The 67,436-nt window shown below is 42.4% G+C and overlaps 1 protein-coding gene across 1 annotated transcript; it reads left to right on the forward strand.

Annotated features, from left to right (window-relative positions):
- Positions 1 to 25,253: 25,253 nt before the first annotated feature.
- On the forward strand, positions 25,254 to 58,774 carry LOC308611239 (uncharacterized protein; the record flags this gene model as incomplete). The annotated part of the gene is made up of 3 exons (XM_081260103.1): positions 25,254 to 25,304; positions 25,359 to 25,890; positions 58,689 to 58,774. The coding sequence occupies 2 exons, from the start codon at positions 25,254 to 25,256 to the stop codon at positions 25,710 to 25,712; spliced, it is 405 nt and encodes a 134-aa protein (XP_081116229.1). The 3' UTR covers positions 25,713 to 25,890; positions 58,689 to 58,774.
- Positions 58,775 to 67,436: the final 8,662 nt, after the last annotated feature.

Genomic DNA, 67,436 nt, shown 5'->3' on the forward strand with positions numbered 1-67,436 from the left:
TCCATGTGAAAACAGCTTTTCTTTTATGGAAGTGAATATTATAGTTTGAAAACTGTAGCAAATCCCAGATCTGTTCAATTCAATAAGGTCCTAAGCTTGGCTGTTCCTGAATAATTTTTTATTTAGTCCACTAGTGCACAAACTTTACACCATTACAGCAATTTCCCTTACTGTTTAAAACACTAAACTTTAACTATCAGCTAGTGTCCTATACCTTATATATTTTCTATAATTGATGCTATATGCTGTAAGTATTAAAATATAGAGTCAGCTAATTGGATAACAGTGTTACATTAGTTTAGTATTTCTTTTTTTACTTCAGTTTTGATTTTTTTTTGTTTTTGCTTTTTCTTTCCATCTCAAATTTTCTATTTGTTTTTGTTTTGTTTTGTTTTGTTTGTGATGGGTATTATGGCTTTGATGCTAATAGATAAAACTGGAATGGACTTGATATTGATAACTACAAATGATTTTATGCTTGCCATGAGCTGAATTTAGCCAAGCTGATTGATCATGGATATCAACTAGTTACGAGAAGACAATAATTGGTAAACGCAAATAACTTTTAAATCAAGTCCTAAATTATTATACCACTGTAATCGTTAGCAAAAGACTATGTTCCCCAAGTCAATCATTCATTCATTTATTCATTCATTTTTTCATTGAATAAACATGCTTTGAGCGATTTGACCAGTCACTGTGTCTTTGAGTAATGGCCTGAAAAGAATTTTATTTCACTCATTTATCTCTACCCTAAATATAGTATTTTAATATGTGCAAACTTTAGAATAGCAATTTCTTATTTTTATATGAAATGCCTAAATATTTAGGGTTGCATTAAGTAAGGGTTTACTACAATACACGATAGGCACTCCTAGTTTACATAACTTTTTTTTTTTTTTTACAAAAGATGTTGGGCGTAGGAGTTTATTAATTAATTTATTTATTTTCGCTGTGTTGGGTCTCCGTTTCTGTGTGAGGGCTTTCTCTAGTTGTGGCAAACGGGGGCCACTCTTCATCGCGGTGCATGGGCCTCTCTCTATCTCAGCCTCTCTTGTTGCGGAGCACAGGTTCCAGATGCGCAGGCTCAGTAGTTGTGGCTCACGGGCCTAGTTGCTCCGCGGCATGTGGGATCCTCCCAGACCAGGGCTCGAACCCGTGTCCCCTGCATTAGCAGGCAGATTCTCAACCACTGCGCCACCAGGGAAGCCCGTTTGCATCACTTTTGTGTTGCCATAGTATTAACCTAATAATCTAGACGTTTTTAAACTCATTAGACTTAAATTAAGTCCCCCAAACTAATCAGCTATTTCTTATTTGTACTCATAGCTTATATTCAGGCAGTCTTACTCACGTTATATCCATTAATCTAATTTTTCTTTAATGATACTTTTATTCTTGATTTTTAACTCTGAAATTTTCTTATAAATATAGAAGTTTTGACAGGAAACCAGGAGAAAATTTAAATATCTGCAATCTCATGTACTAGACGTAAAACACATCTGTATAGATGCCCAGCATATGTTAGTATTTTGCTTACTCATAAAAATTTATTCTGCCAGGCAAAACAGTGAACATTTAGATGCATCCCTTTATGAGAATTTCACTACCCATAAATAAGCATATATATATAAAATTAAAAATTGGCATCCTCTTACATGTAGATAATCTGATGTCTACGTCTTAGTATTAACATTATAATAATATAATTAATATATAATGTTATTATAATATATAGTATATATGATATAATAATATAATGATTGTGAGCACTTTCCAATTCACTAAACATTCTTTGAAAAGATTTCATTATCACCATAATACTAGTGTCCTGTACTCTAAGTGCATCTGTCCAAATTTTATTACAATTTTTATATAAAAACCTTTGCACCTATCTTTGTCCACAGTTCTGATTATTTCCTAGTTTTGTCTACGATAATATATTGGGTTAAAAGTGTAACTTTAAAAGCTTTGGTAGGTATTGTAAGAATAATTTCAAGTTATTCCTATTGTTTGTGCCACACTGAACACTGTTTCCTTTCTCACATTTCATGATACAACAGTAAAATGCTTATAAGTTTCCCATATATCTTGCTATGTTTTTTCTTTGGATTTTTCCCTCCTTAAATTTTATTCAATAATCAAAATTTAATTCAAGAGTTACTCCAGAAAACTTTACTTAACATCCCCAGGCTGGGCGAGATGGTCTTTATTGACTCTCATAATAGTCTGTGCATATCCCAAAGTAAGACTTGTGTATCTGTGCGTATTTGTGTCTCACTTAAGAATGATGATCATATCTCTCTTTGTAGCGCCTGGGACCAGCACAATGCCTGGCCCATGGTTGACATCAAATAATTTTTTTAATTAAATAATCATCTGACTGATATACTATTCAATCAATAAATTTGATTCTCACAACAAACTTTTCATGTGGGCAAGTACTATTTTCCACTTCATATTGAGCAAAGAAATATAAAATGGATTACTTTCCTGGAGTCAGACAACTAGAAAATGTATGCAGTGTGTTTCTGGAGCCAGAAACAGACTTTATGAATCCTATTATACTATTATATTAATTTTCTCAAATGTGACACAGGAAATCTATGATGGAAATAGCCAAAAGAACTGGAAAATCAGCTTGACAGTTAGGAAGTGTTAGGTTACAATAAATATCATTATTTTTGCCCATATGATATTAATAGTGGATTTATATTACCTTTTCCATCGTTTTTTATTTCCACATTTTAAATGTCTTTGTAATAAAAAAATAACATGAACTGACTGTCATTAAATAATGTATGACATGACAAATCATTCTTAGTAATTTTTCCTATAGGAATCTATTTAAAGACAGAGGATATGAGACTTACAGTGTGATTTATAAACGTGCATCATTAAAATATTTGAAATATGTTTTTTCAAAAACATCTGGTAAGCATTTTATGTAAAATTGTCCTTTTTCTTTTAACTTGGCCTCAGCTAGAGGAGTATATCTAGGAAGTCCATTTTTTCCCACCACAATAACCTACATTGCTTTAAAACAGCATTCTTTATCGGTAAAGTGGCAGAGTAGAAATAGCATGAGCTTTGGAATCAAACATACCATATGTTTGAGCCCCAGGTCACCCCACTTCAGGATGTATGATGTTAGGAAACTTATTTCACTTTCTGATCCTCATTGTAAAATGGAAATAGAAATAAATGTCCTGATAATAAACATCAGAGCCATATATTGTGAATATTCAGTATATGTAAGTTTCACTTTGTTTCCATCTCTCTAGGAGGAAAGATGGTGTTGCTGGACAAAAGGCTGGGGAAATAAATGTTGGGTCTTTTATACCCCATATAATGAGTTTTCCTTCAGATGGTTATCAGATTTACAATAGAAGATTCTAGGGCCTTAATTTTGCTATGAATATGTAAGGTTGGTTTGACCTTTGAATAAGTGTGATTGATTGGTTGTGGTATAAAGCAGTGAATTAGCTTGGCCTGTTTAGAGGCAGCTGATAAAATCCACAGCTTTACCGAGTTTGCCTCACAAAGTTGCTTGTCTTCCAAACTGACTACTGGCCGAAAAGTTCTCTCTCTTCTGACTAGGGAAAGAGTAGTTCTTGGCAACTGAAGTGAGCTGCAGGCTGCTAAAATGAGTTCCAATTATTCTATAGTTTGTTGAGATTTCATGGGGCCAAAAAATAATATCATATAGGCTTACCGAAGCCCAAACACACTGAGATAAACACAGTAGTAAACTAAATATCAGTGTTATTACTCAAAAACAGGATTGGAGGATGTGGTGAAGATAAGGAGTCCCAACGGGCTTCCGCATCATTCTCTCAGAATTAGACTTGCTCACGGAGTCACTGGCAGTCCTGGGAAATCACCGACCACTTCTCACAACGGCAAACAGCCGACTTCAAGGCCATGAGCAGACCAGAATGTTCCCAGTCTGCAGGCTGGCAGAGCCACAGGACTGAGAGCAGAGAACGGCTTTAGAAAGGTCAATTCCTTCTACCAGTTTCTGCAACCAGGTAAGTTATTTTTCTTTCCTTAGGAAGGAGTTTCCGAGAGGTGTGAACTGAGGCAAAGAGTATTATAGTAAAGCAATAGTTCTCGAAATGTGGTCCCCAGATAAGCAGCATCAACATCACTGGGAACTTAATGGAAAGGGAATTTCTCAGGTCCTGCCTCAAACCTATGGAATTAGAGACTCAGGATACAGAACCCAGCAATCTGTTTTTTGTTGGTTTGTTTGTTTGTTTTTTTGCGGTACGCGGGTCTCACACTGCTGTGGCCTCTCCTGTTGCGGAGCACAGGCTCCGGACGCGCAGGCTCAGCAGCCATGGCTCACAGGCCCAGCCGCTCAGCGGCATGTGGGATCCTCCCAGACCGGGGCACGAACCCGTCTCCCCTGCATCGGCAGACGTACTCTCAACCACTGCGCCACCAGGGAAGCCCCAGCAATCTGTATTTTAACAAGTTAGACAGGTGATTCTGAGATGTTAAAGTTTGAGAACCATTGAATAGAGGAAGTCTCCTGTGCTAATTTCCTATTTATTTCTCTATAACAAATTACCACCAATTTAACAGCTTATAACAACACCTATTCAATATCTGATGCTCCACAGGTCAGAAGTCTAGGTGGACTTAACTGTTTTCTTTTCTATGGGATTCAAAAGGCCACAATGAAGGTGTGAACCAGGCCAGCATCTTATGTGGAGGATCTGTGGGTTGGGGGCAGGTATCTGATTCCAAATTCAGTTGGGTTTTTAACAAAATCCAATTCCTTGCTGTTCGTTTCCTACAGCCTGAGGTCCTCATTCTGCTGCAGGCTGTTGGCTGAGGGTTCCTCTCTGCTCATAGGACCAGCGCTCAGGTCCTTCCCATCTTACCTCTTGCATCTGAAAAGCTGACAATGGAATATCCTCTCATGCCAAAATTTTCTCACACTTCCAATCTCTTTGATTTCTCCTTCTGTTACCAGCCAAAGGAAACTCCTTGCTTTTAAAGAGCCCATGTGATTAGATTACATCAACCTGAATATCTGGTAGCTTTTATTTCTGCATTTTAAAATAATTTTCTGCATTTCTCAAACTTTCTATAATCAACATATTTATCTTCTAATAAAAAAAAAACACAAATTCTTGTTTTGGAACAGAGTTTGGTCTTACTTTGTATAATTTTTAATTGGGCATTTAAATGAACAAAACCTTATTATTCCTGTGTAGCAAGAGAAAACTGATAATTTTGTAGACGCCCATCACAGGAACTACTACTTAGATGCATGAAAATGTCCCACTATCCAGGGCTTGTTGAGAGACAAATATTTCAGATACTTAATTTCTTAGCACCCACCTGGAGGTAGACAGTTGCACCGAACTTAGGCTCACGTTATCAGATGCCCTGCCCTAGATATTATATCCAAATATCTAACATTTTTAAAGCTAATTATGGAGAGAGAGAATAGATATTTCACTCTGGCAACACAGTATTAACAGCAACATCTAGTCTCCAAATAATCAGATGTAACAGCAACTCCCCAATTTTCTCCCCAAAGTGTGACAGTTTTAGAAAAGTAATATCAAAGAATTTCTGTAGAACCAGTTCAATGAACAGGGATTTTACTACCATTATGACTATGTGAAAATCATTTCTCCAAATATAACACCTAAAAACTCTTCACAAGATTTTTTTTTTTTTTTTTTTTGCGGTAGGCGGGCCTCTCACTGTTGTGGCCTCTCCCCTTGCAGAGCACAGGCTCCGGATGCGCAGGCTCAGCAGCCATGGCTCACGGGCCCAGCCGCTCCGCGGCATGTGGGATCTTCCCAGACCGGGGCACGAACCCGTGTCCCCTGCATCGGCAGGCGGACTCCCAACCACTGCGCCACCAGGGAAGCCCTTCACAAGATTTTTATAAATTGCCTGAAAATACTTTTCAGTAACCATAGCCATTCTGGTGAAGAGTGGAAATTCTGGAAAACAGAAAGGACAAGATGGTGAAACGCAAAATATATCAAACTCTGATGATACTAACATCCATATTAGCAAATCAGTCCCTATAGAGTAATTTCAGATGCTTATCAAAGAATGGAGTTATTTAATATCACAAATTTTATTTAAAATAGGATATTAAATATTAGAATTGTTCAAATGAGCCTGTAATTATTGAATTAAAGTCTAACTTCAAAAGTCACAAGCAATCAGAGTATTTCTATAGCTAGTTCTCACATTTTTTTCTTTTTTCCCTGTTAATGGTAACTTTTACATTTTATTTTTCACTGAACTCTCTGTCTCCCCTGTTGGAAGCCACTGACTCTGTCCTATCTCTTCTCCTGCAAGTACAATTTGGTCTAAAAATGCCTCGAGTATTTGTTGATGTAAAGTCAACCTTACTGAAATTTCTTCTTAATATGAAGTAAATGAAATTTGGAAAAAAATACCCTGGATTTAGGTTTTCTTTGTCTTCACACTGAGCTGTGTAATATTAATTGGGATGCCTTACCTGTCAAATTTTACTCCGTCATAAAATGGGAATTAAAACAGCCATTCCACAAGCTCACTGTAATATTAAATATATATGTCAAATGTTTTTGTACGATAAAACAATTTTTGCCTACAACAGACTCCTATTTGCCATTGTGTTATTTGATTTTAAATGACTTTGACTAACCGAGTGGACAGTAATTGCTTATTTAAACCTGAGTAATAATCCTAAGCCTTAAATATTGTGCTTTCCTATTTAGGAGTGTATGATGAAGAACCACACTAGTTTATCAGGATTCAATTCACAGGGTTCATTTACCTTACAGTTTTAAAATTGCAGTCTTTTCGCCATACTGAACACCAAATAGGAAATGTTCTTAAATAAATTATTTAGATGTCTAAAGAAGTTTCATGTCAATTCTTAGAATATTTGTAAAAGAAAAGAACCGACTATCTGAACTGAATTGTTCACCTCCTGATATGTCTTTATGAATAGGTTAAATCTTCATTTTTAACCTTCTTAGAGATATCTTTACCTCCGTTTAATATTAAATAGATGTAAGATGTATTATTCCTACAATTTTAGCATGGTTACAGTTTTTAAAACAAAACTATAATTCTCTGGTCTGGAAACATGAATAAATTGTGAAAACACTTCTTTACCATAACCATAGTTACATTCAAGAAGTTAGCTTTATATATATATTTTTTAAATTTTTGCTTCATTCATCATAATTGTTTTAATAAGTAATATTATTGACAAATATATATTTCCTATAAGGTGACTACAGGTTGCAGTATTAGCTGACCTAATAGCATTTTGAACTCAGAGAGTTATCCCATATTATTCTAGATCAAGTGAAATCATATTTCTAAGTATCCACACACCACTCCTAGATGAAAAGCACATTATCACAGTTCTATCTACGAGTGAACAGGATTCTGTTCCTACTGTTTGGAATAGGCCTCCTGCAGTTAATGATTCTACACAGGCATTAATCACATCCTCTATCAAGTAGCCTAATGATGCTGAGGAGGTGGAATCATTCTGATGCTAAATTATATTTTGCCTGACAGGGAATGAAAATTCTCTTTTAGTAATTATTAAAGAGATTGGTAATAAGAACAAGAAAATGACATGTCAGAAGTATTATTTTAATTTTTCTTTAGAGAAAAAGAAATTATTTACAAAAAGCGAGCTGTCCTTTTCATCACTTTTCCCTTATTTCTTGTCAAGTTATTACATTGTCTATGTTACCAAAGTTACCTGTCCTGTTTGGAATATGTTGGAGTATTATACTTTTCTTACACTAAGCATCACTTGTAAAACTTAACTGGGTCATATCCTCGTAACAAAGGAATATTTTACTGTTTTATATATGTGAAAGGCTTTCAGAGCTACAAAGCCCTGTATAACTCGTCTGGAACTCACTGCCAATTTTAAATTTTACCTCACAAGTAACTGAAGCCTGGTTATAAAAAAAATAACAACCAAGAGAAATAAATTAACTAAAATAGTCTTCAGAAGAATGTTATTCAGAAGAGGATGAATACTGCAGATTAAGAGTTCTGGGAGATAATTATAAGTGGGAATTAGCAATAGGTTGTCTTTGCTTTAAAGTGAAAGAATGGTAAAGCTTCTATTTTAAAATCCAATTAATTATGGGAGGATGGTAGAGTTTTATGTCTTCCTTTTTTTCCCCTACATCCAATATACAATCATTTACCAACCCTTGTTAATCTTACTGCTTTTCATCCTTCAAACCATCCACATAGTCCTCTCCACCAAAACAAGAACAACCCAGTTTATCTCTATCATCTCTGATCTTTATTCATTCATCCTCCTCCTAGTGACATGTCCACCTTCATCCGTGCTCTCTTTCCGATGTCCTTCCATTCTCCAAAGATATCTTCTGAAACACAGGACTCATCTTGCCACTCTCCTGATTAGAAATTCAACATGACAGTTAATTGTATATGTCAGCCTTCTAGGATATAGTGCTCAACTGTTTAGTCAAACAATAATCTAGATCTTGCTGTGAATGTCTACTTAAAGATGTGTTTAACATCTAAATCAGGAGACTTTGAGTAAAGCAGTTTATCCTCCATAGCCTGGGTGGGATTCATCCCATCAGTTGAAGGCAAAGACAGATTTCCTGAAGAAAAGCAATTCTCAAGACTTTAATATAGAAAACTTGCCTGCAATCATAGGATTAAAAAGAACAACTTCTCTTTGAAAAAGAACTTTTCCAATTTCTTAAATCTATGTTTTAAATGGCAAAAGAACCACATGTTCATTGTAATAAGTCTGAAAATATAGACTATATATATATATATATATATATGTAAAATACAAATAGCATCCCCATCTCTTACAACAAAGTTATACACGTTAGTAATGTGTTCTGCAGGGTTCCATACCTTTCCTCTAGTATATTTTCAATGTTGCACTCTGTAATTAGATTTGTGATTGTCCAGATTGTGACTGGTAGATCATTTCCAGATCATTTGCTACATTTTTACAGCAATCAATACTCGCAGAATTAGTACTTGTACAGTAGTATTCATGATAGTCGAAATATTTCTAAGGTGATAATTTTCTAAGAGGATGGTGTTGATAAGTAGTAGCAATAATCACAGGTCCATAGGTCCTAGTGAGCAGAAATTTCCTGATGCCAACAGCAATCATCCAAGACTGTGGCTAAGTATGTCATGTGGTGCCTTTTTGCAACTAGAAACTGAACCGGCAGGTGATCCAGAAGAATACTTGGAATCTTTTCTATATAATAAATGATAATTTCTTGAAAAGCCCTGTCATTCTCTTCTGAAGTGGAGTAATACAATTTTTGAAAATTATTAACTCAAGAAAATACTTTGGACACTCAATAAATTATCCATTTAGCCAAGTGATTTTTGAAACTCTATCACAAATGAGAAGGTTTGGACTACTAGAGAAATCAAAGATGAGATTTAGAATAAAATATATATTAGATGCTCAATAAATGAATTTTGATGTCATGAATAAATGTATATGGACCAGAATAATGAGTAAAGATTTTAGCTATCATGTCATCAAAATCATAACTTTTATTTTGAAGGTATAAGCAAGAAACAAATACTTGCTAGCTTAAAAAAAATCAGAGATGGAGGCAAAATGGGAAACGCATTAGTTAGGGTTTAGTTTCGTGATATATATCAAAATAAAAATGACTGTTGGGTTGAATTTTTACCAAGTATATTAATTTCTAAGGTGGCTGTAAAAAAATGCCACAAATGACAGAAATTGTATTCCCTCATGGTCTGGAGCCTAGAAGTCCGAAATCAAGGTGTCAGCAGAGCCATGCTTCTTCCGAAGGCTCTAGGGACAATCTGTTCTACGCCTCTCTCCCAGCTTCTGGTTGTTGCTGACAATTCTTGGCATTTCTATCTGTATCACTCCAGTCACTGCCTCTGACATCACACGGCCTATTTACCTCTGTTTGTGTCTGTATCTCTGTGTTCAAATTTCCCTCTTCTTATAAAGACACCAGCCATTAGACTTAGGGCCCATGCTAATTCAGTATGACCTCATCTTAACTAATCACATCTGCAAAGACCCTTGCAAACAAGGTCACATTCACAGATCCTGCACGGACATGAAGTTTGGGGGCACACTGTTCAGTGCAGCACCCCAAGTCTACCTTGTAAATAGACAGTGGTTTTCAACTGGACTCTATTACCAAAGTTCCTTTTAGGAGCATTTTGTTGTCAATAGCGTTTCTTTACAACATAAACTAGGTATATTTTAAAACTGTTGAAACTCTTTTTCTGTTTCTTATGTTTAAATGCTTTCCTCTGTTAATTCAAGTGAGGTTTATTCATCACAAGTAAATCGAAGACATATTATTTGTTAATTTTAAGTTACTAGTTATATAAGGATTATGTGTGTGTGTGTGTGTGTGTGTGTGTATTTCTTTTCTTTTTAGTGTCTTTATGGTAACTCTTAGACAATAACTCATGTCCTCCTTTCTTTGTAAGTAGATAATTTTGTTCAAATTGCAGCCTCATTTTCCCCCAAAGCTTTTTAATACTACATCATCTTCAGATGATTTGAGTATTTTTCTTCTTTTATATTGATCCATCTTTAAAATAATGTGCTTTTCAGAGTGCTGGAAACCATGACTTCTACCGCAGCCCTACATTTTCTATGACTGATAATGGATGTGCAGTTGGGAATAACTTTTTAAAAAGATTTGAAGCTACTGTCTCTTATTATTATTGCTTTTTTTCTCATTCTATTTCTAGAGAGAGGAAGCTGGAATGTGTTAACGCAAACTTATTTTTACTGATTTTAGTAAGATGATAGAAGTAATACTTAGAGAGTCTCATAGTCTTGTCTGTGGCATTTTTAACAAAATGTTCAATAGGAATACATTAATTTCTTTTGGAAAATGTAAAGGCTTTTAAATGTATAACTGATCTTAAACTAAAATTCTTACTTCATTATTACTGTATGAAAATAAAAGACCCTTTTTCATTTTAGGTATTTTTCTGTATACCCAGTAGTTATTTTAATTTTTTTAAATGTCTTAAAATGCATGTCTTTTTATGGCTTGATAGCTTATTTCCCTTTAGTGCTGAACAATATTCCATTGTTTAGATATACCACAGTTTATTTATCTAGTCACCTACTGAAGGACATCTTGGCTGCTTTCAAATTTTAGCTATTATGAATAAAGTTACTATAAACATCTGTGTGCAGGTTTTTGTGTGGACATACATTTTCATCTCTTTTGGATAAATACCAAGCAGTGCAATTGCAGGATTTAATGGTAAGAATATGTTTAGTGTTGTCAGAAACAACAATTTTGCAAAAAATTTAATTTTAATGAAGTCCATGGATTGTGCCTTTGGTGCTGTATCTAAAAAGCCATCGCCATAACCAAGGTCATCTTGGTTTTCTCCTATTCGTATTCTAGAAGTTTAATGGTTTTGCATTTCATATTTAGGTCTATGATCTACTTTGGGTTGTTTCGTTAAGGGTGTAAGTTTTGTGTCTATATTCATTTTCTTGCATGAGAATGTCCAGTTGCTGCAATATCATTAGTTGAATAGATACACTACTGTTTTAAGTGGAGAGAAATTATTTTAGTTATAAATATAATTGTAAGCATTCACTGTTTATTTGTGATTTGGTAAAAATATTTCTCTTAACTAGTTGGGAAACACAGAGTCTAACTATGCCACTCATGGTGAAACCTTTCTACTTACCCTATTTTCCAGCTTCCGTGTTTATAATGAATTACATAATCTCCAATCTCCTAAGAATTTTTGTCTCTAAAATTCTTTGAACATGAAGTATCAGATTTGAATTGATTCATACAAGTACTTGGGAAGACTCAATTATTGGAAACTTAAAATATCTTTTAGCATAGTGTAGACACAACCTTAGAATCAGTGGGACATATTTTAGGGAAAAGTGAAGAAGCCCTCAGTGAAAAGGTGGTTCATTTAGTTCTACTTCTGCCTTTTTCTTGCATTTTCCTATTGTATTTCGGTTTATTCCCCTCTGTCAATATTCTAATTTGAAAATTATCTTAGCAATGGTGAAATACAAATCACCACTGTTTTTATTACTTACAAGGACTATTTGAGACATCTATGTAAAATATTCAGGTAATTAACATAGAATTTTGAGGCTCATAAAAAATCACTACACTCAACAGAACTTCCTGACATCACATAATAGATTGATTTTTAATGTAGTGTAATGTTTAGTCTCAGTGAGTGAGATTTCTGACTATAATTAGCTTTGATGGCTCAGAAAAAAATATTATCTATGGTGATTGATGATACTCTAGCTATGTATGTGAGAGTCAATAATTAAATTACATTCAGAACATAGAGGTATTTATGTCATTTTATTCGTGCTTCATGAATTTACTGTCCTTATCTCAGAATTCTTCAGTAATGTTTTGGCCACTCCAATTTTATTTCCATGGATTTATATAAAATTTTTTTTTTTTTTTTTTTTTTGCTGTATGCGGGCCTCTCACTGTTGTGGCCTCTCCCGTTGCGGAGCACAGGCTCCGGACGCGCAGGCCCAACGGCCATGGCTCACGGGCCCAACCGCTCCGCGGCATGTGGGATCTTCCCAGACCGGGGCACGAACCCGTGTCCCCTGCATCGGCAGGCGGACTCTCAACCACTGCGCCACCAGGGAAGCCCTAAAATTTTTACTTGCTATTAATTATTTGGAAAATTTCAAGTCTGAGGTGCAGTGCTGCTTTACATATACGTTTTTGCTAGAATATTTCCAAATGACTATTCTGATTAAGGGCTATTTTACAAAACGTTTTCTATTGCAAACAATCTTGTTATATTTTTTCCTCTGAGACTGTGATAATGTCAGTGCTAATTTAATAAACTAGTAACTTGATCCTTCTAATTTCCTTGATTCATGCTGTAGAAGCCTCTGCCTAATAGAGAAATCATACAATTTGTTATCTTGGTTGACTCTACATTCCAGATGCTGAAATAATGAGCTCAGGATATTTCAAATTTATCTGAAAACAGTTTATATAATCTCCCTTAGTTAAAGAAGCTACGAGCAGGATAGAATGATTAAATTATGATATTCCAAAATATAGATATGCTCCTGTCTTCTCCTTCCCAGATTTCTTTTCCTATGTCTCCTTTTCAATTCTAAGAAAAGGACACCACACAAATTTTGCATGACACGTAGAGTCCTCACTGAGCTGACCTCACAGGTGTTTCCATCGAATCCTAGAATATGTGTCAAGCTCATCTCACACTAGATCAACAACCTCCAACAGTCTATGTACTTTCACATTCTAATGCCCTTACTTATGCTTTGCTTTGTAGTCATAACAGGGTAATATGTGTTCTAGTTCCCCTTCTTCTCCAAGAAAATGGTAACACTGTACTTTTCTGCTCCATTTGAAGAGTGATGTGGAAATATGATATAGCTTGACCAGTTAAACATGAGCAGAAGTCAATTGCAGGAAGGAGATGTAAGACCTAGTGAATTAATATTTATACCCTCTCCCTGTGCCATAAGGATCTTAGATGCATGTGTGTGAAGATGAGTCTCCACCAGCGTAAATCCTAAGTGTCTACAACGGGCAGAGCTTCTGCATCAGTCAGGCTTCTGGCAGGAAAGAAAATTCAACTCACTTGGTTCAAAGAAGATAATGTAATGAAGGTACGACTTGGAGAAGCGGGGCCAGGGTTAAGGGGAATCACCATAAATGTCAAGGCCCCCAGAGGTAAGGGGGGGGGAAAGAACATTCCAAGTAGAGGAGGTAGCAGGTACAAATGAAAGGGAGAGGGGGCACTGAGCATGGGTTTTCAGCACTAAAGCAAATTAAAAAACTACAGAGATTGAGTGTGAGATAATCATGAAATGAGAAAGAAAAGTAATACTAAACTATGGTAAATTCATGTCTAATTGAGTGAAAGCCACTGCTCAAAGTACTTGATCTGTGTTAGCTTATTCGAGTTTTTAAATGATTATATGAAGTAGGTACAAGTAATAACTTCTCTGAGAACTGAGGCTCAGAGAGGGAAACATCTTGTATAGTTCAGCCGGTTAAAGTGTGAAGGTGTTTAGGTTTGAACCCAGGCAGTGTAGCTCCACAACTCTTGTCTATAACAACTACACTACACCCGCTCACACAGCTGGGTGAAAGATCGTGCAAGACTTGTGTGGCAAATGAAGGATTTCTTTTTCCCTTCCTCCTAAGAGAAATAGGAATCCACTGTAGGGTTTTAAAGGATAACCTGAACATATGTGATTTCTAAAATGGCTATTCTTTTTGTAGTGTGGAGAACTGGGTGGAGAGCAAAAGGTACACGTTAGTGAAACTATTTAGATAGAATCAGTATTAGTCTAAGCAAGAAATGGTGGTTTTTGGCTTAGAGTGAAAGTGGTACTGATGTTGAAAAATATGAATGCCTTTGAGACAGATTTAGAGAGTAAACTTGAAAGATCCCAATGTGAATTATATACAGAAGAGAGGATTAAGGACAAGCATTAAGGACAATGCCTATGTTACTGTCTTATTCAACTGGATTTACTATGGGGTTGTTCATTAAAATGAAAATAGTGAAGAAAAAAAACAGCAAAAGAGAGAGATGAGTTTGGTTTAGGACTGGCTGACTTCGAGTTGGCTTTTATTTATCCATATGTAGATACTGATTAAGCAACTTTTGGTGATGTCTGGTTCTCACTAGAGCTACTAATTTGGAGCCTATTTTTCTAGAGATGACATTTACAGCAGTAAACGTGGATTAGATTACCAGGACAGAGAATGCAGAGTGAAAAAAAAATGGGGTCTCAGACCAGGTCTTAATTGCTCCGACATGTAACAGCTCAGGAGAAGAGGTAGGATTTTAGCGAAGAAGAGGTAGATCCCCAGCAAAGAAGAATATGAGAAAACACTATAAATAGTGCTGAGAAGAGTACAAAGATGAACATAACCAGATACTTAGGATAGAAAGCAGGATGAAGAGCTGTCAGTGAAACCAAGAAGAGATTGTTTGAAAAGAAAGGCCACAGTGTTGAAAGTTGCTAACAGTTCAAGCAGTTAGAAAAATAAACGAATGGCTCTTGGTGTCAGATATGACCTTAAAAACCAGTTATTCCAAATTTATTGTTGTTAGTGAGATCCAAAGAAATTGAGGAATATGAAATATGTATTTTATACCATGTTATACATAGTGGCCATCATTATTTTCTCATTTAATTATCTAAAACAGTTAAAGTGCTTACATAATCACATCAGGAGGCATATATTGTCCTTTATTAGGAAAAATTATCCACAATTTGCAAATAAGACAAAGGGAATGTGGTATGTCCTTTCAATGTCATGCAGGGGCATTGCTTAAAAGAATCACCCAAAGATTATGTAATTCTCCAGGAAAATGTACTTGAGTTAGATTTAGCTCTTTACTATTTGATTAGTGCCCAGACACCACTGTAAAGCCACGTCTTAGTTTACAGGTTTCTCACCAGCAAAAAAGAAAAGAAAAAAAAACAACATAAACCCAAATTTATGATTTTATTGCCCCAGAGAATTTTAATTAGTGTCATGTCTTTCATGGTATTATTTTTATTATTTCTTATTCCACTATTTATAAATGCCTTAAAATGTTCTTTGAACCAGCTCTACTATCTCTCTGCCCCCCCCAACAATGAAATAATTTTTAGTTACATTTATATTTGTATAAGTAAGATAATTTTTAAGTTATACTTTCGCATAATCAATTGGTTTACTAGATTAAATCACTGTTTTACTGTAGCAAATAGCCCAGTGGTAGCCTGAAAATTATTGGTTCACTACAGATTATGTGATGAAATATCAAAAAAAGCTTACCTGAGGGCTTCCCTGGTGGCGCAGTGGTTGGGAGTCCACCTGCCGATGCAGGGGACACGGGTTCGTGCCCTAGTCCGGGAAGATCCCACATGCCGCAGAGCGGCTGGTCCCGTGAGCCATGGCCGCTGAGCCTGCGCGTCTGGAGCCTGTGCTCCGCAACGGGAGAGGCCACAGCAGTGAGAGGCCCGCGTACCGCAAAAAAATAAAAAAATAAAAAATAAAAAAACTTACCTGAAAATATTTTTCTAGAAGTTACATTTTATTATGCATAGTAGGATAACAAAATCGAACTATTTCCTTCTCAGACTGAGACTGTAGCACAATAAATGCCAGTTGTTCCCACATCCCAAGTTGAATTGTGATTCGACTATTTGAAATGGAGTAAAGAGCAAACTTTTTTTTTTTTTTAAATCTAAAGCTTCTCAACTACATAGAGACAACAAAAGTGTCAGGATTTAGAGATTAAGAGAAGATTTTAAGGGAGAGTTCTTGAAGTGCTGTGAGTCCCAATCGCAGTCCTCAAGGAAACAAAGTAGAAGGTACTTCCCTCTTCATATAATGTGAAAAAATAACAAGTTTAAGAAGACCACTCAGATAGCTTACCATGGCCCCCCCTTGAGCTTGAGGCGCACAGTGTATTCTTGTCTGACTCATATCCTCCTAAGGAACAAAAGACTGGATAGCTAGGTGGTATTAGGTCAGATCAAGGACAGAGGTGTCTGAGTTGAAATCAGCCTTCTGACAGTTTCTTCACGCTGCCACTCTGGAGGCTAGAGGCTTCCAATGATTAGAGCAACATGAGCGCTGTACTTATCCTCTCTCAAAATCGCACAACCAGGTGAGATGTTACAGTGAAAGCAAGGCTTAGACCAAATTCTATCACTCATAGAAAAATGAATTGGCAAATAGACCCCAGACAGTCCTGAGCTGTACTGTTGCAGCCATATTCAGTCCTATATCCCATAAGTTCATCGGTATTCAGTTCTACATTTAGTACCTTTTCCTCTAGTACGATGACAGATTCCTTCATATCATGGTGGCACCGAAGGAATAAACACCTGGGCTAAAACCCCCACTTGGGAAAATGTTACACCTTGAGTTCTCTAGAACTTGTCCAAAGGCCAAGTATCTGTACAAATTTGCTAGTCAATAAACATATCTCAACCACTACCCGTTTAGCAAATACGTACATATTTGTAAATTCCCTTAGGCTGTTTAACAAGTCCTCTGTTGCAGATTGAGGCAATGATAGTCCAATCGTTTTTAGTTGAAATCTACCTCTTTATGATTTTTCCAGGGGTTCCTTATTTCTCTCAGTAGAAATCGAAAGTTCCTAATTTTCAAATGCTGACTCACTACCCTTAGGGTGAATATTCCTGATTAAAGTATTTCAAGTGTCAACCAAATACCTAGAGGGTATAATACAAATATGTATTCCATAAATGTCACACATGTGATGATGAGTTATTTTTAAATAAATTACTGACATTATAAGACCTAAATTTCTATAGGGTTTCCTGGCAATGGATTGGGTAGGCTGTTTGCATAGGACAAGATATAGGCAATGGCTAAAACTAACCATCCAGAATAGAGTTGCTCTTGGTAACCCTAAAGGGAACCACGTGTGAGAAATTCCCAGTGATGGGGCAGTGGGCTCGGAAGAACCCACGCACCATAAGAGAAAGTGTCAGCTTTAAGCATCTACCAGGCACACACAATATTATTAATCTAGTAAGAGCTTTCATGCCACACTCCAACAACTGGTGTGGATTGAAAACTTCTCCCTTGATGGGGGATGGGTGGAATTTCAACTTTAAATGAAATTCATAATGTTGAAATTAATACAGTGGATTGAACAAAATAATTATTGAACTGAGACTGTGTGTGGAACTGGAAGTTACTGGTGGATTCTTGTTATCTGAAAGTGACCATGGCAGGTATGGGATGTGCACTGCTTTTCACCCAAGGAAGCAAAGGCAAAACAAGTCTCACAGCACAGGGGGAATGGACAGTGGAGGATAAAAATAAGGCTCCTTTATATATGCTCTCAGTGAGTCCCATTCTTCAGTATAATGATTCCTGTCATTCAGATGATTCAGAGTGAGGCACCTTTGAAATAAACTTATTTTTTTATCACTCAGTCTTTTATAGCATAACCATAATGAGTTAAAGGGAGATTCTCTTCCTGTAAGAGTGAGAAAAGGAAAGAAAGTTAAAGTAAGTGAGGGAAACTGAAGACACCATCCTGCCTCGTATGTTTTAGGACATTTTATCTGCAGTTGTTCAAAATTTCAGATTTAAGATGATGTATCAACTTGTTGGCTGAATAATGTCATTCAATAAGCCTGCCCCTAGCTACCTATTGCATGTAGGTTTTCTCTGGGCTATAATTCCTCTCTCATAATCTCTAAAATGACCATTCTAAGTGCTTTTGGCTTAAAAGACTATATTCCAGAAAAAATATAATTGGAGGAAGGATTGCAGATTGGGTAGGAATTTGAATAATGTTATAATTTCTATATATTTAATTACCTTTTCTTTTTGCATCAGCTCCAATCTTCCACTATTTAACATCATTATGTTCACTTATCATGTACATTTCTGTGCAAATTATCAAATGTGCCAATCAAATTATGGGGAAAAAATTGTCAACTAATTTTAGAGTAAAATAAATGATTTATAAAATATTATACTTAACGTATGATCCTTGATAAATTAAAATTAGTTTTTACTATCCTCAGTGATTCTTTTGTTCACATAACATAGAACTACCTAGAGTGACCTGATTCTGCCATGGAACTAAGAGAATCATTAGATTTTCGAGGAAGAATGATGGCTGTAGGGAGACACAGTTGACTGGCTAAGCTGCTCAGATGTTCACACTACCTCCCAATAGGTGAAAAATTGTGCCCTGGAGTTATCACGTCAGAGCTGCCTAATGCCATCCTGACGTTGTCATAAACCAGTGTCATCAATGATCAAGTTTCCCTCAGTTAAGTATAAAACCCCCAGCTCCCCTCCATAAGCTTACTGAGTCTCACTGTACTCTCTCGCTTTGATATCTGTGATGAATTTAACACCTTATAATCAGTAGAAAAGTGTGGTTTTGGTTGGGTGAAACAAGTTATAACTAGAGCTGAGTATAAATGCTGTTATACTCAGGATAGCTATCAGTAATACATGAACTATAAATGCACACATGTTTCCTTTGAGATCAACTCAAGGAAGAAAGGAAAAATGTAAATAACCAGATGATGTAATCTCCAAACAGTGCATCCTCAATTAAAATGAATATAGTACATAGCTTACCTTCCGTATAAAAGGATAATCAAGTTCCCTTAAGGAAGACTGCATGTCAACAAAAGCAAAAATTAAAATTGCAAACAGAACGAGCTTTCTCATGAATTTGTAAGATATAAAGGGAATGTGTGTGTGAGTGTGTGGTTGAGAAATATTAAAGGAAAAAGAAGAATCTGTGACCTTCTTGTTTTCCTTTCTAAAAAGAATATATTCAGAACGTTCTGAAGGTTCTGCCCTTAAAAAATAGATTGATAGAAAGAACTAGTAATACTCCCAGTTATAGGAAATGTAATTTTTAGGAACTTCCCAGCAGGAACATAATAAGTAGGCGAAAACTTGCAAAAAATACAGAGAGTCAGTCTTGAGGATTAGTAATCATGTGATTTTTCCATGAAGACTTTGAGCTGCTGAAATGAGAAGGTTTGTATTTGTTGTAAATAAAACAAGTAAGTACTTATATTAAAACTTGAGAGAAAAATCACTTTTTCTTACAGCCTAGTAAGTTGCAATCAATAGTCTGCTTGCCTAATTGAAATATTTTTACCAATTTATCTGCAATTACCAAAGAAATATCATGTAGAGGTAATTACGTGCTGTTCTCACTTTTTGAAAAATATGTTTTATCAAATAGTGCTTGTATGTATCAATCGACCCTGCACAAATTCAAAGGGAATCTGGAGAAACTACTGAGGGAAATGCATTGTACTTTGCAGCTCCATTTCAAAGTTATAGAGAGTTAAGGATCCAGCTGCTAGTTATAAAACAGTTATGTGCATCTATTTGTCTGACATTTATTATTTTAGCAATATTTCTGTGTAGAAGCAATATCTCTATATTTAAAAGATACATTATTTTACTTTTATTAACTAAGGTCTTTACTCCTTCTTTTTGGTTAATTATAAGCCTTGTCCTTTAGATCCATATAGTTTCATAGTTTATTGGCAAGCACAGAAGACAATATTATTATGGGTAATATCTATTGAGCATTTGCCAGGTGCTATGTGAAGGACTTTACATGAACTAGCTTATTTAATCTACAAAACAAATCTTGGAAGTAGATATTTTGTTATCATCTTAGTTTTTCCAATGAAAAGAAATAAGGCACAGAGAGGTTAAGGCATGCTGTTGGTTGCAGAGCAGGCTGGGAGCAGAGCTAGACTTTGAAGTTAGTAGTTTTCTCTGAAGCCTGATGCCTGACCACAGTGTCATGTTTCCTCTGTTACAAAATACTCAGCCAAATAAAAGGAGAAGAATGTTTCTTATCAACAGTCAGCCTTTCAGGCAAAATCACCAGCGGCTTACAAAAGATGATATTATTTAACATAAATAAGTAAAAATTACTACAAAGCAAAATGTTTCAAGTACCTTAGGAAAAAAAAAAAGGACAGGAGTATAAATAAAAAATTTCTGTAGATGTACCATATACTGAGATAATGCCAAAAGCTCACCAATGGTGTGCTCATAAAGCATTGTTTTAAAACACAATGCATGGAGAACTTAACACATTAGGAGGTTATTGTTCCTTTGACATGATGGCTGAGGGTAGGGCGGGAGGGTGACTTTATCCACAGGCAAACCATTGTTTTCCAAAGACTACAGAATTATTTGTTTCCATGTTATGGCATATAATTATTTTTAAACAAAAATACTCTATTTTTAATCCTGTGTTTGAAAAATGTTGGCACATTTTAGGACTTGAATGCTTTGCAAATATTGGAGAAGTAAGTGTGAGAGCACCTCTCTGTGGTGGGAAGTTATTACCGTTTTAAAAAGAGAAAAACGTTTTTAAAAAAGACTTTTTCAGGAGCTGACAATTATTTTGTGTCTTTTCCAAGCCGTTTGTCTTTCTCCTGACTGCAAAGTTATCCCTCTTTTTCTCTGTTAAGTATTGCTAGCAAATAAGTAACATTTAGGGTGTTATGCTACTTCTGACTTTCAAAGAAAAAGGCACAGCATAATTCTGGATCTTTAGGAAAGTTAAGGATAAGTTAATGACATCATATTTCTTTCTTCTATATTTCTAAGAAAGAATGTCTTAATATTCGTTTCCAGAATACAAAGGGAATATTTCAGTATAGGTCCCCCAGAAGAAGCAGAACTACTAAGAAATGAGGCCCATCTGTCTGTCTTCTCTCCCTGACTTCATGTCCTGTGGACTCCAAGCTCCAGTATCAGACACAGGCAACAGTCTGACCTAGACAATTGTGTAAGGCTGAATTCTTAGGACTGTGTCTGATCCTGGAGCTTGGGGGTCACAAAGTAGGCCACGAGGGAGAGAATATGGATGTAAAGTAAAGTAGCAACAATCCGGAACCCATACACCAAAAAAAAAAAAAAAAGCTAGAGGCCACGAAAACAGAATGAAACCTATGTGAGCCCTTATTGCCTCTGACCTTGACTGTGTAGTTTTCCTGCAGAAGTCAAGCCCCTTCCTCATGGAACTAAATACCCACACTGGTCCCAGAGTAGAAGAAGCTGAAGGAAGGCCCAGTGGAAGGTGGGCAATGGCAGGCCTGGCCACTGTCTCTCACCAATGAGATGAGCCAGCAGACCAGTGAGGACATAAAATGACTGCTGCTTCACTTCCCCTCCAGTCCCCTGTAAGAAACTCTGCTATATCCCACCCTACCCAGAGACATACAGAAAAGGAATGCTGGAAAGTGTGGTAAGGCCTAGCCAAGTGGCCACATCAAAAGGCCACCATAGCTCACCCCTTGTCAACCCATGCAAATCTCCTTAAACTGTATTCATCTCCAAATATTGAAAACAGCCAAGTCGTGCTTCCACCTAACATGGTACAAATATCCCAGGTCCAACTGAAAACAGATGAATCCCTTCCTCAGAAGAGATACAAAGTCCCTTTTTTGTCTTTGCATGATAGTCATTTTCTATTAATTCGTTCATACTCTCTCATTGATATCCTGCAGCTTAAATACAGAGATATAGTTATGTGGCAATGGGTCCATTCTCATGGAATTAATTAGTCTAACCATGGTTTTCCTTACAGAGCCACAGATGTAATGGTGGAATGGTCTAAGGGAGACTCAGTTATGGTGCCAGCTAGATGGCAATACCTTTCAGGGCTGAGGTGATATCTCCAGAGTGTTCTGTATGATCACCATTCCTTCACATATAGTGCTATATCTCCCACAGTCAGAGTTCCTGGGTCAGGGAATCAAGGGAGGAAAATGGGAGAGGCTCCTCCACTATCACTGCAAGTGATCCACTAGCAAAATATTTGCTTCTCATCTCCATGATGTTAAGTCCAGTGAGATCTTAGTACCAAGGAAAATAATGCCTCTGCCAGGGAACCTGACAATACTTTCATTGAAATAGAAGTTGAGAGTTTGACCTAGCCAGATGGGACTTCTGAATTAACAGGCAAAGACTGGGGTTTCTGCACTAGTTGGAGAGATCCTTCTATCAAGATGAAATTGGGTTGCTACCAAATAATGTGGGTAAAGGAGGGTCTGTATGGAATGCAAAAGATCCTCCAGGGTGCCTTTTAATACTTTCATTTCCTATGATTAAAGTCAGTGGAAAACTATCATAATTCAGGTTGGGCTGCTATGGTCCAGTTCCTTCAGGAATAAAGGTTTGGGTAAGTTTAGCAGGCAAGAATCTATGACCAACAGGAGTGCTTGCTGAGGGTATAGGGTGTACAGGATGGTAGTGGAAGAAGCTTGTTATACATACCAGCTATGATCATGTGATCAGCTGGAGAAACGCAGGCTGTAATAGTTATGAGTACTTCTTCCTTATTTTGATATGAATATGTTTGTGTGTATGTGTGTGTGATAAATCTCCCCCCTCCCACATACACACATCACATCACACATTTTTTTTCTTTTTGTTCTCCTCTTTCTCATACTCTAATCATGTAAAATAAGATATGTTAATAATATCTAACTCTGTATAACACAAAGAGCTATAAATGAGAATCCATAAAAAGTAGTATTTTATTGGCAAATATAAATGATGAAGAAAATTGAATGTTGACGATTTAGCCTATAAAAGAGAAAGCTAAAGGAACTATGTTTTAAGAAGATGTAAAATTTCTTCTAAAGTGAATCTAAAAGAAAAAAAAGGAAATAGAAAGGAAGTATGGAAAGGAGGAAGGAAACTCGGTCCAAGCTGGGGAGGGGAGGACAAGGGGCGAGGGGGACGCCACCCAAGTGGTCTGGGGTTCGAACCCAGATAGGCGAAACGCGCCGGGAATCGGCTGGGGAAACTCGGGCAAACCTTTTTGGGGAATCACCGCTCCGACACCCCACCGCCCAGGCGCTGCAACGGAGGGTGAGCGGAGGCTGAGCGGAGGCTGAGCGGAGGCTGGGGGAGCTCAAACTTGCGACAGCTGGAGGAGGCGGCGGCGGGCGGGCGGCTGGCTGTCGCCCGAGCGCTGCGCCTGCGGGGGGAGGGGAGGCAGCTGCTGGGAGGGAGGGAGGCCGGGCGGGCGGGCGAGAGGGCGGAGGGAGGGGGAGGAGGAAGAGGAGGGAACCAGGGAGGGGGGACGCGTTGGGATCGCGGCGTGCGGCGGCAGACGGAGCCTGGGCTCCCAGCGGCGAGGGGAGGCAGAGCTACGCTCCTTGCTGAACGCGGACCGAGCTCGGCGGCAGCGGGGAAGACGCGCCGGAGCCCAGACCGCGACCGAGAGCGGGAGCGAGGCGGCAGCGGCGGCGGAGGGGGAGCCCGCGAGCTGCCGGGCGGTGAGCCCAAGCCGCGCTGTCGCCGCGCAGGGAAGACTTGGCCAACACACTCACACACACATACACACCCAGCCCGAGCGGGCGCTCGCGGCTAATCGTCAGCATGGCGCTGGGGCTCCTGCCCGAGCGCGGGCGGCAGCAGCGGCGACGCGAGAGCTGCTGAGCCCGGCCCAGCCGCCGGAGCCCGGAGGATCGCGCGGGGCTGTCGCCACCTGCCCGGAGGCTTTGAGCCCGCCCCCGCCCCCACCCGGCCCAGAGCCCACCCCTCGGCGTGGCCGACCCCGAGGGCAGCCGGCTGGCAGCAGACGGCGAGGGAGGCGAGCGAGCGCGGCGCCGCGAGCGGGTTGCGGGCAGCGGGGGACGGCAAACTTTGCTGTTCGCCGCGCTTCCCCGGCCCGGCCCCTTCTCCCATCGCCAACGTCGCCACCCCACTTTCCTCCAACCCCGCACACCTCTCCCCACCCACCCCACCTCCCGTCGCTCCTCCTCGCCGCCTCGACTCTGCTCCGGGGAAAACTTCAAAGCGCCGGATCGCAGGCTCCCTGCTTACTCCCCGGCTGGGGATTTCAGGTCAGTGCCCGGAACACCTTTCCCCGCGGAGGCCGCGCGGGCTGGCGTGCGTGCGTGCGGCGGGCTGCAGTCGGCCCCCTCCCTCGGGGCCCAGACTAGCGGCGGGTGGCTCCTCTGACTCTCTGGCGTACCCCTCGAAGCTTGTGCCTCGCGCTTCACTTTGGCTGCTTTGCTCGCTTTCGTTTTTATTTCCTAGCTGTAAGTTATTAAAAATGCAGCCAACCTAAGCGGCCCGGCGTGGGCTTCGGGGAGGGAGGGGCGCGGCGGGGGTGGGGGGGCTGCCGCCCCGCTGGGGGCTGAGAGGAGAGCAGGGAGTTCGCGGATTGGAAGTTTGCAGGCAGTGTGTGTCTGTGTGCGCGGGAGCGCGGTCGTCGCTGAGTGCCGCGAGTCGGGCGGGGGGGGTGAGCTGGGCTGGAAGCTGGGAAGCTCGGCTCGGCGTTAGCTCGCTAGCAGGAAGGGGAGGGCGGCGGGTTCCCGTCTGCTTTCTTTTTCGACTCGGGAAAGAACTGTAAAAACCTCCAGCCGCCGCTGCCTCGTCTCACCTCTCCGGGGGCAGCTCGTTCTTGCTCGTGGAACGACGGCGTGTGCGTGCGCGAGGGTGTGTGTGGCGGGCGGCCCGGGCCGAGCCGAGCTCGACCTACCGCCAGTGCCGCGCGACTCGGGAGGGGAATCCCGGTTTTTTGTTTTTTGTTTTTGGATTGCTCCAAAGCGTGAATCACATGGATTTAAAAAAATACTAGGAAATCGAGCAGAGCGAGGGGTTCCGACTCGGCCCGCCCGCCCGCCAGCCAGTCAGGTCAGACGCTTTGTTTTGTAAATGTTCTTTAAAAATTTTAATCTGCCACCCTGGTCCACCCGCACCTTCCCCGCGACGTCGTGGGGTTGGTTTTAAGTTTAAGATCTACCCCAGGGGTTGGGGTAGATCGTGCGGGGGCGGGGGCGGCGGCGGGCGCGGGGGCGAGACCTGGGTCCTCCTCTGGGTAGCGTGGAGTCTGGTGGAAAGCCCTGTAGGGCGTGTGCGAGTCTGCGGCCGGAGGAAGTTGGTCCCACTCGGAGGGCGTGCGGCGCAGAGGCTGAGGGCGAAGAGGAACTTGCGCACCCGGGCGCGATCCTCGGCCGAGGCGGAGAGAGCGAGGCGCCGCTGCGCCGCGGGGCCCGCGCTCGGAACAGGTGGGCGGCTGCGCTGCAGAGCCTCCGCCAACTAGGGGGCTCGGGGCGGCGGCGACGTGCTCCTGCTGTTGACCAAGCAAGCCCCGGGGCGCCGTGTGCGGAGTAGGGCGGCTCGAGGCACGCGTGGTCCCGACGGGCTTCCCGCCGCCTGCACTCTCGAGTGGGCACGTCCCCGGGTCCCTGAGACGGCTGAGCCTGGCCGCGTGTAGGCCGAAGCCGGGGCGAGGCTTAATTTGCAGTTAATGAATCTTTTCCAGAAAGTCCGCGATCTCCAGCCAGAGGCTGTGAGTGCCCGCGCGCACGAGGGCGCGCGCCGCCGGCGTCTAAAGGGTTGGGGGGTTGCGGGGATGGAAGAGCGAAGGAGGGGGGAGGGTTATGTGTATTTAAAAACAAACCTTAAAAAAAGAAACCAGCGCGCTTCAAATAGGTATTCGTACAGCCTCTTGTGTCTAGAGTAGACAGCTCAGGGTTTTAGCTGGGTTTTTTTGTTTGTTTGTTTCTTTTTTGAGAGAAGGCCAGAGGAGGGGTAGTGGTATTTGATTCTAGGGGTAGTCTCTGGAGAAAAATCCTTAAAATGACTTGGGAATAAAAACGAGGAGGAAATGGCCCACCCCAGAAGGTGGTGGGTGGTGAACGCAGACAGACTTGGGTATTTGTAGCCATCTGACACTTCCTGTGGCACTGGAAACGGACACCGCGGGCCGAAATCAATCCTTACGAGGTGTTGGATTCGGTTTGGCCAACAGAATTGCTTGTGTGGAGGTCATTTTAATTGTCGGCCTCCGAGACTCCTGTACGTGGACACTTGGAAAATACATTTGCTTCTCGACCCTTCCCACTCCACCCCCGACCTGTTATCTGGTCTGGGCTTTGCAGTGTTGGTTCCCGTGTTTATTTTGGGCATGATTTCACCGCGAGGAGGAAGGGGGGAGATGGCGGTGATTAATATGCCGTCCAGGTTTAACCCGAGGCTGGCCTTTAGTGTGCGGGTTTACGCCGCCACTCACCGGGATTGCCTGGGGTAGTGGAGGGGGGGGCGCGCGCGCGGGGTTCGGGCGCCAGGCGCTCCGCGGGCAGGTCGGGGTTGGGGCTCGGACGGCCCCAGCGCTGTCCTTTGAGGCGCTGTCACCAGTAGGTGACTGAGAGTTAATTAGGAAGTGTTCTCCGGATCAATGGGCCGCACAGCTCATTAGCGATTCTCTCCAGCCCTTTGCAGGGCCGGCCGGGCCTGTGCCTCCCACAGAGGCCGGGGCCCCGCGGCCCGGGCTGCGGAGAGCGCCTCTGGGAAGTGGGGAGGGATGGGCGGCGAGGGGCGACCGGGAGGCGAGTGTAACTTGGCCGGGCGGCGCGTTGCGTGCGGCGCCTCGAGGCCCGCACAGCCCGCTCTTTCTTCCTGCTCTCGGTCGCCTCGACTGTGTCTTTAACTCGCTCCCGCTCGCGTCGCTGCCTGGCTGCTCCTCCCCGCCTCCCTCGCCTATCTCTTGTTCTCTAAGCACGACGCCTGTGCTCCCCGCCCAGTTTGGGATTAGACAAGATAAAAATAGGACTGCCCAGCGCACAGAGCTGTGACTGTGCCCCGGCAGCCGGGCTGGCGGGAGCGCTGTGGGCCGGGGCCGGGGCAGACCCGCTGTGCGCTCGGGGCAGCCCGAGCCCGTAGAGTCCCACCCCGACCCTGCAGGCGCGGTCACGCTCCAGCGTTCTGTCCGCCGGGAACCGTGCGGGCAGGGGGTCCTGGGTAGGGTCTCCGCGCTCTCGCGGGTGTTGTTGGTGTGCCTGTGATAGATGGGTCTAGACAGGCATGCAGGCTCCCTCCCGGCTGAAGGACGGGAAGCGGGGGGCGGGCCGCGGAGGCGGCGGCAGACTCCCGTGAGCGAGCGAGCCTTCGGGCCCAGCGACCAGGGTGGAGGGAAGGCTGCGAGGGTTTCTCTTAACCCTTTAAAGACGATAGGGAGAGTGGGGGTGGGGAGTGTAGTAGAAATTCCTGGAGGCAAAGTAGCCCCCTGGGGAGAGGAGGCGGGAGTCTGGGCTTAGGGTTTTCCTTTCTCTTCTGTGTATGCAGTCTCACATCCTGGTACATTGGGCTCGATTCTTCGACGAACCAAACGCAGCTGCTAGGTGATCTAATTTGACCCGATACTTCTCAATGGGGAAGGTGTGAACACACACGGTGGGCACCCTCACTTAAGGAACTGAGTTGGGGAGATGCAGAGGTTAGACCTTACCGTTCCCAGCGGCCCAGTATGTGAAGGTCTGCTCAGAGCTTTAGTCAGTGGGGCCTCTGACCGAGAGTGTTGCCTACCAAAGACCCAAGCCTGAAATGCCTGGCCAGTGCATACAGGTATGCGTCGGAGAGAGCAAAGGGGTCCTTGAGTTGTCTATGTAAATAAAAACACTTTTAACCATGAACTTGTGGAGAGTTCAAATAAGATATGTGCAGGGAGGCAGCCTCCAAACAGGAGTTGGACAGTGATGTGTACAAGATCGATCATTTGTATACACATCCATGGGGTCAACATTGAATGGGTCTAAAAATTTAATACAACTCCGCAGGCATTGGTCTCGTTCTTTCCCTGAGGTAGAAATTGGTGGGTGGGTTACCCTATAGAGAAATGAATCATTAGTCACACTCCTCTCTCCTTCCCCCTCCTCTTCCTTTTAGGGTTTGGAGTCTTAGGGGATCCTCTAGTTACATTAAACTGCAAACCCATATTGGTCTGGGAACGAGCCCCATTATAGGCAAAGCAAGAATGTAAGTCGTGGGGAGGTGTACGTATTAGACAGGAATGCACAGATTAAGATGTGCGCCTGAATGACATGTGCTGAGACAAATCAAGACACTTGGGCTCTGGTGCCCACATGGAACAAGAGATACAGAAGAGAGAAAGAACTGGCCGCGAGGAATGTAAACATGGGTATGCAAATACTGAGACCTAGAGCGAGATTCTAGGAGAAAATCCCAGAGTTTGTTGAGCTGGAAACTGGAGCAGAATTTCTGTAAGTTCGTTCGAGAGACAAAAGCCCATTTAAAGGTGTGAAGAGGGTCACTTGGAAACACAAAAAGCATTCACATGCATACATCCATGCTTAGATACACAGGCTGAATGACAAAAACTCCTCAATGCCTGATGAAGATTTTCCTGCCCGGTGAGACAGAGCAGGGCACGGAAGTGTGGGCCACACGACCACATTCGCACACTCATTCACTGGGAAATACTGTGTCTTCGGCTAGAGGGAAACTGAGGGCGACGGTGCCTAGCTAAGGGTGGATGGCCCTTGGTTACTAAGATTGCTTCTGGTTATAGTTTCTTCGCATCTAGAGTGGGGAAGAGAGTATGTCTTGAGCAGGTAGGAGGATTTCTGAAAGATTTTTGAGTTCTGGACCCTGAGAGGATGGATGGTGGAGGAAAAAGAGGAGTAGCTTTGCATTCTGGGTCGGAAGCAAGGGATGTTGCGCTCCTCTAAGCCCTGTTTGCTAAGGTGGCGCAGGGCCTAGTGAACTGAGAGAGACTGAACCGAAAGAAGTGCGAAGCTCGGCCTCTGGGCGGAATCAAGGGGGGAGGTATGCTTTCTTTCCCTTTTTTTTCCCCCCTTGAGGAGACCGTGCGGGGACGGCCAGCGTAGGGAGGATTAGCAGGCGCCTCTGTGACCCCAGACGCGCGCGTAAACTCGGCTTGGGTTTGATTTGCCCGCGGCGTCGATTTGCCACGGTCCCTCTTTGTCTGAGCCCAGCCGGGAATTCCAGCTTTTATTGGGAAGACCGCACTCGGGTGGAGCCCGCGCTGGGTCGGGCATGACAGCCGGGCCCGCGGGGCTGGGCAGGAGGCTCGCCGGCCTCCGAGCCGCCCGAACCCCAGGACGGTCCTCGGGAGTGCCCAGCAGCCCCGGCAATGCCACCTCGGTGGTTTCCTCGAGGGCGGCGGGCCCGGCAGACCCAGCCCGGCGGGGCGGGGGGCCTCACTTGGGCCGCCGTACCGCCCCTCTCCCCGCTGGCCCCACCGCTCCCCCGCCCGCCCGAGGAGCTCTGAAGGCCCTTTGTTAAGCTCCAGGGTCACACCCGTGCCCCGGGGGCCGCGCGGGGGCGGGAGGACCTTCTCCTGGCTGGAGGAGCCCGGCCCGACCGGGCTGCCTCGCCCGAGTGTACGGCCGGCAGGATTCCGTCTGTTTGCAAGGCTGGCTGCGCTGCCGGGGCCTAGATGGTGGCGCTGGCTTGAGAAGCAGCCGGGGCAGGAGTGGAAGGTCTTCTCAGGCCACCCCCGTGGCAGCCAAGCCGCCTGTGCCCCGAGCACTTGGCCGTGGACGTCTCCCAACCTCCAGCCCGGCCCGACGGCTTTCGCTGGTTGCCCCCCATGTGTTCCTCCGGAAGGGATAGCTGACTTTCTGTTGGATGGGAATTAACCAACGAACTTTCCCCCCCCGCAACGTTTCTGTAGAAGGCCCCCTTTCCCAGCGCAGGCTCATTTCCGCCGGCCCCTAGTCGAGGGTGTTGGAAATGGGGGGGGGCGCGTCCCCGCACTTTGTTATTTCTTAGAACCATGTCTCCCCGGCCAGCCATCGCCCCTCAGCACCCATGGGCTCTGGCGCCCCGTGATTAGACTAGCGGGGAAGTCCGCTAGGAGAAGATCCTGACAGCATAAAATAGAATTTGATCTAAAAGACAGTTTCCAGTATAATCTCATTATGCATCACAGACTCCCGGTGTTATTTTGTGGAAGGCGGACAATGATCAATTTACATTGACCCGGGGCTGGGCGAGCTTTTAGATGGTAATTGCCATATTGATTTGCATGCAAAAAGGAGACCTGCTAAAATTAAAGACCGGAAGCTAAATGAAACTAAATTTCTTGTCTAGGTGCAAACCAGAGGAACTACTGGGGGGAAGAGGGTGAGTCAGGTCAGGGTGCCAGGGGCAAGAGCAGGTGAGAGGCCCAAGAGCTCCGGGAGGTCACAGATTTGGGAGCGATCTTTGCCCTGGTGATTTCAAAACGTGAGGAGGGGGCTTGTATAGGGTATGGGGACCCAGCAGGGAAAAGTTATAAACAGGCACTATTGCATTGAAGGCACTGGGATCTTTTAATGCTAATAGTAACTGCGAGGGGGGAGGAGAGGTTTATAGGGTTATAGGGGTCTTCCTGCACCATTTCCGGCACCCCCCATTTCTATTGTTCTACCCGAGCGCTCATAACCGTGCCAAGAGCACCCAAATTCTTGCATCTGAAGAGTTAAATTTTTTTTTAAAGACAGGCCTTAAACTTCCCCCGCCCCCCCTCCCCCCGCGTCTGGTCTTTCGAAGAGAGCGAGAGTAGGGGGCGGTTCTGCATGCCGCTGCGGGCAGGCCTGGACCTTTGGAGGCTGCGGGAGTTCCTCCCCGGACGCAGCAGCAGCCCCAGACTCGGCCGCACGCCGATCGCTTTGGGAAGCGGCTCGCTCCAGGTGGCCCAAGTGGCGGGGGCGGGGGAGGGTCTGCCGGGGCCAGGGACTCACGGTGCCCGGGGGCGGGGGTCACCTCCCTGGAGGTTGGAAGGGCCTGCACGGAGGGTGTGGAGGAGGGAAGGCGGGGGCTGGAAATCCTGTCCCAATCAGCGGTGATGGCCAAGGCCGGAAAGTTTAAAAAAGAGAGAAAGCCACTGGCTGCGAGCCAGGGGCTGCCGGGCCGCCGGGGCGTGTTTGGCTGACTAGAGGGGTGAGGACCCGGCTCCGCCATCGCCTCGGTCCCTCCCGCTGCGGAGGCCCTGGCCTGCCCCAGGCGCTCCTGGAGCCATTTCACACATCCGGAGCCTCGGCCACTGGAGGAGCCACCCGCCCGGGGCCGGGAAGCCGCAGGGGCGGCTGAGTGTCCGGCGCTCCTGCCCGTTCCCCTTCCCACCGAGCTGAGCTGGAGACGGCCCTCGGTCGTGGAGCCTGTGGCGTCTGTGGCATCGGGTGTGGATGGTTCCCGGAGCTTCTGAAAGCCCGGGGCAGACCAGGAAATTGAAGATGGGGTGGGGAGGGGATGTTGAGCGCTGACCCTGCGCTGCTGGGATGAGAAGTTGGGGAGAGGAGAGATAACCCCAACCTCCGGCTTGTCTCGGGACTTGGCTTTTTGGGGGGACCCCCAGGAGTCCAGGAGGGTCCAGCATCTTGCAAGCCGCTTCCCCCTCAGTTGCCTCCCCAGCCCACTTTGGTCCCTGAGTTTTTCATTCAAGTCCTAGGAAAGGTAGATGTAGGCAGTCTTTCCAAAGGGCTTTTGCTCTGTCTAGATAATTTGATTTATTGCTTTATGTGGCAAGCCTTCTTCTAGTTCCAGGTGTCAGCACTTTTTATAGAGACCTAAGAGTAGCACCCACCTCCCACTGCCTGTTCTGGGCTCCTGGAGGAGGGGAAAGTGGAGCCTTGTTGGGAACCCCTGGCCTCACACCAGGGTGTTCCAGTGTAGGGAGATGGGTAGGATGTTGGCAGAAATTTCGAAAGACTTCACATGGACCAAGAGATTTCTGGGTGTAGGAGAAACTAGGGTGCGGGCTCCTTGTGGACCGAATTTCATAGGTGTTAAGTGCTATCCTTTTACTCTGTATTGGAGTACAAGGGCCAAGGAAGGCTTCCGAACTTCTTGTGGATTCTGGATGGCACAATTTGACCAATAATTGGCTCCTCTCCTCAACTCCAGGACTGAGTTTGACCGTGGCCCATTTTTACTAGCTGTGTGACCTTGGGGGCAGGTTATTTATGGCCTCTGAGCCTCAGTAAGTTTCTTCATTTGTAAGACTGGGAATAATTTTCCACCTTTAGGATCAAAGAATACTTGGCACATAGTAGGCCCGGAGGATTAGTAATTGCTTTGAATGACTGGTCAGATTCCTATAGGTTGCTTCTCCATCCCCTGCTGCCCCTGAGATGCCCGAGCCCCCCCCCCCCGCCGCAAGACCTGCGTAGGCCAGTGTCTGGGGGCCAACCTGCAGGTTAAGCTCCCCTCCAAGGGTATTCCTGAGGCTATTCCTCCAGGTCTGCCTCCGTGGGTTCCTCTTTCCCTTTGTTACAGTTCTTTGCATTCTGGGCTTTAAAGGAATCCATATGAAAAGGCTGGGATTTTTTTTTTCTCCCCCTAAGTGGGATCATTTATATGGTTAGGAATTGATTCCAGAACCGGTATCTAGGTGCTCTTTGGCAAGTCCTCCCGTCATTCTTTCGGGGAGAGGGAACAGCAGCGGCTGGAGGGGAGAGACCTGGTGGGAAGAGGTGAAAGGGTCTGGCCCACTGCAGGGGCCAGAGGTGCTGTGGTTTGTCTGATAGGGATTAAGTCTGGATGTTATGAGGTCTCAGTGTGGTTTTCAATAAAAGTCTGTCAGGGATTGCTTCTTTTCTATCGATATGTATTTAAAAAAATTACTAGCATGAGAAGAAAACCAGACCTGTATGGATCCAGGCCGGTAGTGAGCTACTGTGATCAGGTTTCCTACTAGACTCCCAGAGGGGAAGTCAGCGTTTGATTGAAGCTACACTTGGTTCTTGACTCTCTGGGGATGCCTGCTCTGAAACAGGAGCGCTCCCTTTCTCTCCTCCCCCACCCCATCCCCCTTTTCCCTTCTTCCCCTAAAAGCCTTTGTGCTGAAAGAGCTTCAGTAGGCATGAGTCCCTGGTACCTCTCTAAAGAATGCCTTTCAGCCTTTGCTGACATTGTTTTGTGAACAGTGGGTTTTACCAGGCCAGCAGTTTTCCCCCCATCTTAGCTCACTATTTTAGAGGTTCGAGTATGCGCAGGATGCGCCCAACTGCAGTGCTTTCCAGTGTGTGTAGCCAGGGCCTTGCCTGTAATCTGAAGACACCTTAACCTTTGCCCTAGGTGCCCCCCCCGGGGGTGGGGGTGGTGAAGGTGGGGAGAGCAAGGACAGGGGATCGTTGTTGAGTGTCTGTTTGTTTTCTCCAGCCACAGAGGCAGAGGGGTGGAGTGGGGCGAGCCCGAGAGTACGTTCCAGCCTTGGGTCTGATTTAAAACTTGGTTTAATTGGAGAAACTCTTAGGCATTTAACAGTTCTGTACAAATGCAAACTTGAAATAGCTCTAGGCCTACGTCAACTAGGAAAGAATAAATGAAGTACAGAGATGTCCAAACTATGTAAATCCTAGAGTTGTCTGCCCTCCCATAAACACATGACAAGTGCCAAGGCATTTCCAGTCAAAACACCCATGGAACCAGCAGCCTCCATCCTTTGTATTTATTATTTTATTAACAGCATTTTACACAGCATTTAACAAGCACAGCCTGCCTGCTTTCCACCACGGCTCTCAGCAGACTGAGGGGTGGAAAACAGATGGGGGTGGCGAGGAGTGGTCTCTAGAAGAGACTTCTAAGCTGGAGAGATCTCTTCAGATGGGCAAGGAAAAGGAACATTTGGGGTTCCTTTCTCCTGGCCCCAAAGAGAAGACAAAAGTAATGCTTTGGAGGAAGAAATCCCCTCTCCCTTTTCCGGAGGAAAGTTGTGCAGATGTGGTCTGTCTAGTCTCCACTTGGATTCCAGAAGGTGTGAAGCAGGGTCTTCTTTCCCAACACTCTGCCCATCAGTTATTGGTGCTTTTCAAAGAATAAGTATTTGTCTGCTATCATTATTCTATATCCTGGTGGAAAGTTTATAACGAAAACTAATGCCTTTCTTAAGTCATAAAATGAGCCTTGTATGATTATTTAATTAAAATCTATTTAAGGACCGATCAGGCATGTAATTTGCGCTAATAATGACGATTATGGAAATGTTCGACTTAACCAAAAATCATAAAAGGAGACATTTTGGTCAGTGGGGCGACCAGGAAGGATTCAGGGAGTTGGACGGTTTTCCGAAACGCACGAGGCTTTGGGCTGCAGAAAGTGCCGGGCTGCCTAGCCTCTGGGACCACGGTAGAGAGGGCTGCAGGACCCCAGGCCTGGCCGGGGCAGGCCGACCCACACTTTGCTGAGCAGAGAAACCGACCCTGGGAGTCTGAACAACCTTTATTCCCAGCTGAGGAAATGGGGGAGGGGGCCTGGGAGGAGGAAACTCTGGGAGAGCTGATGAACCGCACAGAACTCTGCGCGAAATGGCTGTGTTCTCTTGCTTTAACAATCAGCAGCGACACACGCATTGCTGCCTCGGCTAGCCTTGGCTGGAGCCTGGAGGGGTGGGGGGAGGGGGGTCTCTTGTTCCGGAGAAACCTGCCAGCTGCTGGGCTTGGTGCGAAGGCAGACACAATGCTGCTGTTGTTGGTTTGATCTCTAACTGGATTGTTAGTCTGGCTTTAACTGTGTGGTAAGGGGGGAATGTGAAGGCTGTTTACAGCGAGTGCAAATAATGTGACAGCTGTTGGTGCACGAGCAGAGCTGTGCCTCCTCGGCGCTCACACAAAGCGCGCACTATGCAGGCCCGCGGAGAGCTGCAGAGGTGGCCGCCCCTTGCTGGCCCGGGAGCCCTCGGATGCGCTGCGAGAGAGCCCTGGGCGGCGGCACCCGCCCCCCCCGCACCCCGCGACATGCATCTTTCTGGCTCCTGGGATCGTGGTGGACGTGCGCGCTGGTTGGTGTGTTGTGGTTTAGGGAACTTGTTAGGCAGAGGTGGCAGGAGAGGGCCTGCGGGGTCATGAGTGTCAACTGTCTGGAGGGGTTTGGCCGGGATCTGTTGACCTGGGGCCTCAGTGGCTTGTGACCGGGTTGTTAAGATTTGGGAAAATAACTTTCCGCCCTAAAGCAAGCCTGTTGGAAAGAATGTATTATTAACTGAAGGCTTTCTGGAAATTGCAGAGGCTCTGAAGGCCGTTGTTCTTCCTCTGAAATGGCCCTGTTATTCAGACAAGTTCAAGAGACGGGCGGCCGCTGTGTTCTATGCCCTCGGCCCTGTTTCCTGGATTGGAAACACAAGTGTGTAGGTTCAGGACCCGAAGGGGGGTGAATGGGGGTGGGGAGGGGTGCAAGTCGGCTTTTGATCACCCGCCTCCCTTTGCCTTCCCGGTTTTTAAGAGCGCGCTTGCCTTTCAGCTGCAGGACCAACGGTGCTGTCTTGAGCTCTGCCCACAGCGCCACCCACTCTGTGACTTAATCAACTAAATGCCCAGAGCCCGGCCTTCTCTGAGTTCCTGGTCCTCTGCCAGGCACTGCGGGGAGGCGCCAGGGTGGGAGGGAGAACAGTTGGTGGGTGGCAGCAATAGCCCGCTGGGCCGGTCCAAGCTGGCGGGGCTCAGGATGGTCCAGAAGATGGGCCTGCCCCTGGGCTGTCCTGGGGCAAGCTGGGTGTAAACACCACTCCCCCCAACCTCAAGGTTGAAGGCTTCCGCAGCCCTGGCCCCCGGGCTTTGGAGGATCATTTAGAGCTGACTTAACTCTATATCCTGCCCTTCTGTGTGACTTCGGCCCCTGAGTGTACAGCTTGCAGGATATCTGCAAATTATGGGTCCACCTCCGCCCCACCCTGCCCCCAGATCTACTCTCTGGGTTATAATGTGGACTTCTACATCTAGTTGGGTTCCCTAGTGGGGAGCTGGGAGATGCTTCTGGAATGATACATGAACTTCGGTGCCAGTTCTGTAAACTGGTCTCTTTTTATGACGTGTGCCATTTTCTGTAGGAATGTTGCTTGCAAAACGAGTTTCGCCTTGGAGGAAAAGGGGAAAGATAAACAAGCCTGCAACGCCAAAGCGTTGGCAGTCTTTCCCTCCTTCCAGCTCTCTTAATGCAGCCGGGCTGCATTTCCAGGATAAGACTCGTGCTTGTGAAGAGGGACTCTGGTTGGCTTTTTTTTCCCCCGAAGCAAACGCAAATCAGAGAAAAGTAATTTTCTTTCAACGATATGCAACGTATTAGTCTCTTGTTATCGTGCTCCGAGGCAGGCCTCATTTGCGCGTCTGCCAGCTCGCTCACATCTGCTCGGCGCTGTTTGGGGCATTTTAACCTTGGTGGTGTCGTGTCTGGTCCCACGGATCAAGGAGGAGTAATTAAGCTCTGAACAGCTAGAAAAATTCACGGGCCCCCACGTCTACCGCAGTTTTCCCACAGCTTTGTTTGGGGGTGTTCCGGGTTCCAAGATGAACAGACGTGGGGTTCCTATTGTTCCTCGTAAAGAAAGTGGGCGCCCCCGTCCTCCTCTGACCCTCACCCCCAGCCTTCCCAGGACTCCCAGGCTGCACACAATCAGCAGGGAAGCCGGGTGCAGATCACAGGACCCTGTGTTTTATGCATCTTTCATTCGTAAAAAGTTCCTTTGTGCTTCCTGTGTGTACTAATGATAGCTGTCGTTAATAGCTTTCTGGTATAGCGTTCCTTGTGGGGGGAGGAGTTTGCAGTGAGTTCACTTTATTTCTACAAAGCCCTGATGGAGGCTGCAGTGCAGTGACACCCCCTCTAGAGTCGTGGTCTATGGATCGTTTATTCTGGATTTGTTTCCAGGTTGTGTAGACTCCAAGTGGGATCCCAGCCTGTAGGGACCAGACCCGGGGGGGTGTGGAGGGTGGGTGGGCGGGGAGGAGTGGAGTAAGGTCGATTAATTGCATTCAACCGAGGTTTCCTGTCCTGGGCTGCTGCCTCCTGTTGAGGGACACCAGCTTCCAAATGGGGCCCCCTCTTGCATACACGCGTGGTTGTGTGTGGCACAACCGTGAAAGAAAGTGAAAGGAACAAAAAGCCGAGGCCTGGCGTGGGGGGGGGGCGGGTTGGAAGGGGGAAGGGGAAGTGTCTGAGGTTGGTCCAAGAACTGACGGGGGGCCACGGCTCTGTTTTGGGGGAAGGGGGTGTGTGGCGGGCAGCCCCGGTTTGGCAGCGGCTCTCCCGGTCGATCCTTGCTGGTGCCCCCCTCCCCAAGCCCCCGAGCCCCCTTTTACAGTTGGCTACACCTGGCTTGCATCTTTGAATCGGGGAAGGTGGGGGAGGCGTCCACGGAGAGAACACTCCAGACTGGCCGAAGGGAGCGCAGGACGATGGGCTGGAGCGGTCTCCAGTCAGTGCCCACTCCCCTGGGGCGCGCCGCCGCACATCCTGGGTTCTCCGTGCGCCCACCCAAAGTTGCTTTTTGTCAGAGATTCAGCGGCAGGCGCCTGGGAAGGGGGAGCCCAGAGGAGCGCGCGGGCGGGGTGAGCTGGGGTCGGGCTAGCCGAGAGATCCGGGGGTCCTGGAAGGTCGGGCGGGGGGTGCGTGTGGGGGGTCGGCCCCGCGCGGGGACCTGGCGGAGGAGGGGCGAGGAGCCTGCGGCAGCGCGGGTGTGTGTGGTGGGAGAGAAAATCCCTTTGTTGCCGACCAATCCGTGCTCAGGGCTGAGGCGGGGGAGGGGGCGCCCTTCCCCCACTCGCCGCCGCCGCTGCCGGCCAAGTTCACTCCCGACTGACCCGAGTGGCTCGCGGCGCTATCCTGGCGCCCTGGGAGGAGGCAGGGAAGGTTCTGGTTGCTCAAAAGGTCAGGGCCAGCCACGTGAGTTTCCCGTCCCCCACCCCGTCACACCCGCACTCCTGCTCCGCAGCTCTGTTACTAATGCAAAACTTGGGTCGTGAGTGGGGACGCCTCTGGAGGCGGCGACAGCCATGACTTGGAGTGTGCCAAGAGACAGCGCCTGGACAGGCTGGATCACTCCTCCCACCCCCCACTCCCCCCCAGCACCCATGCCCGGCTGCAGGACCCAGTCGGGCGACCTCCTTCAGCCACACCCCAGGAAGCCTGCGACCCTCCCCCCGACCTGGGGGCATCCTTGGGGTTCCCCTCTCCCCACTGCTACACATACTGGGGAAAACATCCCAGGAGGACTTGCCCCAACGCTGCACACCCTGGACCGCTTTTTCTCATCTCCCACCTCCTCGCGGCCCCCAATGCTAAAATAGGAACTTCTTCATCCCTCCCTTCCTTGACGCCAGTAGAGAAGTGCCTGTCTGTGACTCAGTCTGCGCTTGGAGCAGTCCCAGGAAGGGCTCCCGTGCCATCAGTTTTGGGCTTCCATGAAAGCCACACACTCTGCAGAAGATCACCCCTCCCTGGCCCCCTCTGTGTCCCTGCCTCAGCCTTCCCTCTGCCGCAAGGAAACTATATAGCCATTCTGGGGTTTGTTTGTTACGTAGAATGTTTAGTGGAGTCAGATGCTGTTTAATGGGTTAGATGTGGCCTGCACCAGCTATTGCCAGGCAGAACTCAAGTCCATAGTGCAGTTTAATCCTCTGGAAAACACGGTGCCAAAGATTTACAGATGAGGGGGCCAAAGTTGAAGAGGTCCGGCCACCTGCCCAGAGACACGCCATGGATGAGAGTGGGAGCTGGGAGGCTGTGGTGACTGCGCACGCGCGCGCGCGTGTCCTCCACAGAGAACCAGCCATGCCCGTGCAGTGAGAGACACCCCTTCCCCGAAGAGGTCCCCAGCCTACGGAGGGCCGTGGCACATGGCATGCTGGCTGGGAGCCCTGCCGTCTGCCCGGCCTTCTGAGCCAGAAGCTCCCCAAAACCCGTCCAGGTGTTCTTGGTCACTAACTGGATAAGTGCCTGATGCGGCATGGGGTGCCTAGAGAGTGAGGCCCTAGGAAGGGGCACCGTTAGTATTGGAGTGGAGTTGGGATGGTTTGGTGGCGCTGCTTCCCATTCCGTCGCTGTCACTTGACAAGCGTGCTGTGCAGACTTGAACCAATCCATCAGCGCCTCAAGGGCGGAGGCAGTGGAAAGTGGCCCGGTGCCAGGAGGAGCTGGGGTGGAGAGAAAGGAGAGGTGGCAGGAGTGGCCTGGTGCTGCCTTCCTCCCTGCGCTCACGCCAGCCTCTCACGGCCACTGCTCCTTCCTTTGCAATCTGTTTGTTGCCTGCCAAGGGAAGTCGCCTTTAAAGAAAAAAAACAAAACAAACGTTCTCTCCTTCTCCTCATTCCATAATGGTGTCTTCATAGCAGGAATCGGCAGAACGGTGGTGGGTACAGCTGGGGACCCGTGTGCCCCCTCGTGTCTTTTCACAGAGGGCCAAGGTGCCCTCACTCAGGGATGCCGAGGTTGGGGGGACAGCTCCTAATCTTGGTCCCTCTGACCTCTTTCTGCCAATCAGGCTCTTCTCCCCAGCGTCCAGGCCAAGCTCGGATGCTAATCATAACTCTTGGCTCCCGGACCAGATGACTGCCCAAGTCTGTCGAGGGAGACTCAAGCTCTCCTGTGCTTGCCCCTAGGGCCAGACCGAAAGCCGGAGACCACGCGGCGAGTCTGCGTTTTGCAAGCCGGGTCTCTCCCAGAACTGGGTGTTCAGCGGGCAGCCACCACAATTCCTGGTCTGTTCTTCAGAAACCAGACCCTCCTCCGTCTCCCCGGCTGACCCCTTCTCTTGGCCACCTTCCCTCTTCATCCCTATCCCACATCCTTGCCCCCTTCTCTCCACTGCTGGAAAAAAGGGTTAAAACCCAGAGCCAAGGTGTAGCTTAGCAGCTCCCACTGGAAACAGGTTGGTGCTTGTAAAGTGCTTTTCATGGACTTCACACATCTTGGCACTTCCAGAAGCATCACCCACCTGTGGAAGAAAAGGGGGGGGGGGTCGTTGAGAAATAAGGGCAGATGAGCCTCTTATATACAGCAGCAAAGCGCCTGCTCTGTCTGTCATCTAAATCACGTCATTTGCCCCCTGCAGCATGACCCACAGCCAAGGGTGAGGGAAGTCACTTTTGAAGAACTTTTCCTTGGAGGTTAAAAAAAGAAGAAGAAGAAAGTAAGAAAGACCCCCAACTATTTCAATAGCCGCTTCTAGAAGAGGAATGGGGTGAGCGTGGCGGTGTCTCTGACCCTATCTGTGTGTCCCTTGTGCCCAAGATCCCCTTAGTTAGTTCTACATCCCAGAGAGATGGGGGGTGGGCCCGTTTCTCAGTGATGGTGGGGTGTACGCAGTACGGCCTTTGCCCAGGATGAGGGTGTTCCTGCCCAGGATTTGGGCTGTCATTCTGGAGAAGGGCCTCACACCAGGCAGGGCCCCCGGCTCCTTGGCCCTTTCCGCTCAGGTCCATCTTTGGCCTGGAACCTGAAGAGTTAAGAGTCTTTAGCTCGTTGCAATGAAATTATGGCTGGCAGTGGCGCCGCTGTTTGTTCAACAGACCTCCAGTTTTAAACAGTTCACAAAAAGTTCATGGGGCAGCTAAAGATTATAAGTGTGTGTGTGGGTGTGTGTGGGTGTGTGTAGTCAGCAGGATCCAGTACTGAGCCTTGCCCCTCCTCCTCTTGTTTCTTCACGGCCAGCCCCCCGCCCCGCCCCCACTCCCGTGACACTGGACCACGCTCGGGGCCTCAACCCTCCATCTGACCCTGTGCACGTAAGAACACTTCATCCTGACACTGGGTGTTATTTATCTGTGCGGCGTTAATATTGAAAACCCCACCAGACAAGACCTGGAAGGGCGGGGAGAGGCTTTGAAAGCACCCCGTGGTCCCAGGTGTCTCTAAACTGCATTCCCCTCTCATGCTAAGTCCAGGCCGCCCTTTCTAAAGAAAAGCCCTTTCAAGGGAAGGGGGCTGCTGGCCCTTTTTGAGGGGAGGGGAGAGGGCTCAGTAGGATGATTGTGGCAGCGGCCTTTCTGTTTCCTCAGTCAGGTGCTCAGAGGTCCTTGTCCCAAGGTGACAACTAAAGGAGACATGTAAGAGGCAGCTTGTGTAAGTTTTGAAGACTGGAGCACCAGAAGATTGGGGCTTCGAGGGCACACATGCTTCGTCCCTCATCCTTTTCTTAAGGGTTTGGTGGAGTGACCCTTTGGCTTCTGGTATAATGTCCAAATTTCATCATGACACCCAGCCAGGGGGTGGCATGGTGTGGTCCTCCCACTGCAGCCACGGCCAGGACACTTGCACCGAGGAATGTTGCTCCTCCACCTTTTAGATGAGGCTTCCCTGGACATCTTCCTTTTGGTCTTCCTTTTGTTAGAAGGGGCTGCAGGGGTTAGGGAGGGGAAACTTTGTTGAACGTGCCTTCTGGTCGGCCCTGCACTAGTGGTGGCCTGCCCCCAACTTGATTTGTATGTTCGAAACACGGAAGAACAGCCCGTGAGCCCCGCACAGAACCTTCCTTGATGCCCAAGTCCATCTGAGTCCACCTTTTCGGGGCACTGTGGCCAGCCACTGGAAATGCCCCAGTCTGTCTGAAGAAAGGGACGCTTCCTAAAGAAATAGCTTCTCTAAAATCCCACCAGGCCGGACACAACTGGGAGATCCCTGCCTCTCCTCCAGCTTCATCGTTGAGCTCTAACTCCGCGCCGTGTGTCTGCGGCGTGGGGCTCTTGATGAACAGACGGTGTTCTCTTCTGTATAGGGGCCGACGGGGATGCTGGTGGACAAAAGCCTGTGTTAGGACAAAGAAATGCAGAGGGATAGCCTGGCTGGCTTTGGGATTCATAACATATCTTTGGGATCATAACATATCTAACAAGATATAGCAATCTTTTTTGATTTTTTTGAAGTTTAAACAAATAGTGTACTCTGCATGAATTTTGTCTTTCAACTGAATCATTCTAATGTGGAATTTATGATGCTATAGTACTAGTTTACAAAGAAAGTGGAGTAGGCTTCACATATCTCCATATCTTATATTGATGGCACTTAAATTCTAATACCAAACTGTTATTGTTTCATAAACTAGGAGAAAATTGAGCTGATAACGAGCAGGAGAAGCTGGCAGAAACAATAGATTTTCTACTCTTTCTTTCTATTGTGTGTAAGCCTAGTTACCCTAGTTGACCAGTTAATGACAACACATAATGAAATTTTCCTGGCTGCTAATTAATTAGCTCTAATTTCACTAGTTTTGTTACTGGTAAGGCTTCCACTAATTCTATGTGTGAATGTCTTCTTACCCTACTCATCCTATTTTCCTCTTTGAGCTTCCTCAAATGTAGAGAACCCATTTGATTGACTTAAGAGTCAGAAGAGACTTACAATCAGAGAAAAAGCAAAAAAGAATGACTATAATGCCAACTAGTATAACTATTAATTAGAACTTATGTTTTGAGGATTTTCAGACAGAAGAGGGGTAGAAATGATAATAGTTTAGTTTTAGGAAAGCTGTAGTACACAAATAGAACCCCAAATCACACCACAGATAATTTTCCAGGAATTTAATATATCTGATATACACTCAATTTGTGCCCATGAATGGTGAGCAACTGGAAGTAAAGGAGAATCACATAGTTACATTTCTGGACAAATCAGGTTATCAGAATGATGCAATAATGACAGTTTACCTCAGTCACTTCTTAGGCTTTCTTATTTACTATGCTAAATGTTAAATGAGATTCCTGAGTAAAAGCATTACAATGACTTCAGCATTGTGGGACACGAAACACAGTGAGAACTCAGAGCAGGGAAGGAAATAAGTCAGGTAAGCAGGAAAAAGAATTGAAAGAGCTGAAAGATGTATTACTTGGCTGTCAGGTGTTAGGAGAGTTTATTTGTGCTTCTTCTTAATCTTCATAACGCTCTTGTCAGAATGGTAGTAACATACCCATTTTTTTAGATGAGCGACCTTTAACTGTAGGTTGCACTTGATTGTCTGCCAGGTTTTCAAGTCTGTGATGGGGACAGTAATGTCAGAAATTTCAATCCCAGTCAAATCAAGAGCTGGTAGAAACACCATTAAGGAAGTGCATAGTTTTGACCCAAATTTAACCACATTAAAATGTTGTCCTTTCTTCTCCAGGATGATAGTCTGTATTTCAAGAAGAATTCTAATTCTTGCCCCATAACAATTTCTCTGAGTTCTTTGTGCCAACTAAAGCCTTTGATTGATTTTCGTATTAGCAAAGCCCTGGAATTCTATGCAAAATGCTATGAATAGTTATCTACCTATCTAATTATTTTTAGCAAAAGGATGCAGAGCCGTTATCAGATTCTCAAAACTCAATCAGATTATCTAACAGTGTACATTAAATGAGGTAATGAATGCCCTTTCTGGATCCAAACATTATAATATTTTTAATCCTTACCGTGGTGCCTGAAATGTCTATTATCTCTAATTATCAGTAAGGGAACTGAGGCGTCGTAAAGTCTAAGTAAGTGAGAGGTCTGGAATTCAAATCCAGGTCAGTTTCAGTCTTGAACACCCCTAATTCTGTAGCCTACACTGCATTCTATACTCTTACTGTAGATAATCAATAAATGTTCATTTATTTCCTTTACCCCAGTTGGGGACAAAGAACATGGGTGTGTGAAAGAAAGTACAGATCAGTTTTAATGTAAATGATATAATAATAATGCTTGTCAGCAGTTATGGAATATTCATATTGTGCTAGGAGTTGACCATTAAGTACTTTACAGGCATTCTTTTATTTAAAATCTCATATATATAATACCTACCTTAGGAAGTAGGTAATATAAATGTTGCCAAGGTGATTGAAATAACGTGGTCACGTACAGGCAATGAAACTGGGAAAGAGTTTTCTGGGCTGATGGTTGAATTTTGGCCAAGACATTAAGGGGAGAAGGGATGAGCACTGGTGGGGAGACTGAAAACTTATTCATCGTAGGGAGAAAGCACTGGTGGAAGCATTGTACTGCTTGCTTAAGAACTGTTACCCTCATAACCCCAAAACTGAGGTTTTGCTGAAAGCTGAAGGCAGATTTCTTGCAGTGTGAAAAAGAATTTACTGATATCTCTTCATCTCTTCACGTTTGAACACGACTGTTTTGCAGATTGGTTGAAATGACTCAAGTTCTCTTTCAGATCTGGACTAAATGTCTGTATCACAGCATCAGGGCCTATGAAGCAGCATTTGCAAGCCCATACTCACCTCCCCCCTTTTTAGTGTTTTGCACTCTGGAAAAGCAAACAACAGCAACAACAATATCTTACTTCCTTTTATCTATAGTTATTATTAATCTTGTCAAGAAACCCAATTTGATATATTTATGCTAAAATATAAATGAGATTTTTCCAGTTTTATTGAGATTGAATTGATATATAATATTCTATCTGTCCAAGGTGTACAATGTGATGATTGATATATATATATATATATATATATATAGTGTGAAATGACAACCACAGTAAGTTTAGTTAACCTTAATTCACATAATTACAAATTTTATTTTTGTGATGAGAACTTTCAAGATCTACTCTCTTAGAAACATTCAAACGTAAAATACGGTATTGTTAACTGTAGTGACCAAGCTGTACATGACATCACCATTACTCACTTATCTTATAACTAGAAGTTTTTATCTTTTGATCATCTTCACTCATTTTCCTCACCTCCAACCCCCAGCTCTGGCAACCATCATTCCATCCTTTCTATCATGAGTTCAGTATTTTAGATTTCACATATGAGATCCTAAAGTATTTATCTTTCTCTGTCTGACATTTCATTTAGCATAATGCCTCCTAAATCCACCCATGTGGTGACAAATAGCCAGATTTCCTTCTTTATCATGGCTGAATAATAGTAGGTTGTATGCACCCCATTGTCTTCATCCATTCATCCACAAAAAAACACTGAGGATGTTTCCATGTCTTGGCTACTGTATTGGGTTGGCCAGAAAGTTCATACAGTTAATGAATACACTGTTCAATAAAACTAGGTAAAAATGAAAATTGTGTCTTTTATTTTTACTTCAAATAAATCTTTGACAAAGCCAGCTAGGCATCCCTTTGAGTAATGACTTATATCATGTTGAAATATTTTAAACATATGAACAGTAATAGCTTAAATGACAAATGTTACTAATATTGACACAATTGATCAAGGAGAATATGTTAGAATATGTTAAAATGCAGATGGACAGTGAAAGAACAAATATAACTTTTTTTTTTTTTTTTTTGCGATATGCGGACCTCTCACTGTTGTGGCCTCTCCCGTTGCGGAGCACAGGCTCTGGACACGCAGGCCCAGCAGCCATGGCTCACGGGCCCAGCCGCTCCGCGGCATGTGGGATCTTCCTGGACCGGGGCACGAACGCGTGTCCCCTGCATCGGCAGGCGGACTCTCAACCACTGCGCCACCAGGGAAGCCCCCAAATATAACTTTTAACTAAATATTGTCTTGATATTTAGACCATTGGTTAAGAACATGATAACAGGTTTCATCCATTTCAAGAAAGCAGAATATTTGCAGATCACTTAACATTTACTAGGTATGTTAGTCTGGAAGGATATATTTCATTTACATGTGTCATTTAATTTAACCCCATCCCTCTGTAATAGATAGTGTTATCCCTATTTGCAGATAGGAAACAGGCTCAGAAAGATTAAGAATGTTACCTAATTCTAGTAAGTAGCCAAACCTAAACTGATCTAATTCCGGGGCAAAGCTCCTTCTGACACATCAGTGTGGGTCTTTATCTCTTTGAGAATTGTTGAACATTAAAAACCTTCTTCCAGGTAAATGCATAAAGAAACAACATGAGCAATGATATAACAATACAAGTCTCACTAAATAATTAGTGTGTTTGGCCTTGCTTTTGCTGATAGATCTTTTGCAAAATTGCTTTTCTCTGAGATAGTGGACTTCAAATTTCTTTGAAGACTTTCCTAAATTATACCTATCAGAAAGCTACTTTGCTTTAAGGCTAAAGAAAAATGAAAGCTTACTTAACTACACTTAGGTGCCAGAGTCATACTATGAACTCTACACCTGCCAGGATTCACGCTAAGATAGGGTGGCTCCACAAACTGTCCATAGTACTGTGATTTCTTTCTGATATTTTGAAGTAGAAATAATTTAATAACTATTCACAAAAGAGAGAAACACTGTTTCTTGGTCCTCAGTATCATACTGCTGTAGGCTAATTCTCTCTTGTTACCCCTTAGTATAGAGAGTGTGTTTTGGGGACCCTCCTTCACGATCTTCTCCATTGCAAGAGCATCTTACATAAATCCAGGACTTCTCAAGCAGCCAGTTTTGCCAGATGGTCTTAGGGTTGGTTGTACCCATATATGGATAATCCTGAACTTCTCGAGTAAGGTCCTTATAGAGCATAATGGCTAAGAGAATTGGTGCTGATACCAGACCTGAGTCCAAATACTGCCTATGCCCCTAACTAGCTGTGTAACCTTGGAGAAGTAACTTAAGCCCCTTAAACGGATTAGATTTCTCACCCGGAAAATGGTATAATAAATGCATCTACCCTATATGGTCAGTGTGTAAATTAATCTAACTTGAGATGGTGCATGTTAAGCATTAGCACAGTGCCTGTCTCTTATTAGGAATACCTGCTTTTATTATTAATTATTCTCTATATTCCCAGGTTCAGCAAGGTGCCTAACATATAATAGTTGTTCAGCAAATATTTACTGGATTGAACGAGCTCTGAAATTTAAGCATTGGGTCAACAGCAAAGTAGTCACCCCACCATCATTTCTCCCACAGAAAGGGAGAATAGATGGAAGCCAGCCATCATACTTTCTTTTCTTATTCTAAACTTCCCATCCAGGCCCAGCAATAAAATAATCTTCCTGAACCCCAACAATTTCGAGAATTTTCCAAATCACTATTTGAAAATAGTTGGGTTTCCCTAATCTAATATGCCCCAGGACCCCAAGGTCACCAAGCTTATATTAATGAAGTCTAGTTAAGAGAAATGATTACAGTTAGTAAACCAACTACTTATGAGCTCATTGGGCTTTTTAAAATTTACTATCTGCACTTGATAGAGACACAAGTAGTTTGCTTTTGTAGGACACTCAACAGTCAAAGTAGTCTTTTAAAAAGCACAAATCAGATGCTATTATTGCACTGCTTCTAACCTCTAAAGGCTGTCTATTGTAAAGAGATTAAAATTTCAACTACTTAGCCAGGCTCACAGGGACCATGTGGTCTGGTCACTTACTACATCTTTCCCTGACCTTCATGGGGTTCGAGGCACAGTTATCTTTTTCAGTCCCTCAGATGCAACAAGCTCTACTTCTTGCTCTCCCAGCTTTAGATTGGCTAATCCTTCTACCCAGACCAATTTCCCTCTGATCACTAAGGCCTCGGTTCAAACGCCACCACTACTATCTTGACCAAAGAGACCTGCCTCCTCACTGCCTCTCCGTCCCATTGTCCAGTCGTATTTCTGTCGCTGTACAAAATTTATTTACATGTTGACTCTGTCTTCCTCCACCACTGGACATTTGCTTAAGAGCAAGGACTTTGTAATTTTTTGCTCACCACTGAATCTTCCAAGGCTTGCAGCAGACACTGGCACATAGAAGGTGTGTAGGAAATGTGTGTCTAATAAATGAATAAATATGTGAATGGAAGAAAACTGTAAAACACTAACACAAGAATATTCTTCTTTCAAAAGAATAATGAAAAATAATTTCATTCAATAAGAATTATTCTTAGTTACTGATACATGACTTAGTAGTTCCCATTCAATTTAAAATGTTCCATTTTTTCCTGATACTTCACAAGTCATTAATTAAATGTTGCTCACATTTAAGGCCAATCTGTGAGACATTATTTAACTTGTCCAGCATTAACCCAGCATTAACTTAGGTGGGGCTCCACCAAGTACTGATCATGTGACCTTGGCCTTTCATTGCCTCAGTTTTCTCATTTGTAACATGGGTATAATAATAGGCTTATTTCATAGGCCTATGAGGAGGAAAACCTCATATATATATATATATATATGTGTGTGTATATATATATATGTATTTAAACAGTGTCTTAGAATAGTGTCTGGCACATGATAAGCTTTATAGAGTATTGACTGCTGCTACTAGTACTGTTATTATGAGAACTAACTGTTGAGAATAATCCTTCATATAGTGGTTTATTCCACTGAAGATAAAGGAAACTAATAGAATATTAGAAATCTGATTAAATACAGAAAGCCAGTAAAATATACCAAGACAGAAGATGATGAGAGTGTAAAAGCATAGAAGAAAAAAAAACGGTTTTTGTTTTTCTTTTTCTTTTGTAAAGAAGGAAAAAGCCTAGAAATAGGACAAAAACTATTCATTGGCTATACTGACATGGAGATCGCTGGTGACCTTCATAAGTAAAATTTCAGGACAGTGGGCAAAGAGCTTACGGTGAGAGAAGTCAGATGGATGTAAATTCTAGAGTAAATGGGACGTGAGGACATGGAAACAGTATATGAAGATAACAATTTTGAAAAGTTCAGACAGGAATTGGCTAAAGAAGATATGCAGGGATTAGGGGAGGAGGGAGGCTTTCATGTTACACGTATAGTTTTTAACATTTTAAGTTGGAGTTACTAGTCTAGAATGAGGTTGAATTTTGGCAAGAATCATTCCTAAGGAGTAGATGGGTTGTAGAAAATGCAGTGCTGTGAAGTACTTGAGAAGATGAGAGAAAATGAAATGCTATCTGTAGCGCACATGGCCTTTTAACTTTCACTCGTGTAGTAAAAGGGAATACAAAGATCAACGCAAATGCTAATGAATTAATGGATTTGGCAGTGGACTATTTACTGACTTCTGAGTTCTTAATGAGCTGTGAAGCACCTCACCAGCTCAGAATGAAGGAAGTAGAGAGGATGGAGGGACATTTGAGGAGGGCAGGTAAAGCTTCTCAAAAAATAGTCCTTAAGGAGAATTAGAAAGAACGTACTGTAAGTCAGAGCAGTATTTCCAGTCTTGAAAATCCATTTGAAGTTGGTGATTATTAATTTATTGGAATACCAATTTGCCCTGCCACATGATTTTTCTCCAGCTACCTGGATATAAGTTACACAGAGGCAGAAAAGAGTGAGAGATAACAATCGAGGGAAAATACAATTAGTATTTTTTTTACCTTTTTCCACTTCCCCGCTCCAACTCTGGGGAGCCTTCCCGGACATGGCTGCCCTCCCAGCCTCCAGCGGCACTCTGTTATCAAAGAATTCAAAGAAATGGAACATAGGTTTTCAACTTATTAATTTAGCAAAATCGAAAATTATATATAATGTCTTCTGTTGGCAAAGTTTCTTGCAATATAATTTGGTTCCATCTTTTGACAAGTAATTTGGCAATGTCTAGCAAGATAAAAATGTTAATAGCTTTTTACACATTAATTCTAATTCTGGAAGCCTATGCCAATAAATAATTTATAATCCAGAAAATTATTATATAAAGATGCTCATTGTTATGTCATTTGTAATAACAAAAAATTGGAAACACCTTTAATTGTTAACAGTAGGAAAACAGTTTAGGAAATTATATCCACTTAGTAGAAAATTACACAGTTACTATATTATAATTACAAGATGATGGAGCAAAATAGAATAATGCTTAATAAAGAAAGAATGAAGAAAGCTGACCTAAATTTGTGTCTTCCTTATGACAGTAATTATGTAAACATATTTATTAAAACTTAAACCAAAGTAAAGTTTTAAAAGCTCTGTACCAGTAATGGGGATTTTATGTTTGTTTCAAAATATTTTTTAACATAACTCTTATAATTATATTTTTTCTACTCCTTTTCTTAAGAATTTCTGATTATTACCTCATTTTTCATTTCATAGTTTCAAATAAAGTCAGCAATTTTATCATCAGAGAAGATTAGACTTATTTGACAGTTCATAATTCCAAGTTTTTTGGTATAAAAAGACCATATACACTTGTAGGTACTTTCAAAAAATAAGATTTTGAGAATTTTTTTTTTTTTTTTGCTTAGTCTTTCCTAGTATGGAGATTAAGCAAACTACCTAAAATTGCCAGCCATTCTTTTTTCGTTTTTCTCATTTTATTTACAGAAATGATAACAAATGAGTCTGCAGTTGCCTCTGCCAATTTCTTAAATCCTCTATTATCCACATTATGAAATCATACTAATATGAATGCTTCCAGTATTTTCAGAGCTCTTTAGTTATTATACTTTAGCATTCTGTATGAAGTATCTTATGTAAGTGTAAAATTTAGACTCAACTTCTGGAAGCTTTTGATTTCTTGGTTCAAAAGTGAGAGATCCTTAGTTCAGCCATATGATTAACAATTACTTGTATAGTAGGAATCTCCTAAATTATTGTTTTATGGATACCTGGCAGTTTTCTTGCCATTTCTCAGAAGTTCTCTATTAAACACATTCTCTCTCTCTCTCTCTCTCTCTCTCTCTCTCTCTCTCTCTCTCTCTCTCTCTCTCTCATACACACACACACACACATTGTGATTAAAAGCACAGACTTTGGCATTATGAAGTCTAAGGTTCAATTTCTAGTTCTGTAGTTTCTGGGCCACCTCACTTTAGGCAAGTAACCTAATATCTCTTAACCTTGTTATTTTCATCTGTAAAATGGAGATTACAATTATATCCGACAATGCTCAAAACATCCGTAATGATTTTAGAGTTTCAGAGTCAGGTACAAGCAGGCACTCAGTAAATGGCTAGTGCTTTTATTACTTTATTATTATTTAGGTCTTGATTTTCCTTGAGTCTGTGAGTCCCCATAATGAAATGTAATTTCCAGTAGATTGAGTAACACCTGTGTTCACCAAAAATTGTAACTGAGTTCATTACTTTCTGTGCAACCCAGATTAGTTTTCTGCCTTTTTTTCTGTGCTGTATGTAGGTGTTCAATCGATTTATTTAATAAATGTGTGAATGCATGCGTGCGTAGATGAATCTTTAAATGTTTCTTTTTGAGAAGGTAGAACAGATGTGACACAGTTGAACAGATAAGAAAATAGTCCATGGAAAAAATGGCAAAGTCACGTATGTGCCCAGGGCCAGCCTAAGGAGAATTACTTTTTTTTTTTTTAAGGGGAAATGTGTTGAATAGCTTATTTTAATTATTTTTAAAAGTTAAGTACAGGGACTTCCCTGGCGGTCCAGTGGTTAAGACTTTGCCTTCCAATGCAGTGAGTGTGGGTTCAATCTCTAGTCGGGGAGCTATGGTCCCGCATGCCTCACAGCCAAAAAACCAAAACATAAAACAGAAGCAGTATTGTAACAAATTCAATAAAGACTTTAAAAAGTGGTCCACATCAAAAAAAAAGTTAAGTACAAAAATTTGCTGATGATTAACATATTTAGCACCAATAAAATAATGTGAGATTAGCTGTACTAAAACAGAATGTTGAGCTACATTCACATTAAGTGACATTATATAGTCTAAATTTGTGGAAAACTTCTGAAATGGCTGATAAAAAGGAAGATGGTGAGTGATCTTTGAGCAGAAAAAGACAGAAAGAGAAATGGCCTTTTCTACATCCTATTGTGCCTCTAAGTAAAATGCTTGGTAATCTAGCTACAAAGCTATATGTCATTTGGCTTTAGGCACCTACTGTGATTTACCTTGTGAAGATCAGATTTTGCCATGGATAGGATCTGTAAAAGTATCACACATTCCAGTACCATTGGCAACCACAGCTACCAAAAACTCCAATTTAAATTGATGAACCTAATATCAGATGATAGTATCATTTCCTTGTGGGTGTTTTGGGAAAAGGCGGGTAGGAAATGTATAAAAGTGAATACTTTATCAACTGAAAAAACAATTCATCATTTTGAAAACATCAAATACATTAAAGTTGTTATAGCATCAGGCATTAATATTTCACTGTACTTTAGACATTGCCTACAATCAACATTTTCTGCTCTTTGAAACAGAATCATGCTTGTGGTATGCATTAATCATATAAAAGATTAAACACTGAAAAGAAATTCAGCCTTTAAAGACAATTTGCTTTGATTTATTCAGTGGGTTCTTCCAAAAAGTTTATACCAAGAATTATTGCTTGTTGCATTGGAGTTACAAATTCTTTCAGAGTTACTTAGTATTTTCTGTAATATCAGTATCAAGGAAGGTTAATCAAATTTACGTATTTATTAGGAAATACAGGCACATAATCATAAAACAAGAAAACACAGCCGTTTTTATAGACTTTATTTTTTAGAAGTGTTTTAATTGTACAGAAAAATTGAGAAGATAGTATAAAGTGTTTCCATATAAACTCTACCCATTTCCCTCTATGATGATCCACTTACATTAGTATGTTACATTGTTACAATCAATTAACAAATATTGATACATTATCATTTACTATAGCCCATCCATTAGTCCAGTTCCTTAGTTTTTACCTAATGTCCTTTTTCTATTCCAGGATTTCATCCAAAACATCACATTACATTTAGTTGCCGTGTTTCCTTAGGCTCCTCTTGGGTTTGATAGCTTCTCAGATTTTCCTTGGATGACCTTGACAATTTTGAGTCGTTAGGTTTTTGTAGGATGCCTACTACTAGAATTTGTTTGATGCATTTTTCATGATAATATTGGGATTATGTGTTTTGGGGAGGAAGACCACAGAGTAGAAGGGTTATTTTGTCAGATCACATCAAGTGTACAAAGTATCAATATGCATTATGAATGCTGAGGTGGACCTTGATCACCAGGCTGAGGTAGTGTTTTTCAGGTTTCTCCATCGTAAGATTACTGTTTTCCCTTTTTCATACTGTACTTGTTTGGAAGGAAGTCAATATGCTCAGCCCACAACTAAGGAATAGGGAGTTATGCTTAAGATGGAGTACTACATAAACTATTTGGAATTCCTTTGCACTGGAGATTTATCTATTCTCCTGCGTTTATGTATCCAATTATTTATTTATATCAGAAGAACTCATGGATTTTTATTTTATACTTTGGGTTATAATCGAATTCTACTTTAGTTACTTTGTTCCTCAAATTGCTCTAGTCCTGACCCTTGTGAACTCTTTTCAGTTGGCTCTTGTGCCACTCTGAGGTATCCCCATCCTATATTTTTTTTGGAACTTCCTTACTTTCTGACACTATAAGATGGTCTTGCATATAAATCTTGTATATTTACTGCCCCAGTCCTAGAATCAGCTATTTCTTCAAGGATAACTAGGTCTTTTTAGTGGAGAACGGTATTAGACAGCAGGATCTGGGTGTGGGGTGTGCTAATTGCTGCTAGGATGTCATTGCTTCTAGATCTTCTCAGCTGACAGAGCAAAGAGATAATATGTGTGCACATTACCCATGTATATGCACATATCTGTAAGTATCTCTCTACATGACCATGTGTATTAAGGTAATATGAAGCAATATTAAGCTAAACATGAATGTATATTGATGTTTCCAACTTTAATCTGTTACCACATAGATCATCTTAGCCTCATCTCTTGCTTATCTTTAAATTTCAACTCCAGCACAACACTTGGCTTTTAGAAGTATGAAAATCAAATTGTAGCAACTTTGGGAAGCCACATCATCTAGCAAAATAATTCTTAAAGGGCAAGGTGTATATCATCAAATTTTAATTTACAGTCAGCAGTACTTTTTAACATCAAAAGGCCTCCAGACCTCTGCTTCCAAGAAGATGAAGTAGCCCATTTCTCCCAGGTTCTCCCACTTAAAACTAAAACCCTGAACATAACAACAAACAAACAGGAAGACGCTGAAAGGTGGAAATGAGAAGGCAGACTTAACTAAGGACTTTGGGACTTGAGGAATGACATGGTGATGAGTCCCCTGTGTTTCCTGTTGCTTCCCATACATCCTTGAGAGGGTATTACAGGACCCCCAATCAATAACCACCAACAGAACAACAGACAAAAAAGCTTCAAAAAAACCCCTACAAAACCCTGTTCCCCCTAGCCAAAGTATGAGGAAAGGGGTTGCTAAAGACAGAAGACCATTTGGGCAATAATATACACACCACTCGAGCCAAGTGCCAGTGGAATATACACACTACTCGAGCCAAGTGCCAGTGGAATATTGCACCCATCCCCTACGTCCTGTTGTTTCAGTTGGGCCAAGGTAGGATTTGATCTTCCACACCACCCACTCCTGCCTTCCAGAAGAGCCAGCGCTCTGATTCCCCACCAGGGTTGTTTCAGTGTGGTCCAGTGGTGAGCTGAGCCTCCAACCCTTTCCATGAGCAAACAGACTTTAAAAGGTGGTGCCTGACAGGCTAGTTAACACTGGGCTGCCCTCACACAGTCGTGGGGTCCACTGGTGGGACTTAGCATTCATCTCTCCCTGACATCAATAAGAATAGGGTGTTACAGATTGGAGGGAGTAGGCACCCCACTAACCCCCAACACATGATGTCAGTGAGACCCACTGGGGTGCTGAATCCCCATAACCATCCTGAGGCAGTAAGACAGAATGAGATGGCACAAGCAGGGCTAGTTGGCACTTCTCTTCCTCTTACCCTGGTGTCAGTGGGGCCAGCAGGTAGCTGACCCTCTACCCACACCCGGCATCAACAAGAAGGAATGAAGCGGGAGGAAGGACAGCAAACAGTTCACTTCTCCCCTCCCCTGGTGTCAAGAAAACTACTGGGGAGATGAACTTCCACTCCTACTAAAAGGCAACACAATGATATTAATGTTCCCACTTTTGGGGGGAAGGTGTCAGAAGGGCCATAGGCTAGCTGAACTTCTACTTGATCTCTCTGCAGTGAGACAATGTAAGTGCCCACTTTTGCTGGGGTATTGTCAGTAGGGCCCAATGGAAATCTGTACGTCACCCCCCAGTCCTCATACTACGCCTCAAATAGGATGACTTCCTTCTAAAAAGTAATAATAAAATTAAATGGGATACAGAGTCATATAATAACTCCCAATGTTTAGAATACAATGGAAAAATACTCATGACACCAAGAACCAGGAAATCACAGAATAAATGAGAAAAGACAATAAACATACACCAACACTGAGATAAAACGTCTATTGATATGATCAGACAAGGATTTTAAATAAGCTGTCACTTAAATGCTTCAATTAGCAATTATGCGTTCCTTGACAGAAATGGGAAAAATAGAAAATGTAAACAAAAGACGAAGTTATAACAATAAAAACAAATGAGAACAGTAGAACTGAAAAATACAACAATGAAAAAACTTTGCTCAAGAGTAGAGTGGAGATTACAAAGCATAGAATCATGAACTTAGAAGAGATCAGTACAGTGTACCATATGTACAGAGAAAAATAGACTGAGGGGTAGAGATGGGAGAAAGAACAGGATCTCAAGAACGTGTAAATAGTAACAAAAGCACTAACGTTAATATCATCGAAGTTCCAGAATGGAAAAAGAGAGCAAGTAGGACTGACAAAGTATTCAAAGAAATCATGACTAAAAAGTTCCCAGTTTTTTAGAAGACATAAACACAAATTCAAGAATCTGAACAAACCCAAAGAGGAAAAACGCAAAGATATCCTTGCCAAGACGCATCATAATTAAACTTCTGAAAAGTGGAGACAAAAAAAATCTCGCAAGTGGACAGGCAGAAACAATGCATCACTTATTGAGAAACACCAATTCCAACGACAGCATATTTCTTGTCTAAAACTCTGGAGTCAGAAGCATTGACATAACATTTTTCAAGTGCTCACAGAAAAGAACACTCAGCCACAAATTCACACTTTTATCTCCACTTTCCTGTTTGACTTACATTAATGGACTACTAACTCATCTTTCTATATCCGGGACTGCCGTCACCCTTCTCCAAAAATCTAGTCACAGTATTTCCAGAGTGATCGTTCTGAAAATGAAACAAATGTTTCTTATAAAAATACCTGATTGTGTTATGAAACTTGTCTCTCTTCTAAGTTACCAGTTAAAATCCTTCAGTGGATTCCCATCTTTCTGGGAGTAAAATCTCACATCCAAACTCTCTTTGTCCTTTTGGGCTGCTGTAAGATTATACTGCAGGTTGGGTGGCTCATAAACAACAGGCATTTTTTTCTCACAGTTCTGGAGGCTGCAAGTGCAAGAATAGGGTGCCAGTACGGTCAGATGAGGGCCCTCTTGAGTTCCAGACTTCTCACTGCAACCTCACACGGCAGAAGAGCTTCAGGAGCTCTGTGGGGTCTCCTGTGTAAGCGCACTAATACCGTAATCATTTCCCAAAGGCCCCACCTGCTAATACTATCACCTCCGGAAATTAAGATTGCAACGTATACATTTGGAGGGGAACACAAAGACTAGACCGTAGCACTTAGTGTACATGCAGGGACCATTCATGGTCTGGCTTCTACCACCCTCTCCATTGTCTTCTTTTCTTACACTCCAGTGAGCATTTCTTTTTTTTTTTTTTTTTGCGGTACGCGGGCCTCTCACTGTTGGGGCCTCTCCCGTTGCGGAGCACAGGCTCCGGACACGCAGGCTCAGCGGCCGTGGCTCACGGGCCCAGCCGCTCTGTGGCATGTGGGATCTTCCCAGACCGGGGCACGAACCCGTGTCCCCTGCATCGGCAGGCGGACTCTCAACCACTGCGCCACCAGGGAAGCCCCAGTGAGCATTTCTTATACTGATTATGAATGGAACTCCTTTCTGGACTGATCCTTAACCATTCATTTTCTGGCAAACATGAATTTATCTTCTCTTTTCCTCAAAAATTCACCCTTCTTTCGTGTTACATATCCATTTCAATTGCCTTCTACAGGAAGCCCTACTGATATCCCCCATATACTACTCTCCACAGCATGCATTAAGGTCTTACCGTGTCCTCCTATAGCACTCTATAATAATTTTTACGGTAACTATGGATTTTCTTATTTGAGTGTCACAATACATTGACTTCTAGGTGGCACGATAATGATTTTAGTAACAGTAACACTGGTGCCTAGTTTAACCCATGGCATACTTTAGGTGTTCAATAAATGTTGGTTGAATTAGTGAATGAATGAATGAATGAATGGTCAGTTTGAAATCTTAATCATGTTACTTTTCAAAAATCTGTTAAAAAGATACCCACATTTTTCCAGACGATTAGGGACTTAGGATCTTCAACTTGATTTAATAGAGGAAATTTTTACTCATACATCATGCTTAAATACCTCAAAGTAAAACCATTAACCCAGGAATTTAAGGTTATCCAGTTGGACTTGCAAGCCAGTAATTAATATCTCCTGCCCCGACTGTATTAGATGGTTTCACTGTTCCACTCATATCTCCCCAGCACTCATCATTCCACTATATGCTGATAGACTCATGCTACCACCTGCAATTATCCACCTTAAGGCAGGCCAGAAATGTACAGGAGTTAATGTATCTGGGTGTAGCTTTCAACCAAGGACAGAGGGGACTGGAAGATAAGTACTTCAAGTTTCTCACCGATTCTTGGGATAACTCTGAGACATGTTCTGTAGAGTTTCACAGAACTCCCCTGAAGTACTGGCAGCAGTTCCCTGCAGGAGTAATTTATTCAGCAATGCACCTCTGTTGTCTTCCTTCCATGCCTCCATTCTCAATTCCCGCTCCACTTCTGAGTTTTCTGGAAGCACCTCCCAGATGAACAGTTTACATTCAAATTATTGCCTCAGGTTCTGCTTCTAGGGGAATTCAATTTATAGCCTCCTACCAATCCAGTGCTCCTTACAGAGCCATCACTGGTACAAGTACCAAGGCATGGCACATTTGTATCACTCCTCCTAAATCCTAATATTTTTAAACAGATAGAAAAGAGCGTGACCTTGAAGAGAAAAATAATTTATATGAGAATAGCCAATGGATAAAGGGAAGGAGAGACAGTGCCATTTGTTTTCCATTAATGATAGTGTGAAATTTATGGGCAGATGGTCTAACAGGTGTGACTATAATTTGAGGAGCCTGCTCCCTTGGTTACAGAAGACTGCTATTGTTATTATTATGGAGGCACAACCTCATGACTTTATTGCTTCGCTTGATGTAGCCTTTTCCTTTACCCTTAAATCTTTCTACATCACTGAATTGCAGCCAATAGCTTTATTTTCTCCCTATGGCTCCATCACAAAAAAGACACACATGTGCACACACACACACACACACACACAGAGTTTTGTGTATGCCAGTGCTTGAAAAGACAAGCTCATGGTGCATGTATGCAATGGATATTGTACATTACAGGTCTCTGTGAAATAGTCTTCTGCAGGTTCCTATGTTTATTTTATGAATAATTAACTTTAGTAAAGTTAATTTCCTGAAGATCTTGATGAAGACTGAAGAAAGGAAGTAAATTTTAAAGAAAAAGACTTAGAAACTTGCCCTTTTTGCCCTCTCTTTGTATCTTAATGAAGAAAGGATAACTGGGCCTTTTTTGAAGTCTTTGCTTGAGTTGAAGACACAAAATGCAACCTGTACTCTTATAATATGTTCAGTTCATGAGTACACAAACTTAGAAACCGTGAATTTCCCTAAAGTTATTATAACATTTAGAAGATGTTTGCTTGGACGTTTACTTAAAACCAAACAATTGAGGTCTATATGTCCAAATAATTTCCTTCTCTCTTGCTGTTTCCATTTCAGTTTCCTGAGTTTCTGGGAAGGCCTTGTTTCCCCAAAGGAACGATTTCTGGTAGAAGTCTGAAGGTCTGACCCAAGAAAAATAATCCAGTATAGCCAATGAATTGAGGACAAGAAAGTTTCCAATCAGGTAGGAACATTTAATCTCATACATTACAATCACCTTAAGTAAAGTGTGCTGATAGCTGGATATGATTTAACTTCTTGGAAAAAGATGCATATATAACCTACCTCACAAGGAAGCTGGTCTCAATTCCCTTAGAGGTTGTGGTGTTTATCAGAGAGTGCCTTGGGGGAAGACGAATACAATAACAGTATGATGCTTTGTTTTTTCATTTTTAGCTCATTGTTGCCACGTACACTTGGTGATCTTGGTGCCTGTGGTTTAATCCCAGGAGGTTAGACATGTGGAACAGCACATTAACCCTTTTTAGTATTTTCTCCCAAGACAAATCATTTTTATAGGTTGTCTCCATGGTCTTCTAGTTCCTTATCAAAATTAAGCATCAAGTCTTCTAAGTGAGCAAAGCCCCAGTCAGTGTGAGGAAATCAGCTTAGTTCTTATTGGGGCACATCTTCTTGGTCTTGGCACAAAGTGAGTTCACATAGGGAGTTAGAAGGAGGAGAATGGGGCATGCGAAAGGGGAGTTCTCTGTTCTCATTTACCTATGCATGTTGAAACTCCACTAACAGTTTTATTTTCATTAGCAATTTGTGATAAAAACTTAGGGTAAAGGGAATAATGAAGCTGTCCCATTATATGGCAGGACAAAAGATAGTAGTGACATCAAAATCAGGGCCTATCCATCTCATTTGCAGCTATATACTCAGTGTTTAGCATGGCATTTGACCCCTCATCAGTATTCAATAAGAAGATGCGTGTTGAATGACTTAAGGATGAATTAATGAATGAAGAAAGTTAATATGGTAGAAAATGTGTTTTATCCTTGTATTTTCGTGTGTTGACTTCTATATTCCAAGACCCAGAACTGTACGTGACACATAGCATATAATCAATAAAATTTTGTTGAAAGAATGAATGAGTCCCCACAATTCTAAGAATAATTTTAAGACCAACACAGACCCCATATCTGCCAAGGTCTATGACAGAAGTATCCAGAGATGAAAGCCTGGATCTCAGCTAGTGGTAGAGCTGACAGAATTTATCTAGTTTTAATAATTTACAGCTCATCCCATTACATCTAGGCATAGTACCTACGTGAGCCATACAATTAAATGTTGACTGAAAAAAAATGCACAACCTGAAAGTTGAGAATTGTTTTATTTAAAAAAAAAGAATTATGTTTTATTTGGAGGACATACTGAGGACTTAAATCAGGAGACAGCCTCTCAGATAGCTCTGAGGGACCGTTCTGAAAAGGTAAGGGAGGGCACAGGATATTTAGGGGTTGTTGCAAAAAAAACCCCAGGTAGTTGGAACATCAAAAGATTACTGTTAATTAAAGAAACTGGGCTTCCCTGGTGGCGCAGTGGTTGAGAGTCCGCCTGCCGATGCAGGGGACGCGGGTTCGTGCCCCGGTCTGGGAGGATCCCACATGCCGCGGAGCGGTTTGGCCCGTGAGCCATGGCCGTTGGGCCTGCGCGTCCGGAGCCTGTGCTCCGCAACGGGAGAGGCCACAACAGTGAGAGGCCCGCATACAGCAAAAAAAAAAAAAAAAAAAAAAAAAAAAAAGAAACTAAGTTAAGTTAATAAATTTAGCACTTTCCTATATATGGTGAGATGCAGGAATCTGGTCTCATGGAAATCTTTCCCTTGATATGCACTTTAATTATCTAGGGCCAGTATCCTGTTTTCTCCATCCTGAATCCCCTCAGGGTGCTGATGGCTTGATGGCTGTAACATCCTTTGTTTCTGATACCGCAGGCTACATTCTTTGTCCACGTAAATGACTTGAATATGGATAGTAAATCTGTGGATTTGCAAAACGTAATTCTTGGAGCATTTTTAGAAGGGCAAAGTTAAGGGCAATTTCAGAATCACTAGCAGCTAAAATTGCTGTTTATACTTTTCCACCGGTAGGTAGTAATCTGCTGTTGCTATCTTCAGTATTCCCAAGGGATAACAAAAGCCATTTAATTCAAGAAAGAAATGTAAAATTTAGCACAATGCAACTTCCACAAAACCAAACACACAAACACACACCCAACTCTCGCAGATATGAAGTAATAATCTAAAATAGAATCCTGGAACTAATTGCAAAAAAAGAGCAAATGTACTCATATTGGATAATTTTATTCTTTTATTAATGTTAGATATATATACATATATGTATTTATTAATAAAATTCAGAGTTGCTATATGGAGAAATAGCTCTGTACCAATATTGTCTTTGTATGTGTTTATCAATAATGTATGAGATTGCCTCCTATGCTCCTTTTCCTTTATTCTCTTGCAGGCAGTAGATGTAGTTATCAGTTGTTTTTAAAATTTCTAGGCAGCCAAAGGACTAGTATCACTTAAATAAAGAAGGCAAATTGTCCCAAAGTAGGAACAATTTTCCTTCATTATGGAACATAAAGTCCTCATATGAAGGGGGAAGAATTTCATAGCTAAAAGCTTTCAACTACAGAAGATTTATGAGTAACTATGTATGTTGTTTCAAAGTGGACTCGCTATAATTAATGTCTAAGGGTTATCTTTGGTATACAATGGATTTTGATTTTTTAAATATTATTAGATAATATACAAAAGAATATATTTAATTGTATGTAAGTTATGATAAATAATAAAAACTCCTGCAAACACACCACCGAAACTAAGAACTACAATCAAAACTGCTGAGTCTTCTCTCTGTTCTCTACCCTGATCCCACCTTCCTGCTTTCACCCAAGAAATCACTCTGATCTTGGCTTTATGTTCAACATCCACATAATTTTTATCTGATTTTGCTTATTATTGAGATTTATAAAATTGATATCATACTTTAGTCTTCTGTGCTTGCTTTTTTTACTCAACCTTATATTTCTAAGGTTCACCCACTTTACTTTAACTAGTGTTCATTCATTTGTACTACTGTATAATATTTTATTGTATAAATACAAGAAAATGTCTTTATTATTCTATTAATGATATTTGGGTTGTTTTGGGCCTATTACGGACAGTACTTCCATGAACATTTATTTTAATGTTTCCTGGTAGACATGTGCAAGATTTAACATAAGTAAAAGAGTAGACATACTAAGAGTAGAATTGCTGAGTTGTAGGGAATTCAAATATTCAACTTTAAAAAATAACGTCAAAATGTTTTCCAAAGATATGGAATCAATTTTCAGCCCTTTTGCTCTATAGCTTCACCAGTTAGAATGGCCATTCTAGTCTTTTGTTCCTTGTATTAGTCTGCTCAGGTTGTCCTAGCAAAATACCTCAGATTCAGTGGGTTAAAAAACGAGATTTATCTTCTCACAGTTCTGGAGGCTGGAAGTCCAGGATCAAGATGTTGGCAGTTTTGGGTCCTCCTGAGGCCTCTTTCCTTGACTTGCAGGTGACCACTGCTTTCTTGCTATGTCCTCACATGGCCTTTTCTCTGTGTGTATACATCCCTCGTATCTCTTCCTCTTCTTACAAGGACACCAGTCATATCAGTTAGGGCCCCACCATTATGACCTCATTTAACCATAATTATGTTTTTAAAGTCCCTGTCTCCAAACAGCCACATTGGGAGATGGGGCATCAACATACGAATTTTAGGGAACACAATTCAGTCCATAACAATTTGTATTTGTATTTCCCTAATTACCGATAGGTTGAGAATCCTTTCATTTGTTTAATAGTTGCCTATGTTTCCTATTCTATGAAAGTCCAGAGAATATCTTTTGTCCATTTTTCTACTGTTTATCTTTTTCTTACTTATTTCTATTGTTTTTTAAATACAAGCAAATAATCCTTGGTCAGCTATATATGACACAAATAAGTTACTTCATGCCTTCTCACTTTTTCAATGTTGTCTTGTGATAAATAGCGGCTCTCAATTTTAATGAAATCAAATTTATCTTTTAGCTTAGTGTCTTTTTGTTCTACTTAAAATGTCCTTCCCTAGTTTAATGCTACCCAGATATAGTATATTTTCTTCTGAAAGTTCTAGTGTATCTTTGTTTTATATTCAAGCCATTAATTCACTTACAATCGACTTGTCTGTATTATCCAATTTCTTTGTTTTCTTATGAATAATTAAGTTTTCCAGGACCATTTTGGAATGAATGGATTTTTTAGGTGTGTCTGAGCTGTTCTTAAGCATTCACATAAATTTCAGAATTGGAAATCCTGTAAAACCTCTATTAAGTATTTTTATTGTAATTGTATTGACTATATAAATTAAGTTGGGGAAAATTTTACATCATTATGATGAGTCTTTTCTCTCCATAAACAAGATGTACCTCTCCATTTATTTAAGACTTCTTTAATATCTTTCAATAAGGTTTTATTTTCTCCATAAATGTCTTGCACATTTTTATTTAGATTTATTCCTAGATAGTTTTTTTTCCATTTTAAATAATTTTTAAGCTCTCTCTTTGTTCCTGGATTATAGAAATCCAATAGACTTTTGCATCTTGAGCTTATATCTAGCCATCTTGCTAATATTGTTTTTTAGTAAGAGAGAGGATTTTCTTAGCAAAGAGGAATAAATGTAAAATTAAATAAAAATGTTATGGGTCAGCTCTGGTCAATAGAACTTTCCATGATAATGGAAATGTTCTTAGTGCTGTCAAAAACTATAGCCATTAGTCACATATGTTTTTAAATTTTTAAATGTAAGTTCAATAAAATTAAAATTTAAGTTCCTAAGTCAAACTTGCCCACATTTCAAGTATTTAATAGCCACTTGTGACTAATGGACACTATACTGGACATTGTATCTCTAGACTATTAGACTGTGAAGCCATGGCGTCCCGGGATTTTATCTTTGTCAATGGCATAGTGAGATCTTTCATGTGACAGTTATTCTGTTATTAAAAAGAGAAGTTACTTAACCTAGTCATCCCTAACTTTTTGAAATAATCCAACATAGCTTTCACCATCCATGAATTTCTTGAATCATATTTATGTTTCTAAGCTATTTCTTGTGTCAAGTGTTCACTTTGTAGCAAGTTCATTGTCCTAAAATGGCACAAGAGGTTCCCTTATTCCTGATAAGCTGTGATTGGATGAAGAAGACCTTGTTACCCTGCCTATCTGGTTTTTATTATAATCAGATGTTAATCTGTATCAGTCTCCATATTCAAAATTCACCATCAAAATTATATGTTATTCACATGATGGTTGTCTTTATTTCATTTAGCTAGTATCATGACCTTATAAATGCAGTTTGGGTCATTTTCTCCTAAAATATCATATTTATCCATGTGGAAATACATCTCCTACTTCTTTGCCCCCTTTAAACTCTTCCTGTAATTTAACCCTCATGAGCTTTATTTCCCCTAATTTTAATTACTTAATATTTTGTAAACCATTTAAGAGATCACTGGTATGCTCTTTTTTTCAATCATCTATACATTTAAACAGTGTGTTGCAATAAGAAATAGTACTGGTAATCAGAAGACTAGAGTCCTAGTTTTGCCCATAAAAATGAACTATATGTGCATTTAAATAAGGCTTGTATAAGTTTTATTCTGATTCTAAAATTGTTATGATTATTTAGAAAATTATGTTTGAAATATGACATTATTCAAAACCAATAGAGGTTTGAAATCTATTAAAAATCTACAAAGAATTCAACTATTTCACCTTTTTCCCTGATTTGATATTCAACTGTAATCCTTCATCTTTCACTTACAGCGTGCTGTAGCTGCTGTTGACACAAAGACAAAATATAATGTTTAAATATTGTGTACTTGTTTTTTAAATGAAGACTTTTGTTTAAAGTTGTCTTTTACATAAATTCTTGATTCCCTTTTCACAACTTTTCCATTCCCCATGCTACTGCAATCAATCACTCATGATAGAAAATTATTCTCTTTTCTGTTTGCTAAAGCTCTTTTTAAAATACCAAGTTTCAAATGATCATCAATTCAAGAAACTTTGGAAAATGAACTTCATAATTTCCAGAATGAATATTTTGTTTCACTGGCTACCAGGACACCATCCTCTCCTAGATTTCTCCCCTCCTCACTCACCATTCCTTGGAAGTCTCCCTTGGTGATGCCTCCCATCCCTCAAAGTCTGTTAGAATGCCCTAAGGCTCATTCCTGGCCCCCTTCACTCTCCATCTACCTTAACTACTCATGAGTTTTAATCTAGTCCCATTACTTTAATGGGAAGATGACTTATGACTCCCCAATTCATACTTCTAGCCCTAACCACTCACCTAACCTCCAGACTCCTAATTCCAATTTCCCACTAAACATCTCCAATCTATGCATAATAGACATTTCAAACTTAGCAAATAAAACTAAATATTTTGCTTTGATCCATCCATTGCACTCCAGTTTTTCCTGGCTCCATAACTCATCCAGTTGCTCAGGCCAAAAATGTTAGATTCATCCTTAAACTCTCACTTTCCCACAATTCCTATGTCCAGTCCATCAGAAATTCTTGCCAGTCTAACTTGAAAATACATCCTGAATCCACCTACCTCTCACCTTACTCTTGCCATCTTTACTTACTCCAAGCCATCATTGCTTGCCTCATCTAATGCAATAGGTAGCCTCTTCCACAACCTCCTTGCTTCTTCCCCTCTTGCCCCAATCCTTATAGTCTATAAGCAATACAATAGCCAGAATAATAAAAAAACCCATAAATCATATCACATTATTTTGCAAAACCCGTTCCCATCACTTTAGAATAAAAATTAAACTTCTTACGTGTCCTACATGCTTTATTCAGTATTTCTTCTGCCCTACTCTCCAAGCTCGTTTACTACTACTATTCTCTCACACACATATCCAGATTTTCTTTCTGCAGTGGCTTTCCCAACATCAGCGCCTTTGCACTTGCTATTCCCTACAACCTGGAAGATTTTAAAAATCTGTAAGATTCCTCCAAGCAAGATCTTAGAAGGTATTTACATTTCATTTTGTAGAGATATTTGGTAGAAGACATTTTTGCAGAAGATAGATAAATTTTACTTTGGCGGCTATCACACATCTAGCGATTTCCAAGTTGGTTAAATAACAAATGTGAATTGATGAAGCTAAAATAAAAGAACTGTAGTTGGTGAGACCTATGTGTTTTAAACCGTGAACTTTGAGGAATTGTAGACATGCAAACTACACCATGGTTTCAGTGTTAATGTGTGAGAATTAGCTAAGGTATTTTCCAAATACTCATTACTCTCTAAAGAGCTTCTGAGCAGGAAATCAGAACAGGGCCTGTGGACCTGAATTTTATCTAGTACCACAGTTGATTCTGTTGCAGATGGTTTTCAGTCAGCCCTTTGAGAGACACCAAGCTGGGGTATTTGCCCAGATATGATTAGCAAAGGTCATGCAAGTCACCAATGAGATACAATCGAGAATCAACAAATGACCGAAAAGAGTGACAAAAGAAGAAGAGGATCCAGTAGGACCAGTAGAGACGCTATCCCAAGCACTCTTGGCTAGGAGTTTTACAAATCCATTCATATAAATGGACTGATAGTTAACAGCCAAATGGCACTGCATATTTTTTTAAGTTGCTGAGTATTAAAGTGTATGGCTAAGCATCATAAGTTTCGTTAAATTATATTTTGGTTGCTATAAAATTAGGTGTACATTGTGTGTCATAGATGTAGGGATATAGATGTGTAAATATATGTCGTTGTTTCAGTTCTTCAGCTGATACTTCATAATGTCTTTGTAACTTCTAAATGAAGGACCTCTTCAAATATTGTTTAGAAAAAAAAGATACCTGTCCATCCCTGTCCACCTCCCTTCATCCCCTTCCTTGTCCCTTCCCTTCTTTTTTTTATATCTTTATTGGAGTATAATTGCTTTATAGTGTTGTGATCCCTTCCCTTCTTGAACAAATTAGTCCATTAAGTGAGGTAAAATAACCTTTGTCAACATGGGGTAGGTGGGCATTCAAGGAACCACATGACTTGGCATTGGGTCTCAGAGTCTGAGAAAGGGGAGAGGATGTCTGCATAAGGGAGCCTGGAGTTGACTGCTGAAGTCTGATTCGTGTGAAAGGGCATCCACGTGAGGAAGTGGCCTTGGCAACCACTCTGTACAGATAGTCATAACCCGTGCCAGGTGGAGAAAATGTGTGGATGGGAAAGTGGCAGCTACAAGAATTTACTTAAATACAGGAAGATTGATCAAATAAGTAAGGATATTAAGGATATGGTAATCAGTGTTATTTTAATATCTGTGGAGGGAGTTAAAATATGAAAAGGGCAAAAACTAGAATGAAAGGGTGTTGAAAGGGAATGGAGGATGTTAATGTGAACACATGATTTTCAATACAGAGACATTATAGAAATAAACATAGACAATATGTTTGCATATGTTTATGAATGTGTTTGTGAATATGTGTAAGTGGTTATGAATATGTGTTTTCATATGTGTGTATGTATATATGTACCTAAATCCCCTAGCTCTGCCTATTGAGAGTACCTGGGACCACTACTTCCCAAGAGCAATGAATACACCTAGTGTCCAGATCTTGGTTTCTAAATACAGCTCTCCAACTGAAGGAACAAAAGCTCTTTGGAGAAATGGCTGATTCTAGAACCACTACAGGGAAAATATAAGATGACCCTAGAACATATTATTGTTTCAAGAAGTAAGGGATCAGCCATAAAAAGAAACGAAATT

Source organism: Mesoplodon bidens (assembly GCF_964165515.1).
Source record: "Mesoplodon bidens genome assembly, contig: HAP1_SCAFFOLD_313, whole genome shotgun sequence".
Classification (NCBI taxonomy): Eukaryota; Metazoa; Chordata; class Mammalia; order Artiodactyla; family Ziphiidae; genus Mesoplodon; species Mesoplodon bidens.